Below are 72,089 nucleotides of genomic sequence, written 5' to 3' on the forward strand. Positions count from 1 at the left end.
CAAAAAGGCGCTCCTTCCCTTCCGAGCTCTGCCGTGCGCCCAAACAGTGGTTTACCCCCACATATGGCGCATCAGCGTACTCGGGATAAATTGGACAACAACTATTGCAGTCCAATTTCTCCTGTTACCCTTGTGAAAATAAAAACTTGGGGGCTACAATATCTTTTTTGTGGAAAAAAAAAAATTTTTTATTTTCACGACTCTGCATTCTACACTTCTGTGAAGCACTTGGGCATTCAAAGTTCTCACCACACATCTAGATAAGTTCCTTGGGGGGTCTAGTTTCCAAAATGGGGTCACTTGTGGAGGGTTTCTACTGGTTAGGTACATCAGGGGCTCTGCAAACGCAACATAATACCCGCAGACCATTCTATCAAAGTCTGCATTCCAAAACGGCGCTCCTTCCTTCCGAGCTCTGCCGTGCGCCCAAACAGTGGTTTACCCCCACATATGGGGTACCAGCATACTCAGGACAAATTGGACAACAACTTTTGGGGTCCAATTTCTCTTGTTACCCTTGTGAAAATAAAAACTTGGGGGCTAAAAAATCTTTTTTGTGGAAAAAAAAATATTTTTTATTTTCACGGCTCTGCATTATAAACTTCTGTGAAGCACTTGGGCATTCAAGGTTCTCACCACACATCTAGATAAGTTCCATGGGGGGTCTAGTTTCCAAAATGGGGTCACTTGTGGGGGATTTCTACTGTTTAGGCACATCAGGGGCTCTCCAAAAGCGACATGGCGTCCAATCTCAATTCCAGCCAATTCTACATTGAAAAAGTAAAACGGCACTCTTTCTCTTCCAAGCTCTGCGGTGCGCCCAAACAGTGGTTTACCCCCACATATTGGGTATCGACATACTCAGGAGAAATTGCACAACAACTTTTGTGGTCTAATTTCTCCTGTTACCCTTGTGAAAATAAAAATTTGTGGGCAAAAAGATAATTTTTGTAGAAAAAAATGCAATTTTTTTTTTCACGGCTCTACGTTATAAACTTCTGTGAAGCACATGGGGGTTCAAAGTGCTCGCCACACATCTAGATAAGTTCCTTAAGGGGTCTAGTTTCCAAAATGGTGTCACTTGTGGGGGGTTTCCACTGTTTAGGCACATCAGGGGCTCTCCAAACGCGACATGGCGTCCAATCTCAATTCCAGCCAATTCTACATTGAAAAAGTAAAACGGCACTCCTTCTCTTCCAAGCTCTGCGGTGCGCCCTAACAGTGGTTTACCCCCACATATTGGGTATCAGCGTACTCAGGAGAAATTGCACAACAACTTTTGTGGTCTAATTTCTCCTGTTACCCTTGTGAAAATAAAAATTTGTGGGCAAAAATATTTTTGTAGAAAAAATGCGATTTTTTCTTTCACGGCTCTACGTTATAAACTTCTGTGAAGCACATGGGGGTTCAAAGTGCTCGCCACACATCTAGATAAGTTCCTTAAGGGGTCTAGTTTCCAAAATGGTGTCACTTGTGGGGGGTTTCTACTGTTTAGGCACATCAGGGGCTCTCCAAACGCGACATGGCGTCCAATCTCAATTCCAGCCAATTCTACATTGAAAAAGTAAAACGGCGCTCCTTCACTTCCAAGCTCTGCGGTGCGTCCAAAAAGTGGTTTACCCTCACATATGGGGTATCGACGTATTCGGGAGAAATCGCACAACAACTTTTGTGGTCTAATTTCTCCTGTTACCTTTGTGAAAATAAGAATTTGTGGGCGAAAAGATCATTTTTGTGTAAACAAAAGCGATTTTTTATTTTCACAGCTCTACGTTATAAACTTCTGTGAAGCACTTGGGGGTTCAAAGTGCTCACCACACATCTAGATAAGTTCCTTAAGGGGTCTAGTTTCCAAAATGGTGTCACTTGTGGGGAGTTTCCACTGTTTAGGCACATCAGGGGCTCTCTAAACGTGACATGGCGTCCGATCTCAATTCCAGCCAATTCTGCATTGAAAAAGTCAAACGGCGCTCCTTCACTTCTAAGTTCTGCGGTGCGCCCTAACAGTGGTTTACCCCCACATATGGGGTATTGGCGTATTCAGGAGAAATTGCATAACAAAATTTATGGTTACATTTCTGTTTTTACACTTGTGAAAATAAAAAAAATGGTTCTGAATTAAGATGTTTGCAAAAAAAAAGTTAAATGTTCATTTTTTCCTTCCACATTGTTTCAGTTCCTGTGAAGCACGTAAAGGGTTAATAAACTTCTTGAATGTGGTTTTGAGAACCTTGAGGGGTGTAGTTTTTAGAATGGTGTCACACTTCATTATTTTCTATCATATAGACCCCTCAAAATGACTTCAAATGTGATGTGGTCCCTAAAAAAAAATGGTGTTGTAAAAATGAGAAATTGCTGGTCAACTTTTAACCCTTATAACTCCCTAACAAAAAAAAATTTTGTTTCCAAAATTGTGCTGATGTAAAGTAGACATGTGGGAAATGTTATTTATTAACTATTTTTCATGACATATCTCTCTGATTTAAGGGCATAAAAATACAAAGTTTGAAAATTGCAAAATTTTAAAAATTTTCGCCATATTTCCGTTTTTTTCATAAATAATCGCAAGTAATATCGAAGAAATGTTACCGCTAACATGAAGTACAATATGTCACGAAAAAACAATCTCAGAATCAGCGGGATCCGTTGAAGCGTTCCAGAGTTATAACCTCATAAAGTGACAGTGGTCAGAATTGCAAAAATTGGCCTGGTCATTAAGTACCAAATTGGCTCTGTCACTAAGGGGTTAAAGCACCACTCCTGCGTAGCAATAAAAAAAAATGCTGGAGTGGTGCTTTACATGTGCATTTAGTTCTTTCAAAGTCAAGTTCAACAATAATTTTATCTGCACAGTCCATTCCTCCATTACTTAGAAATTGATAAGTAATTGAGGCTTGCGATCTAAAGCGTCTGTCTCTCCAGCTCTATTCCCCGCTCAGAGCTGCTTCCTCCTGCTTCATCAATGCCGTGTGACTTCAGACAAATGAGTGGTCAAGCAGGAAGCCGCAGTGGTGGGCGGAGAATAGAGCTGGGGTTATAAAACTCTTCAGATCTGCCACAGTTCTTCAGCCTATCAATTTAAGTACTGATTTCTCAGTAACGGAGGAATGTACTCGCCATGTAAAGATATTGCTGGACTAGTTTTTTACAGAGCTGCATGTGCACATAAATAATTTATCGAGTGAAAGATTGCTGACAGATTCCCTTTTCATGAGATTAATATTATACTAGCATATTTAATTATGTTAAAGGGTTGGTCCAAAACCAAATGTGAATTTCATACTAAATCAAAGTCTAATTAATTAATCTAACCACTTTTCTAATATACTTGAATTAAAAATTCCCTACTGTTCTCTCTCTACTGTAACTTCCAGTCTGTGTATTTTTCTTAACTTCCGATGACTTATCGTTTGAGTATCCCAGCAAGCACTGGGGATTCTCAGATAGGATGTCATCAGGAGGCTTACAGCTGTGGCAAAAATTAAGAGACCACCACATCAAAACCCTGTCATGGGCAGCCCAATCTCCAGACCTGAACCCCACTGAAAACCTCTGGAATGGATAGTCACAAGCCATCAAACAAAGAAGAACTGCTTAATTTTTTGCGCCAGGAGCAGTGTGAAAGACTGGTGGAAAGCATGGCAAGACGCATGAGGTTGTGATTAAAAATCATGGTTATTCCACAAAATATTGATTTCTGAACTCTTCCTGAGTTAATTAGTTTTGTTGTTTCTAAATGATTATGAACTTGTTTTCTTTGGATTATTTGAGGTCTAAAAGCACTGGTTATTTTTATTTTTTTAATTTTGACCGTTTTTCTTTGTCAGAATAAAAATACAAAAATTATTGCTTGTAAATTCAGAGACGTTGTCAGAAGTTTATAGACTAAATGAACAATTTACATTTTCCTCAAAAATATACCAATAAAGAGATAAATCAGACAAACTGAACATTTTGCAATGGTCTCTTAATTTTTGCCAAAGTTGTATGTTGTGGTCACTGTCACAGCTGCTGTCACCACCCTGTAATGAAGCGCCATCAGTGGCTTCCATTTCAGGGGCTGGGCTAGTCCCTTCTCTACTGAGCATGTGCCAGTTGTCAATTCTGATGCATGCTTAGTATGTGTTTCCTGCTCACTGCGCCATATTCCTTTGAATGCGCACTGACATTGCGGTCCCTCACTGGGTGTAAAAAGAAGTAACGAGCCGGAAAGAGGGCATATTGAAATGGAGAGAATGCGGCAGGAAGGGAGAACAAAGGCCAGCCCAGCCCCCGAATGAGACGTCACTGATGACATCCTGTTTCAGGGTGGTGACGTTCATTTCAGGGGCCATACTGGTCTCTGTTCTCCCTTCTTGCTTCACCAAGAGTTTAGACTCAACTTTTACTAAGCAGTTGAGTCCTTTAGGGAATCATTAAGGATAACAGTTCCTCAGTAAGGAAAAATGAAAAATATCCATGTTGCATTCCACCATATTGGTCCTTTGAAAGCACTGTACAATTCCTCGTCTCATAATATTACCTTTCACATCCACCAGAGCAATGATACTCATGTTTGCAGAAGAAACAAAATATTCCTGTATATAGTTTAGTGTCCAGATGTCAAATAATCTGTTTACTCTAAAACAAGACAAAGCAGCAATTTGTCACCACGTTCTTATTCTTTTCCCGTCGACAAATAGTTCCACTTGTTATATTAGATATTTAAAGAGGAGCTGTCACAAAAACCTTATAAAAATCCCTAAAATTCCAATTCTGATGCTTTTTGTTCCTTTTTTTGCTACTTTTCGCCATTGCAGGCAGATTCACATTTTTTGCTTTTGGAGCACATTAGGTGAAATCTCTGCTTGTAGTTCATCTGAGTCATTCACCCCTCCATCCCAGACATCACTGTCATTCACAGCTTGGCATTTGATCCAGCAGTCTAGTAGACTCATAGGTTGCCCAGCTGTGATTAGCAGTGTTTTAGAAGAAAGTGAAGGGACGAGAAAGTGCTTGCCCCAAAGAGGACTCGAGAAACAACCAGTTTGTCTGCAAGCAGAGATTTCACATACTGCACTACAAAAGCAGCAAATTACTATTAGTTATTATTATGAGTTACTATCTCTGTAATGGAAAAACAGCAGAATTAGAGGAGTACAGAGTTTTTTATAAAGTGTTTAATTCAATTTTTTGAGCAAGTGACATGTCCTCTTTAAGGACACTACGTTCCAATTTGATTTTTCTAGTTCGGTCACTTGAAGAATCCACTGTAAAAATGTATAGTTCAGCTTTAGTTAACATTTCCAGCAACTATCTAATTAGGCAGTGGCAAAGTTCAGTAGGCAAAGTGATCAATCTGTAGGAGTATCTTCAGAAGGGAAAGACATAAATTCACTTCAGCACTGACAAACTGCAGATAAGTGGAAGATTACTGGGCACTCAACCAAAGCAGAATGATTAGTTTATAATAGGTTAATCCAGTACAAACATATAAGACACATCAATTAGACCCAGTGGTTTCACTCCCACCAATCAGAATAGTGGTGATTGTATTTTAATGCTTTGGGCAGGAGTGTAACTATAGTGGTAGCAGGGGTTGCTGTCAGACTGGAGCTCTGGAGTCTAGGGGTCCCAATATCCTTTTGGTCCACATGAAAATGCCTTTGCTAATAAAATTGGGGGGCACATTTGAAGATTTTGCATTGGGGCAAACGAGCTTGAAGCTCTGACCACAGGCCTGTAGCATATTTCTGGTTAATTTTCCCCAGATTTATTTTTTTAATATGGTTATTCTTTAGGTCTTTGGTTGCTAAACCGGCCTGCATGGCCTCCTAAGTTCAGAAAGATTTCCATGAGTTTTTAAAACTTGCTCTTTCAGATATCACAGATAATTAGTGTTGAGCGATACCGTCCGATACTTGAAAGTATCGGTATCGGATAGTATCGACCGATACCCGAAAAGTATCGGATATCGCCGATACCGATATCCGATACCAATACAAGTCAATGGGACATCAAGTATCGGAAGGTATTCTGATGGTTCCCAGGGTCTGAAGGAGAGGAAACTCTCCTTCAGGCCCTGGGATCCATATTAAGGTGTAAAATAAAGAATTAAAATAAAAAATATTGATATATTCACCTCTCCGGCGGCCCCTGGACTTCACGCTGGTAACCGGCAGGCTTCTTTGTTTAAAATGAGCGCCTTTAGGACCTGCGAATGACGTCACGGGTTCTGATTGGTCGCGTGCTGCCCATGTGACCGCCACGCGACCAATCAGAAGCCGCGATGTCATTCGCAGGTCCTTAATTCCTAGAATTAGGAGTTTAGTGAATGAGAATGACGTCGCGGCTTCTGATTGGTCGCGTGGCGGTCACATGAGCGGCACGCGACCAATCAGAACCTGCGACGTCATTCGCAGGTCCTAAAGGCGCTCATTTTAAACAAAGAAGCCGGCCGGTTACCAGCGTGATGTCCAGGGGCCGCCGGAGAGGTGAGCATATCAATATTTTTTATTTTAATTCTTTATTTTACACATCCCTATGGATCCGATACCGATACCCGATACCACAAAAGTATCGGATCTCGGTATCGGAATTCCGATACCGCAAGTATCGGCCGATACCCAATACTCGCGGTATCGGAATGCTCAACACTACAGATAATGTATGTCAAGCTCTGTGGAATATGATAGCACTGTATAAGTAATAAATAGGTAACTACCTTGTGATTAGAAGCTATTGGAGTATATAATCAGCAGGACTAACGGACCAAATGCAGAAACATCATAATATACATATACAGCCGTGGCTGAAAATGATTGCAATTACACATGTTTGTTATACACATATTTATTTCCTTTGTGTGTATTGGAAGAACACAATAATAATAATAATCTTTATTTTTATATAGCGCTAACATATTCCGCAGCGCTTTACAGTTTGCACACATTATCATCACTGTCCCCGATGGGGCTCACAATCTAAATTCCCTATCAGTATGTCTTTGGAATGTGGGAGGAAACCGGAGTGCCCGGAGGAAACCCACGCAAACACGGAGAGAACATACAAACTCTTTGCAGATGTTGTCCTTGGTGGGGTTTGAACCCAGGACTCCAGCGCTGCAAGGCTGCTGTGCTAACCACTGAACCACCGTGCTGCCCTACACAAAAAAACAAAGCAAAAAAAGGCAAATTGGACATAATTTCACACAAAACCCCCAAGATGCGCTGGAGAAAATTGTTGGCAACTTTCAAAAATTATGGGTAAACAGCTTTGTTTCAAGCATGCAATGCTCATTCAAACTCACCTGTGTAAAGTAACAGATGTGGGCAATATGAAATCACACCCAAAACCAAATAACAATGGGAGAAGTTGACTTAATCTTTGATTGTGTGTCTGAGTGTGCCACACTAAACATGGAGAACAGAAAGAGGAGAAGAGAACTGTCTGAGGACTTGAGATACAAAATTATTGAAAAATATCAACAATCTCAAGGTTACAAGTCCATCTCCAGAGATCTTGATGTTCCTTTACCCACGGCTGTCCAAGGTGCAAAGCATAATCAAGAAGTTTACAACCTATGGCACTGTAGCTAATCTCCCTGGATGGCAGAGAAAAATTGTTTAAAGTTTTACAATGTAGAATAGTCTGGTTGGTGGATAAGCAGCTCCAATCAAGTTCCAAAGAAATTCAAGCTATCTTGCAAGCTCAGGGTGCATCAGTGTCCGTGCAAACTATCTGTTGACATTTGTATCAAATGAAAAGCTATGGCAGGAGACCCAGGAGGACCCCACTACTGACACAGAGACATAGAAACGTTAGACTGCAGTTTGCCAAAATGTACGTGAGTAAGCCAAAATCCTTCTGAGAAAGTGTCTTGTGAACAGATATGACAAACATTGAGCTTTTTGATAAAGCAAATCATTTTGTTTACCAAAAATGGAATGACGGCTACAAAGATCGCAGTACCTACTGTCACGCACGCGCCCAGACTGGTTGGCGCGGGCATACGGGGGTGTGGCCCCACTGGACCACAGACCAAACTTCCCTGGAAGGGGCGTAAGCAAGTAGCTTCCTAGGTGTTTGCTGGAGCCTCTGATGGTGAGGTCAGACTTGTGCAATAGGAAGCTACCAGGTGCCACTCCAGGGTGATGTCTGGCTGTGGCTGCTGATCCCACTAAGGAACGGAGCGGGCAAGGCTGGCACTCTGGCTGACAGGCGGGCACGGCTGGGACACAGGCAGGCAGACGGGTACAACAGAGACACTGGCGGGCAGGCGGACACGGCTGGCTCTCTGGTAGGCAGGCGGGTACGGCTGGAACATAGGAAGAACCGGTAGGGACCGGTCTGCAGGCAGGTATGAGAAACAGGTTGGAACCTGTTCAGACAGGAGGACCAAGTAACAAGTAGAAGGTGGAACTAAGGAGAAGGCAGAGCCGCAAGAGGCGGAGCCAAGAGCGGAGACACTAGAGGCGGAGCCAAGAGCGGAGATGCTGGAGGCGGAGCCAAGAGCGGAGACGCTGGAGGCGGAGCCAGATAGAACCGCAAAGAGCGGAGCCACAGAGCAAAGCCAGAGTGTGCGAAGCAAGGTCTGAGTGCAGAGCCGCAAGAGTGCGGAGTGAAAGCAGACAGAAAACACAAGGAAAGAAAGCAGGGAAGGAAGCCACAGACAAGGAGACCGAGAAAAGACAAAATACAGACAAGGCAATAGAACAAGACACAGGGACAAAGACACAGGGACCAGGATATTCTGCCTCCTGGAGGGCGGACTACAAGAACAAGGCAAAAGCACAGAGAAAAGCTCAGAGGGAGTAACTCAGAGCAAGGCCAGGCAAACTCAGCAGCTAAACACTAACTGAGCAAACACATTGCACAGGCCCAGACCACAGGGTGGAGCTGCACTATATACAGGAGGCCTCTTGGTAATTGGTCAGAAACTGATTAGACAGATGCACCTGATTCCTATAAGAACCAGAGAGTTCAGGCGCCGGCCCCCTATACACATAGCCATGAGGCATGCAGGGAGCAGAGACACAGAACATGGAGCTGGCATTAAAGAGAAAGCACATCATGGCCTGGAGCAGTGGGTAAGATTGTGTGAGAGATGTGAGGCCATGCTGTGATGCCAGCAGAGTTGTTACACCTACAGTCCAATATGGTGGAGGTTCAAAGATGTTTTCAGGTTGTTTTGCTGCATCAGGCACTAGGTGCTTTGACTGCGTGCAAGTCATCATGAAATCTGAAGATTACCAAAGGATTTTGGGTTGCAATATAGTGCCCAGTGTAAGAAAGCTGGGTTTGTGTCCTAGGTCAGGACAGTAATACAATGCAAGAAGCCCCAGAAATAGATGGAAACAAAGCGCTGGAGAGTTCTCAAGTGGCCAGCAATGAGTCTGGATCTAAATCCCATTGAACACCTGTGGAGAGATCTTAAAATTGTTGTTGGGAGAAAGCACCTTTCAAATATTAGAGATGTGGAGCAGTTTTCAAAAGAAGAGTGATCCAAAATTCCATTTGAGAGGTGTAAGAAACTTGATGGTTATAGGAAACGATTGATTGCAGTTATTGATTACAAAGGGTGTGCAACCAAATATTAAGCTGAGGGTGCCAACAATTTGGTCCGGCCCATTTTCGGGGGTTTGTGTGAAATGATGTCCAATTTGCATTTTTTTCTCTGTCTTTTTTTGTGTTGTTCCATTATACACAAAGGAAATAAACATGTGTATAACAAAACGTGTAATTGCAATAATTTTTTGGGACAAATACTTCATTTTCTGGAACTATTTCAAGGGTGCCAACACTTTCGGCCATGACTGTATGAGGTACGACAATCATTTTCAACTATCACCTATTGAGCAGTCAACTGTTATTTAAGGCTTTATTTGCGTTACCGTATTTAAAGTTCTTTATTTAGTTACAAAAATTAAATTATATCTTGTCGGTGTAAAGTAGGAAAGAAAGGAATATCAGGTATCACATGTAACTGGGTCTAGTCTGCTAATGGAGTAGCTCTACTAGCATACTGTGAATAACCAGGGGCGTAACAACTGCGGTCGCAGGGGTTGTGACTGCGACTGGACCCGCAGTGTTTTCAGGGCCCGCCCAGTCTAGCAACCAAGTAGCAGGGGAAACAAAGGAGACAAGTCACGCACGCATCCTGCTGGCCACGCCCACAGCTTCCCCAGACGTCCAGCAGTGTGCGGCGAGTGGGCGTGTCCGTGAAGGACATGTGACCTAGCAGAAGGGCTGGGCGTGTCACTAACTGAAGCTGGAGAGATGGAAGGCAGCAGCTGGTGAGTGAAGTGCAGTCGCAGCTGTAAAGTGCTGATGTGCTGCTTACACCTGACACATGCACGCACACACACCCCCACCTGTTCTGTGCGCACAGGACCTGTGATGAGGTCACGGGAGGGGAGGAGTCAGGGGTCACATGATCAGTGGCCTCAGTGTATGCACTATGCAGGACTCTGCTGTGCTTGATTGTCATGGTGCTGAATGAGGGGATGTTTATGTAACAGAGCCGTGTGTGTACAAGGTGTACAGAGCAGAGCCGTGTATGTGTGTAGTGGAGCAATGTGTACGAGGTGTACGGAGCTGAGTCAGGTGTGTACGAGGTGTACAAAGCTGAGTCGAGGGTGAAAGAGGTGAGCTGATTCGTGTATGTATGGGGTGTATGGAGTGGTGCTGCGTGTTTAAGAGGTGTATGGAGCGGAGCCGCGTGTGTACGGGGTGGACGGAGCGGAGCCGCGTGTGTACGGGGTGGACGGAGCGGAGCCGCGTGTGTACAAGGTGTAAGGAGCAGAGCCGCATGTGTACAAGGTGTAAGGAGCAGAGCCACGTGTGTACAAGGTGTACGGAGCAGAGCCACGTGTGTACAAGGTGTACGGAGCAGAGCCACGTGTGTACAAGGTGTAGGGAGCAGAGCCACGTGTGTACAAGGTGTACGGAGCAGAGCCGTGTGTGTACGGGGTTCTCGGAGCGAAGCCATGTGTGTACGGGCTGTAAATTTCCGAGTCGGGAAGAATGGTACACGGCTGTGGGCAGAGCCCAGCATGTGAACTGTGGGGGAGTATTGCGTGTACTCGCCAGCGTCAGAATGTGCAGCGCGCATGCTCCGGAGCCAACCAGTACACCCAATACACCCTCACACTGCACAGGTCCGGAAATGACGCACTGCAGCGTCATACCAGGAAGAAATAGCACACAGATTAGAGCGAGGGAGGACATATTACTATAGGGACATGTTAGTTAAAAAATCATTTTTCTCAGCGAGTACAGGGCAGTATTAGGTCAGACTACACAACATTGCAACACAACTATAGTGTGCGAAATGAATAGGGAAAATGTGAATTTCGGTGGGAAATATTTTGGCGCGGGGGGGCCCCATTTGAAAGTTCGCATCGGGGCCCCTCACTTTGTAGTTACGCCACTGTGAATAACAAATGAGGTCCCAAGCTAGAACACCCCTTTTTCTTTGAAATTTATATTTAAAACAAACCAGGTTTATGAAGCAAACCTTAGACTGGACGTTACCATATTACATTTCTGCTTATTTCATCCCTTTCTAACCAAGCACTGGATGTGTGGAACTGTAAAACTAGAATGACTTCGTAATAGAGAAGTTTCCAAGTTTTTAAGTGAAGAGTCCTCTTTCCTCTTGTTGTCACTTTTTTCAATATTGCACTTTTTATTTTGTCCAACACATACAGAGGCAGACCAGACAAATGCCATAAAACCTGCGGAATAGGAGTGCCTGGGGAAGCTAAGCCCCGCAGACATTCACTTAAAGGAAAACTTGGAGAATAGAAAAAAACATAACTATAGAAAGTGTCATAAATAATTAAATATTAATTTTAGCAAATTACACTCATTTTGCATAGGGAGGTTATCGCCTTATATTTAAAATGTCCCCCACCTTGTCATACTGACAGAAAACTGTCCTAAAATGTTAGTAGGACAGGTGCCTGTGCAGTAGGAAGCTACACTCACCCCCACCCCTTCATATGACGGAAGAGGAGATTCTAGGGTATATTCTACACTAAAACTGGAGAGACTGGGAGTGCTGAGGTATGAAGAGGCTGCTCACACTGCTGCCCACCCTGTCTGTTAGATCTAATACTGGACATCCAAGAAGTGCTGAGGTAAGGAGAGGCAGCTCACACTGCATCGGATCTAATACAGGAGATACCAGATACTGGGAGTGCTGAGGTAAGGAGAGGCAGCTCACACTGCATCGGATCTAATACAGGAGATACCAGATACTGGGAGTGCTGAGGTAAGGAGAGGCAGCTCACACTGCATCGGATCTAATACAGGAGATACCAGATACTGGGAGTGCTGAGGTAAGGAGAGGCAGCTCACACTGCATCGGATCTAATACAGGAGATACCAGATACTGGGAGTGCTGAGGTAAGGAGAGGCAGCTCACACTGCATCGGATCTAATACAGGAGATACCAGATACTGGGAGTGCTGAGGTAAGGAGAGGCAGCTCACACTGCATCGGATCTAATACAGGAGATACCAGATACTGGGAGTGCTGAGGTAAGGAGAGGCTGCTCACACTGCATCTGATCTAATACAGGATATACCAGATACTGGGAGTGCTGAGGTAAGGAGAGGCAGCGCATGCTCAGGCAGCATGCACAGGCAGTGCATGCTGGTCACAGCGACCCATGCATGCTGGGTCGCTGTGACCAGTGGGGTACCGCAGGGGTCAGTATTGGGACCTGTTCTCTTCAACATATTCATTAATGATCTGGTAGAAGGTTTACACAGTAAAATATCGATATTTGCAGATGATACAAAACTATGTAAAGCAGTTAATACAAGAGAAGATAGTATTCTGCTACAGATGGATCTGGATAAGTTGGAAACTTGGGCTGAAAGGTGGCAGATGAGGTTTAACAATGATAAATGTAAGGTTATACACATGGGAAGAGGGAATCAATATCACCATTACACACTGAACGGGAAACCACTGGGTAAATCTGACAGGGAGAAGGACTTGGGGATCCTAGTTAATGATAAACTTACCTGGAGCAGCCAGTGCCAGGCAGCAGCTGCCAAGGCAAACAGGATCATGGGGTGCATTAAAAGAGGTCTGGATACACATGATGAGAGCATTATACTGCCTCTGTACAAATCCCTAGTTAGACCGCACATGGAGTACTGTGTCCAGTTTTGGGCACCGGTGCTCAGGAAGGATATAATGGAACTAGAGAGAGTACAAAGGAGGGCAACAAAATTAATAAAGGGGATGGGAGAACTACAATACCCAGATAGATTAGCGAAATTAGGATTATTTAGTCTAGAAAAAAGACGACTGAGGGGCGATCTAATAACCATGTATAAGTATATAAGGGGACAATACAAATATCTCGCTGAGGATCTGTTTATACCAAGGAAGGTGACGGGCACAAGGGGGCATTCTTTGCGTCTGGAGGAGAGAAGGTTTTTCCACCAACATAGAAGAGGATTCTTTACTGTTAGGGCAGTGAGAATCTGGAATTGCTTGCCTGAGGAGGTGGTGATGGCGAACTCAGTCGAGGGGTTCAAGAGAGGCCTGGATGTCTTCCTGGAGCAGAACAATATTGTATCATACAATTATTAGGTTCTGTAGAAGGACGTAGATCTGGGTATTTATTATGATGGAATATAGGCTGAACTGGATGGACAAATGTCTTTTTTCGGCCTTACTAACTATGTTACTATGTTACTATGTAATCTAATGCAGGATGTACCAGATACTGGGAGTGCTGAGGTAAGGAGAGGCTGCTCGCACTGCATCGGATCTAATACAGGAGATACCAGATACTGGGAGTGCTGAGGTAAGGAGAGGCTGCTCACACTGCATCTGATCTAATACAGGATATACCAGATACTGGGAGTGCTGAGGTAAGGAGAGGCAGCGCATGCTGCATCTAATCTAATGCAGGATGTACCAGATACTGGGAGTGCTGAGGTAAGGAGAGGCTGCTCGCACTGCATCGGATCTAATACAGGAGATACCAGATACTGGGAGTGCTGAGGTAAGGAGAGGCTGCTCACGCTGCTGTCCACCATATTTATCTAATCTAATAATGGTGACAACTGGGATGATAAATTAAGAACAGGCTGCTCAAACTGCTTTCTATCCTGTCTTTCTGATTTAATACTAGAGATGCTAAAATGTGCTGAGATGAGGTCATTCACACTGTTGTCCGCCTGGTATTTCTGATCTAATACTGATACCAAGGGGGCTGAGGCAAGAAGAGGCCACTCAAACTGCTTTTAACTACCGTATGTCTTTCTGATCTAATACTGGAGATACCAGGGTTGATGAGGTAAGAAGAGTCTGTTCATACTGCTATCCACCCAATCTTTGTGAATGTAGAGCTGCTGCTGTGTTCTGCAGATAGCCTGGTAGTATGTGGTATAAGTTATCCGCAGAACACAGCAATGGAGCTTTCAACTATTCATGCTCACAGGCACCTGTACCATTAAGATTTAGGAACAGGATTCTATCAGTGTAACAAGAATGTGAACATTTTAATTACGGTATATATTAATTACCTCCCTGTGATTTTCTAATTGAAAGATATTTATAACTTTTTTTTTTTATTCCCAGTGAACCCATTTAATCCAGTCCAGCTCTGCATACCATGTATGTATCCACATGAGCTGACATTTCTTGCCCTACTCTTCCGGCACAGTGATGTCATCTGGTCCAGTCTACTACATTGATCCAGGCCGACCATGACCATTGACTACCACTACAACATGATACAGACTCCATGTCTGAGGACCATCATATCCTCTAAATACGGATATTAAGAAACACATGAATATTACATGCATACATATAAGAGTATTTTATTTGTATACAGAATATATTATGCACATTGTTTTAAATATTTTTCTTTGCTATGTACATATACATTTCTTTGACCAGTTTACACATATGAACGTATGGTGTTCATATACAACAACAAGACACAGCTCTATACAAATATACAAATTATATATGTACATACTATATACTACACTTACAGAAACTCTTGGATATGTTACATTTATAAAGCAATTGCAAAACATGACAGATTGTCAAATACTGTAACACAGACAAAGTCACTTGTTCCAGAGCAGTGATAAATGGATCTATAATATAAGAATCAACTGTACACGTTAAAAGTTAGTGCTCGTAATCAGTTTGCACATGGTATTGTTTATGCTCAAGGTCCTTCCTTTCACATTCCACTTTCTGGATTCTGTGAGCCGGTATGCATCAGAATATTTTATGTTTCCTAAATGTTATAAAAAAAGTTTAGCCCGATTAATTTTCCTATACAGAATGACATTTTTTTGCCTTACATGGGAGGTATACTTTTGGGGGGGGAAGACTCCCAACATACCTCCTAGCATGTTAGCAGACCCTTAACATGAACAGACCCCTGGAATTTGCAATCAGTGGTGCTTTTACCAGGAATTGTGGACACATACTATTAAATACAGACAACTACAATTAAGACTGTACTACATAGTATAAAGAGCACTTTTAGGAATGCATAGTGATGACTGAATCTATTACAGGGGGATTTTTACATTTTAAGGGCTTCACTGGACAGAATAAATAAATTAAGAGCAATTTTAATAGATTGGAACATTATGGACAAGACTATTATGTAAAACATACTATAATTGGTACGAATTGGAAAAGTATTTTTTGCACTTACGAATTTATTTTTTTTGTATCACAACGCGATTTACATATGTAGGTCACTTGTATAATACCTTTGTCTTATTGCCTTCATATAAGCCTTCGGATCTAAAATGAGTAAAAAAGGAGTGCAGACACGGGGCGTTCCTTAGGCCTCTAGCTGCTTGGACAGGTCACTGCCACCCCTTAAGCTATGTGCCCACATTGCGGATTTCTGTGCTGATTTTTCCGCTCAGTTTTTGAAAAATCCGTGGATTTACCGCAGATATCCAGCGTTTTTTGTGCGGATTCCACCTGCGGTTTTACACCTGCGGTTTTACACCTGCGGATTCCTATTGAGGAGCAGGTGTAAAACGCTGCGGAATCCGCACAAAGAATTGACATGCTGCAGAAAATACAACACAGCGTTTCCGCGCGGTATTTTCCGCACCATGGGCACTGCAGATTTGGTTTTCCATGGGTTTACATGGTAATGTACACCGCATGGAAAACGGCTGCGAATCCGCAACGCGTGCACATAGCCTTTGATCATGCTATCGGAGAGTGGGGGCTAGATATGATGACAAGGTAGTTGCCATCTTGACAATGTAATTGTCTATCTACTGCGATCTCATGGTAGCCATTTACCATGGTATATAAAGGGGTTGAAAGCCCCATTAGTTTCTCCGATCCTGGTCATTGCAGCATATTGTTGACTTCCATAAAAACTAAATGCTGCCCTATAAGGGAATGGCCCACTCCACATAATACCTCATGCCACAAATAATGTTGTTACTTGAAGCTAGTGGGGCAAAATCTCCAACAGGGCCACCAACTATTAGGGGTCTTTACTGGTCTTCTAATATGGGTCAAAGGGACCTCCCCTTAAGTTCCAGGGCTCCTGGCCACAGATGTAAATGAAATGAGGATCGTGCCATAAGGTTACTAACAAAATGATATCCCTTAAATATGATGTTTAATATTTACTGATTCTACAGGTCAAGTGTATAACTGGCACAAGTGTGTAGCTGGCCTAAAAGTCCCCTTGCACGTAGGATTGGTGATCCTGCCAATGTACAAAATAACTTGTGAGTGAACAGCTTCAGCATAAAGTCCAGAATCTTTTTATTCCCAGTTTGGTGAATGAACTAGTTCACTTTATGATTTAACCGCAAAGTATACAGACATCTGTTTATTGTGATTTCTGCAATTAGCCATGAGGTGCCTCTGTATTGTCACAGCATGGAATGTCTGCACCACACATTCCTATCCCTCATAAAGGAGCATTCCTCTCCGTGCATACAAGGGACATCACCACCGAGAACACACAGAGCTCGGAACTAAGGCACAAATGGGAATATGTGCATCACTTTACCAAGCAGGAGCCACTCGCCTATATTCATGTACCTTTCACTGTGCATGGAAATCTACGGAAAGATGGAGCCAAGATACATGACTGAAAACAAAACCGTGCAGGCAGCAGCAAGCGCCGACAGGCCTGAGAAAAGATTATACGCAGATGATAGATGAGGACTCTTTTGATCCTCCTAATTTACGGTAAATCATCAGACTGATGTTTCCACTGCTTTGCAGCAATCTGTGGTTATTTCTAACATCCCCACTGATTGTTCCACCTTTCAGTGATAAACCATTTAACCAAATGAAAAAAAAAGAAACAATGATCAACATCAAAGAACGGCACAGTTGTAGATAAACTGTAGTCTGTGAGGCAAGAAACTCCACAGTAAAGACAAAAATGAAGTGGTTTCAAGTTCTCCAAGTGTTGGCAGCTTATCTCCAGTATTACAGAGAGTCCGTCCTTCTTCTGGCAAACACTGCTGACATACTCTTTACAATGCCCCGTATTCCTGTCCCCTTCTTTGTAACCAACTTGGATTCCTTAATTTTGTCCACTAGTCCATGAAATACCATCAGTACACCATGATAGGCCTCTGCCGCTGAAACCTCATAGAAGTCACAGTCCATAGAAAGAGCCAAGAGCCTTCCTTCTTCACTAGACACTGTTCGCAGATGATGGAGATCACGTTTGTTGCCCACAATGACTATTGGCAGTTTCTCTGGGCCTAAGCAGTCTTTGGAAGCTTTGATAAGCTCGATTGTCTGGCTTATGACGTTAAAACTTGCTCTATCACAAATGCTATAGACAAGGACAAAACCATCTGCCCATTGAATACGTTTCTCCTCCTCAGCACAGCTTTCTTCTGTAGGCTCCTATGGGGACATAAGAAAATGTCATCATTACTAAAGACCGGAGACCTAATTGTTTTCACTGAGCAGATTATGGATCAGAATCCTATCAAGAAACATCCCATAATCAAATAACCATGTTCAAGTGGCAGGTCATCCAATTAGATCTTCGTGCACCAAAAACCAATGTGTTGGCAGGATAAACGTATAAGAGCATTTTTTATGCGTTTTTTTTTTCCCGCATTCATTTGACTGGATGAAAACTATTGCAAAAATGCTGGACGAGTTCACGTACTGCAGATCTGAAAAAAACGCTCTGATTGTTCGAATTTGAAAGGAAAAAATAAGACGCAATTGCATAAGATTTTAGAAATCTCATTCACTTTTCTGGTACTATAAAATACAGTGTTTATTACCCTTGAAAAATGTGCTGATAAAAAGCTGATAAAAATGCACCAAGTGAACGAACCCTTTGTCTAATTTTCTTGGTCACAGGAAATCCATTAAAACAAAAGCCAAATGTTATGGTGAGCCGAGCCCACCCCAAATAGTAATTGTATATTTCTGCTCAAATGGTAACCTGGTACATAACTATTACTATTTACTGTCAGGACGGTACGCATATAGATTGTGGGGAAATATTGGACAGCAATGCAGACCAGCATTAACTGGTAATGTTGTCGGCTACTCGCCAGGCATGCCAACACTATTTTAGTTAATATAATCTTGAATAACTCCTGCTGAAGTCTTATTTCAGACTTTTACATTTAAAGGAATCGGATTTGGGCTATCCTTTTCAGGATAAATACTCAATTGAGGCGATTCATGAAGACAGGCGTAGGGCACAATCACGCTACGTCAGTCTTGCTAAAATAGAAGGAGCTGCAATTATTAAGAGGAGCGTGGCACTTAATGAATTTGTTGCCTCTTGTAAGTGGCTTTCTTCACTCTCCCCTTTGAACACACATAAGCGTTCCGCCAAGCCAATAGTCCCCTTGTATGGCAAAGTCGATCATTCGTTCTACGGCTAATTGTATAGACTCAAATCCCCCATACACATGAGATGGCAAAGAGCTCTCAAATTACTATTATGAGAGGGAATTATTTGAGTAATATCTAGTGATTCACATTATGGCAGCACAAATGTAGTGATTTTACTACAGCGCAAAATTTGCCAGGTGGGATTTTAGTTTTGTTACTTATTTTTAATGAACACAATAATAAAAGATATATTTTAGGTACATTTCACTTTTAATTCGCAGAACATAGCCTGGAACATTCTTCAATCATTGATCAAACTGGAAAACACGTGAAACCAGTTTGTGAAATGGCATAAACCAGGCAGTTGTGAGTGCTCGAGCAGGTGGTAATGATTCTCCTTATCTCACTTGACATTCTACCCATGATCAGACGCTGGTACAGCAGGTTCAGAGCTCTGCTTGTTATGCTCTTCAGATGCCTGTCCTGTCTTTTCAGATCTCCAACCAATCAATAGTGTTATTGAGGATCAGTGCAGCGGGCTATGGAAAGTCACTGGCATTTTCTCTGCTACTTTTAGTTACACATTAAAGGTTTAAGAGTAACTTATTAAAAAAGACATTGTGCCCGTGCCTTATAACAATTCCTTTTACCATTTTATTCCTCTACAGGCTGAATTTACCCTCTCCTAGTGTTTCATCACCCATCCCCTGCAGACTGAGCCCTCGCGGGCAGGGCCCTCCCTCCTTATGTACCCGTGTGCCTTGTTATTTGCTCATGTTTAATGTATTTGTCTATATTTGCCCGTATTCACATGTAAAGCGCCATGGAATAAATGGCGCTATAAAAATGTATAATAATAATAATAATTTGTCCGGTCACCATTCCCTTTACAAGCAGGACAATAGCCCATACAAACCCGACATATTTTCCACCACTATGCTATAAAAGATGACAACCTTGCAGGGTTGCAAGAATTCTCATAATTTATGCTATTACCTGGAATGAGGTATCAACTTACAAAATATCAGTGGAATAACGAACGCAGTCGCAGAGTGTGTGACCGAGACCAGGCCCGCAGATGGCAATTTCACCTGAATATGCATCCTCGGACACACGTTCAGTTGAAATGTATTTTAGCGTAGAGACCCCTTGTGGCGTGGGACTGGTGGAAGGTGAGTAGAATAATTTGTTTCTTTTTAGAATGTGCAGAAAATAGAAGGGGACAAGCATGGGGGACATTATACCAGGATGGAGGACAATGTTATAGCATGGGGCCCAGGATGAGAGAGGTTATTATAAGAAGGAGCCAGGACAAGAAACAATTACATGGGGGGTGATCACATATCTTTATAGAATCTAGAATGCTACAAGGGCCCATATATCTGACCAACATGCTGATAGGGACCCAGATCCAAATTTTGCACCGGGGTCTATCGGACTCTAGTTATGGCACTGCAAGGAACATAAAAATTTTAGCCTCTTCCCTACTTGTTAGGTCAGCAGAATATAGACCAGGGGTGGCGAACCTATGGCACACGTAGTTTTGTGATATATAAAGAGACCATTTCAGCGTTGGAAAGGCGAGACGTGAGTAGTTACCGTATATACTTGTGTATACAGCGAGTTTTTCAGCACATTTTTTTATGCTGAAAACAACCCCCTCGGCTTATACTTGGGTCATTGTCCCAGAAGACGTGGGGGAGGGGGAGCAGCGGGTCACAGGAGGCACGAGGTAGTGGCTGCAGCTTAAGCCTGTGCACACTGTTAAAGAGAAATGAATATTCACTGCACTGGCAGTGGATATTCATTTCTCTTATAGAAGGCACAGTGTCAGTAGCAGTCGCTGGCTTCCAGCAACTGCCAGGCTATCAAGGGTTAGCGCCCATTAAGGTAATGAATATTCACCTCTCTCCACTCCCATAGGCATGGAGAGAGGTGAATATTCATTACCTTGATGAGCGAGGACACGTGATCGCTTGGCCGCAGATGCTGCTGGCACAGGAATAAGATGCTGTGAGGGTGCGCAGGGAAGGTAAGTAGAAATTATTTTATGCTTTTCTCATGGGGGCCATACATATACACGGATAGGGATGAGGAACCATGCATATCAGGACAGGGATGAGGAGCCATGCATACAAGGATGGGGATACGGAGCCATGCAGCTAAGGATGGGGATACGGAGCCATGCAGACAAGGGGATACGTAGCCATGCAGACAAGGATGGGGATAAGGGGCCACGCATACAAGAATGGGGATAATGAGCCATGCATACAAGGATGGGGATGAGGAACCAATCATAAAAGGATAGGGATAAGGAGCCATATAAATCATAAACCTACCCTATGTAGACAGATTTTATTATTATATCTTATTTATTGAAAAAAAAAAAAAAAAACGACAATAAGCCACCAACAAAACCAAAAAACACTGTGAAATGACAACCAATAAAAACCATGGGATTTGAGGGGAATCCCTAGTATAGTACCTGTGCTATCACCTTCCTAGCAGCGGGGGTTGGCACACTATGGGATACATTTTGGCGCCCCCGCTCAGCGATGTCTGCCCCTAATGACCCTAAAATAACAGTGAGCCATAACCCTCCCCAGATAGGGAATAAAGGGCACCTCTAGGTCTATACCTCCCCCACTGCATCTAGTTCACTCTCTGATTTTGAAGCAGTTACAGAAGAAGAAGTAAGCAGGCTCCTTGCATCTTCTCGCCCGACCACTTGCACCAGTGACCCCATTCCGTCACATCTCCTCCAGTCCCTCTCCCCGGCTGTCACCTCTCACCTAACAAAAATATTCAACCTTTCCCTCACTTCCGGTATTTTTCCCTCCTCATTTAAGCATGCCATCATACATCCATTACTTAAAAAACCATCCCTCGATCAAAACTGTGCCGCAAATTATAGACCTGTCTCTAATCTTCCCTTCATCTCTAAACTCCTCGAACGCCTGGTCCACTCCCGTCTTACCCGCTATCTCTCAGATAACTCTCTTCTTGACCCTCTTCAATCTGGCTTCCGCTCTTTACACTCTACTGAAACTGCCCTCACTAAAGTCTCTAATGACCTACTAACAGCTAAATCTAATGGTCACTACTCCATGCTAATTCTCTTGGATCTCTCTGCAGCATTCGATACTGTGGATCATCAGCTCCTCCTCACTATGCTCCGCTCCATCGGCCTCAAGGACACCGTTCTCTCCTGGTTCTCCTCCTATCTCTCTGACCGATCCTTCACTGTATGTTTTGCTGGTTCCTCCTCCTCTCACCTTCCCCTTACTGTTGGGGTTCCTCAAGGATCAGTCCTAGGCCCCCTCCTCTTCTCGTTGTATACTGCCCCTATTGGACAAACAATCAGTAGATTTGGTTTCCAGTACCATCTCTATGCTGATGACACCCAATTATACACTTCTCCTGATATCACACCGACCTTTTTAGAAAACACCAGTGATTGTCTTACCGCTGTCTCTAACATCATGTCCTCCCTCTATCTGAAACTAAACCTGTCAAAAACTGAACTCCTCGTGTTCTCTCCCTCTACTAACCTACCTTTGCCTGACATTGCCATCTCCGTGTGCGGTTCCACCATTACTCCAAAGCAACATGCCCGCTGCCTTGGGGTCATCCTTGATTCTGACCTGTCATTCACCCCCTACATCCGATCATTGGCTCGCTCTTCTTACCTGCATCTCAAAAACATTTCTAGAATTCGCCCTTTTCTTACTTTCGACTCTGCAAAAACTCTTACTGTTTCACTTATTCATTCTCGTCTGGACTATTGTAACTCTCTACTAATCGGCCTCCCTCTTGCAAAACTCTCCCCGCTCCAATCTGTCCTGAATGCTGCAGCCAGGATCATATTCCTCACCAACCGTTACACCGATGCCTCTACCCTGTGCCAGTCATTACACTGGCTACCCATCCACTCCAGAATCCAGTACAAAACTACTACCCTTATCCACAAAGCACTCCATGGCTCAGCACCACCCTACATCTACTCCCTGGTATCAGTCTACCACCCTACCCGTGCCCTCCGCTCCGCTAATGACCTCAGGTTAGCATCCTCAATAATCAGAACCTCCCACTCCCGTCTCCAAGACTTTACACGTGCTGCGCCGATTCTTTGGAATTCACTACCTAGGTTAATACGATTAATCCCCAATCCCCACAGTTTTAAGCGTACCCTAAAAACTCATTTGTTCAGACTGGCCTACCGCCTCAATGCATTAACCTAACGATCCCTGTGTGGCCTATTTATAAAAAAAAAAAAAAAAAAAAAAAAAAGGTTCCTCGCATCATGTTCTCATACACTTTATGCAGTATTAGCCCTCTGTGTCTGTACTGCTACATACTTAGGCAGATAACTGGTTCATGCAGCTTTACATGAACACCTGAGCCTTACACTATGGCTGGTCCGAATAACTAAAGCAATTGTTATCATCCACCTCTCGTGTCTCCCCTTTTCCTCATAGTTTGTAAGCTTGCGAGCAGGGCCCTCACTCCTCCTGGTATCTGTATTGAACTATATTTCTGTTATGCTGTAATGTCTATTGTCTGTACAATTCCCGTCTATAATTTGTAAAGCGCTGCGGAATATGTTGGCGCTATATAAATAAAAATTATTATTATTATTATACAGTAATCACTCCTATAACTCTAGGGATACCCAAATCCCCAAATGAAAGTGCAAATATTTAAAACCAATGATGAACACAATCGGCGATCGGTGGTAACATCATGCATTTAAATTCTGATTATCAATGATGATAGGGCAACCATTAAGAAAAATCAACATCAATAAGTAATTACAAATGGTTATCCCTTTAAATGATGAGATACCCATAAAGCCATGACTGTTAGTAGCAAAGGTTGCTGCAGTCAAAACAATGCCCTAACTGCCCTTTATAACATGAGCACAAATTAAAGCATGGCATATACACGTATTGGTACTCATCGGTGCAGTGCCACCCACCACTTTCGCCTCAACGCGTTTCGCCCCTCCGGCTCATCAGGAGGCCCGATATAAAGAAAGTGTTCCGATTCAGATATGATGCTCATATCTCTAAAAGGTTTGCTGATATAGACTTTATGGCAGTCTGCACCCAAGCAATGCAATGCCTGTGAGCACATCATCTATCAACAATGGCTGTATTATGAGGATTTTAGGGATGTGAATACAACAAAACTCTGAAATTCTATAGGAAAACTCCTGTTTGTAAAGTGGCCAGTTATAACAACAACAACACATACTATATATATATATATATATATATATATATATATATATATATATATATATATATATATATATATATATATATATATATATATACATATACACACATACACATATATACACACACATATACATACACACACAGTGGGGCAAAAAAGTATTTAGTCAGTCAGCAATAGTGCAAGTTCCACCACTTAAAACGATGAGAGGCGTCTGTAATTTACATCATAGGTAGACCTCAACTATGGGAGACAAACTGAGAAAAAAAATCCAGAAAATCACATTGTTTTTTTAACATTTTATTTGCATATTATGGTGGAAAATAAGTATTTGGTCAGAAACAAAATTTCATCTCAATACTTTGTAATATATCCTTTGTTGGCAATGACAGAGGTCAAACGTTTTCTGTAAGTCTTCACAAGGTTGCCACACACTGTTGTTGGTATGTTGGCCCATTCCTCCATGCAGATCTCCTCTAGAGCAGTGATGTTTTTGGCTTTTCGCTTGGCAACACGGACTTTCAACTCCATCCAAAGGTTTTCTATAGGGTTGAGATCTGGAGACTGACTAGGCCACTCCAGGACCTTGAAATGCTTGTTACGAAGCCACTCCTTCGTTGCCCTGGCGGTGTGCTTTGGATCATTGTCATGTTGAAAGACCCAGCCACGTTTCATCTTCAATGCCCTTGCTGATGGAAGGAGGTTTGCACTCAAAATCTCACGATACATGGCCCCATTCATTCTTTCATGTACCCGGATCAGTCGTCCTGGCCCCTTTGCAGAGAAACAGCCCCAAAGCATGATGTTTCCACCACCATGCTTTACAGTAGGTATGGTGTTTGATGGATGCAACTCAGTATTCTTTTTCCTCCAAACACGACAAGTTGTGTTTCTACCAAACAGTTCCAGTTTGGTTTCATCAGACCATAGGACATTCTCCCAAAACTCCTCTGGATCATCCAAATGCTCTCTAGCAAACTTCAGACGGGCCCGGACATGTACTGGCTTAAGCAGTGGGACACGTCTGGCACTGCAGGATCTGAGTCCATGGTGGCGTAGTGTGTTACTTATGGTAGGCCTTGTTACATTGGTCCCAGCTCTCTGCAGTTCATTCACTAGGTCCCCCCGCGTGGTTCTGGGATTTTTGCTCACCGTTCTTGTGATCATTCTGACCCCACGGGGTGGGATTTTGCATGGAGCCCCAGATCGAGGGAGATTATCAGTGGTCTTGTATGTCTTCCATTTTCTAATTATTGCTCCCACTGTTGATTTCTTCACTCCGAGCTGGTTGGCTATTGCAGATTCAGTCTTCCCAGCCTGGTGCAGGGCTACAATTTTGTTTCTGGTGTCCTTTGACAGCTCTTTGGTCTTCACCATAGTGGAGTTTGGAGTCAGACTGTTTGAGGGTGTGCACAGGTGTCTTTTTATACTGATAACAAGTTTAAACAGGTGCCATTACTACAGGTAATGAGTGGAGGAAAGAGGAGACTCTTAAAGAAGAAGTTACAGGTCTGTGAGAGCCAGAAATCTTGATTGTTTGTTTCTGACCAAATACTTATTTTCCACCATAATATGCAAATAAAATGTTAAAAAAACCAGAATGTGATTTTCTGGATTTTTTTTCCCTCAGTTTGTCTCCCATAGTTCAGGTCTACCTATGATGTAAATTACAGACACCTCTCATCTTTTTAAGTGGTGGAACTTGCACTATTGCTGACTGACTAAATACTTTTTTGCCCCACTGTATATACACATATATATATAAAGAAAAAAAAAAAAAGAAAAAAAACAAAGAAAAAAAACCAACCAGCACTCCTAATGTGAACACATGCAAGCTGCAAGCTGTATCATATAGATATAAAGAAACACAGCAGCACATGTATATGAATTTTAGGCCATGTGAAAACACAGACAAATACTCAATATGAATCATACTACTCAAAAATATTTTTTCATAAAAAATTTTTTTCCAAAAAAATTTTTTTCATAAAACTTACAGTTATAGATAAAATGAAGATTCTTAGCGCATAAATTGGCCAATTCATGTGTGCCCATCAACCGCGGCAAGGTGATCTCCCTCTGATGGGTCCTACTCTACTGTACATGCCACTCTTGGGCCACCAGCCTACAACTTAGGACAAACATGTCACTCTGGGCTAAACCTACAATTTATGGGCAAGTAGAGATGATTACCGCCACCTGCAAGGTCAATGGGAGGAGTGCAAGATCAGGATGGATGCAGCCACATCCATACACTAAACAAAGAAAAAAAACCAACCAGCACTCCTAATGTGAACACATGCAAGCTGCAAGCTGTATCATATAGATATAAAGAAACACAGCAGCACATGTATATGAATTTTAGGCCATGTGAAAACACAGACAAATACTCAATATGAATCATACTACTCAAAAATATTTTTTCATAAAAAATTTTTTTCCAAATATATATACACACAGTGGGGCAAAAAAGTATTTAGTCAGTCAGCAATAGTGCAAGTTCCACCACTTAAAAAGATGAGAGGCGTCTGTAATTTACATCATAGGTAGACCTCAACTATGGGAGACAAACTGAGAAAAAAAAATCCAGAAAATCACATTGTCTGTTTTTTTATCATTTTTTTTGCATATTATGGTGGAAAATAAGTATTTGGTCAGAAACAAACAATCAAGATTTCTGGCTCTCACAGAACGGTAACTTCTTCTTTTAGAGTCTCCTCTTTCCTCCACTCATTACCTGTAGTAATGGCACCTGTTTAAACTTGTTATCAGTATAAAAAGAAACCTGTGCACACCCTCAAACAGTCTGACTCCAAACTCCACTATGGTGAAGACCAAAGAGCTGTCAAAGGACACCAGAAACAAAATTGTAGCCCTGCACCAGGCTGGGAAGACTGAATCTGCAATAGCCAACCAGCTTGGAGTGAAGAAATCAACAGTGGGAGCAATAATTAGAAAATGGAAGACATACAAGACCACTGATAATCTCCCTCGATCTGGGGCTCCACGCAAAATCCCACCCCGTGGGGTCAGAATGATCACAAGGACGGTGAGCAAAAATCCCAGAACCACGCGGGGGGACCTAGTGAATGAACTGCAGAGAGCTGGGACCAATGTAACAAGGCCTACCATAAGTAACACACTACGCCACCATGGACTCAGATCCTGCAGTGCCAGACGTGTCCCACTGCTTAAGTCAGTACATGTCCGGACCCGTCTGACGTTTGCTAGAGAGCATTTGGATGATCCAGAGGAGTTTTGGGAGAATGTCCTATGGTCTGATGAAACCAAACTGGAACTGTTTGGAGGAAAAATAATACTGAGTTGCATCCATCAAACACCATACCTACTGTAAAGCATGGTGGTGGAAACATCATGCTTTGGGGCTGTTTCTCTGCAAAGGGGCCAGGACGACTGATCCGGGTACATGAAAGAATGAATGGGGCCATGTATCGTGAGATTTTGAGTGCAAACCTCCTTCCATCAGCAAGGGCATTGAAGATGAAACGTGGCTGGGTCTTTCAACATGACAATGATCCAAAGCACACCGCCAGGGCAACGAAGGAGTGGCTTCGTAACAAGCATTTCAAGGTCCTGGAGTGGCCTAGCCAGTCTCCAGATCTCAACCCTATAGAAAACCTTTGGAGGGAGTTGAAAGTCCATGTTGCCAAGCGAAAAGCCAAAAACATCACTGCTCTAGAGGAGATCTGCATGGAGGAATGGGCCAACATACCAACAACAGTGTGTGGCAACCTTGTGAAGACTTACAGAAAACGTTTGACCTCTGTCATTGCCAACAAAGGATATATTACAAAGTATTGAGATGAAATTTTGTTTCTGACCAAATACTTATTTTCCACCATAATATGCAAATAAAATGTTAAAAAAACAGACAATGTGATTTTCTGGATTTTTTTTCTCAGTTTGTCTCCCATAGTTGAGGTCTACCTATGACGTAAATTACAGACGCCTCTCATCTTTTTAAGTGGTGGAACTTGCACTATTGCTGACTGACTAAATACTTTTTTGCCCCACTATATATATATATATATATATATATATATATATATATATATATCGTATATACTCGAGTATAAGCCGAGATTTTCAGCCCATTTTTTTGGGCTGAAAGTCCCCCTCTCGGCTTATACTCGAGTCATATACCCGGGTGTCAGCAGGGGAGGGAGAGCGGGGGCCATGTAATCATACTTACCTGCTGCGGCGCGGTCCCGGCAGTCCCTGGCTTCCCCGGCGCTGCAGATTCTTCCTGTACTGAGCGGTCATATGGCACCGCTCATTACAGAAATGAATAGGCGGCTCCACCCCCATAGGGGAGGAGCCGCATATTCATTGCTGTAAATGATCGGTGCCATGTGACCGCTCAATTACAGGAAGAAGCTGCAGCGCCGGAGAAGCCAGGGACTGCAGGGACCGCGCCGCAGCAGGTAAGGGGAGCGCAGCGCTATAATTACCTGCTCCTCGCTCCGGTGCGGCTCCGTCTCCAGCGTCCTCTAGCAGTGACGCTTAGGTTAGAGGGCGCGGTGACGTAGTATATATATATATATATATATATATATATATATATATATCGTATATACTCGAGTATAAGCCGAGATTTTCAGCCCATTTTTTTGGGCTGAAAGTCCCCCTCTCGGCTTATACTCGAGTCATATACCCGGGTGTCAGCAGGGGAGGGAGAGCGGGGGCTGTGTAGTCATACTTACCTGCTGCGGCGCGGTCCCTGCAGTCCCTGGCTTCCCCGGCGCTGCAGATTCTTCCTGTACTGAGCGGTCATATGGCACCGCTCATTACAGAAATGAATAGGCGGCTCCACCCCCATAGGGGAGGAGCCGCATATTCATTGCTGTAAATGATCGGTGCCATGTGACCGCTCAATTACAGGAAGAAGCTGCAGCGCCGGAGAAGCCAGGGACTGCAGGGACCGCGCCGCAGCAGGTAAGGGGAGCGCAGCGCTATAATTACCTGCTCCTCGCTCCGGTGCGGCTCCGTCTCCAGCGTCCTCTAGTAGTGACGCTTAGGTTAGAGGGCGCGGTGACGTAGTCAGTGCGCGCCCTCTGCTGAGCGTCAGTGCTGGAGACGGAGCCGCAGAGGAGCAGGTAAATATTGAAAGCGCCGGCGTCCTGAGAAGAGAGGTGAGTATGTGATTTTTTTTTTTTTTATGGCAGCACCAGCAGCATTCTAAGGAGCACCTATGGGGCCATAATGAAAGGTGCAGAGCATATATGGGGCACAGCATTCTAAGGAGCACCTATGGGGCCATAATCAAAGGTGCAGAGCATATATGGGGCACAGCATTATAAGGAGCACCTATGGGGCCATAATCAAAGGTGCAGAGCATATATGGGGCACAGCATTCTAAGGAGCACCTATGGGGCCATAAAGGTGCAGAGCATATATGGGGCACAGCATTATAAGGAGCACCTATGGGGCCATAATCAAAGGTGCAGAGCATATATGGCACAGCATTCTAAGGAGCACCTATGGGGCCATAATCAAAGGTGCAGAGCATATATGGGGCACAGCATTCTAAGGAGCATTTATGGGGCCATAATCAAAGGTGCAGAGCATATATGGCACAACATTATAAGGAGCTTCTATGGGGCCATAATCAAAGGTGCAGAGCATATATGGCACAGCATTCTAAGGAGCATTTATGGGGCCATAATCAAAGGTGCAGAGCATATATGGCACAACATTATAAGGAGCATCTATGGGGCCATAATCAAAGGTGCAGAGCATATATGGCACAACATTATAAGGAGCATCTATGGGGCCATAATCAAAGGTGCAGAGCATATATGGCACAGCATTATAAGGAGCATCTATGGGGCCATAATCAACGGTGCAGAGCATTCTATATAGCACAGTTGTATATGGAGCATCTATGGGGCAATAATGAACGGTATGGAGCATCTATTTTATTTTTGAAATTCACCGGTAGCTGCTGCATTTTCTACCCTAGGCTTATACTCGAGTCAATAAGTTTTCCCAGTTTTTTGTGGCAAAATTAGGGGGGGTCGGCTTATACTCGAGTATATACGGTATATATATATATATATATATATATATATATATATATATATATATATATATATATATATATATATATATATATATATATATATATATATAATATAGAGGCCATTGCCCATAAGAAATGGGCAAGAATTCCTCAAGAACGAAGGTGCTCTACTAAGTACTAAATATGCTTGTTATATTTTGGGGTGAATAATTTGGAGACAACAATGTGAATAAAAGTGATATTTTATTGTAGAATTTGAGAACCCACTCGTTTTATTAGTTCTGCTGAACTATGTAAATTACTCTTGTTTAATTAGTTTATTGCAAACAGAAGAAAGTTTGTAAATTTTGATAATTTAAATTACATACTTCCCTTCAGCTGTCTGTCCCCAGCGCTCTGCTTTTCTGCACTCCTCCTGCATCCTGTGTCAGCGCCGGCCAGCCAGAAAGCACAGCGGTGACGTCACCGCTCTGCTTTACGGCTGACCGGCGCTGACAGTGCAGAGGAAAGCACAGCGCCGGAGGACAGACACGGAATGTAAGTATGTAATGTTTTTTTTTTTACGTTTACGCTGGTAACCAGGGTAAACATCGGGTTACTAAGCGCGGCCCTGCGCTTAGTAACCCGATGTTTACCCTGGTTACCAGGGGACTTCGGGATCGTTGGTCGCTGGAGAGCTGTCTGTGTGACAGCTCTCCAGCGACCAAACAGCGACGCTGCAGTTATCGACACCGTTGTCGTATCGCTGCAGCGTCGTTTCAGTGTGACGGTACCCTTAGAATTCCTTTGATTTACTAAAATAGTGCCAATCCTTTGATTAACAATAACATTAAAAACCACCTGCCAAATACTGAGTAGGACTACCTGGTGACAACAAACCAGCTTATCAAGGGACACGCGTCCTCTGGTATCTAGCACTGGGACATTAGTAGCAGAACCTTTACATTGCCACGCTAACTTTTTAAGTTGCCATGCGAGGACTCTTATGTCTTGAATTTGTTTCTCCAGCACATCCCAAGATGATTGATGGAGTTAAAATCTGGGAAATTTGGAGGCCAAGTCAATACTTTTGAACTTTTTTTTCAATCATTGCTCAACAATGTTTGCAGTATGGCTGGATACATAATACTGCTGAAAGAGGCCACTACAACAATGAAGTGATGTACTTGGTCTGTCCAAAGTTTAGATATGTGGAATATGGCAAAGCGATATCCACATAAGTGCCAGCACTCTTGGTTTCCCAGCAGAATATGGCACTTCCTCCACCAATTTGCCTTCTTCCCATACTACATACTGGTGCCATCTCTTCCTATAAAAATTAGATTCTGATGCTTGGCGGTGGGTGGACAAGGGTCAACATGGGTATTTCAAGTGGTCTGAACTACGAAGCCCCTACACATCAAGCTTTAATGCTCTGTGTGCTCGGACCTATTTCTATTATTACCAACGTTAATATTTTCACAAATTTGGTCTCCCATAGCTCTTCTGTGGGATAGCACCAGAAAGACTGACCTCATCTATCACTACATGCATCAAAAAACTCTAGAACCCATGATCCCATTGCCGGTTCACTGGATGTCTTTTTTGTTTATATCTCGAGCCACTGAAGACCCCACAAGTACTTGGTAGATACCCTGATCCAGTCATCACAATTTGGTCCTGCTCAAAAGCACTCAGATCCTAACACAGGCACATTTTTTTAACACATCAACTTGTAGAAATGATTATTGCTTACAATATATTCTACGCCCTAAAGGCTAATTCATATGACATAATAGTAGCCATAATAAGTTGGTCATATGGCCGGCGTCACACTCAGCGTATAAAAATACGGTCCGTAATTTACATCTTCCAGATGTGCCTTTTCTGGGGTGGCTCGGTGCAGATGTTTTTAGCCGGGGGCGGGGTTGCCAATAACCATGGACCCTCTCCAGGCTATTAATATCTGCCCTCAGTCACTGGCTTTACTACTCTGGCGGAGAAAATTGCGCGGGAGCCCAAGCCAATTTTTTCCGCCATTTAACCCTTTTATTTAATAGCTAGAGCGCCCAAATTTTGCACATACACACTACTAACATTAGTAGTGTGGAATATGCAAAAAAAATGGTGATATGAGATGGTTTACTGTATGTAAACCATGTCTCATATCATGTCGGGTTTAGGAAGGAGATCGCAAAAGCCGGCTTTAAAGCTATCTAGCGCTGTGTGAAATATTAATATATATACGTATGTGTCTCACTGATAGATAGATAGATTATATATATATATATATATATATATATATATTGTAGCATGGCTAAAGGGTGTGTAGTCGACGGGAGGTATGTGCCACATAAGTGCCTTGTTGCTGTAATGTAGCCCGGAATATTGCGTTGTTTTATATAACCATATATTTGTGTTTCAGGACCTGTGGTGATGTCAGACCACATGGCTAATCATGTGATAGATTACTGGGTGTGGTTAGTCCTATATAAGACAGGCTAATCCTTTACACAGCAGATATGTGTGGAGGTGAAACCCTCCTGAGTGTGTTCGGCTTCAGGACTGAGCCGGATGAACTGGACCCTTGTTTTCCTTTGCCTGAACTAAAGGCTATTTTGCTTTCTGTTGTTTTGCCACATGGTTTATGAAGCAATAAACCCAGTGAACTTTAAAGGAACACGTCTCCTGAGTGTCAGCCGTCGCAGCTGAGTGAGTGAAATCGCTACAATTGGTGGAGAATGCGGGCAGCGTTCCCAGCGGAGACGTGAGTTTATTTTTGAATGTCCTGGGTCAAGGCTGTTGCAAGCCAGCAAGCATTGCCGGAGAAAATGGAGGACCTGCTGAAACACTTGGTCCAGCAGGAGCAAAGGCAGCAAGAGACCAACAGGCTGTTGATGCAGCAGATACAACAGAGCCAGCAGCAGATACAACAGAACCAGCAGGAGCAACGGCAGCAGATGCAGCAAAGCCAGCAGGAGCAACGGCAGCAGTTACAACAGAGCCAGCAGGAGCATCAGCAGCAGATGCAGCTTCTGGCAACCGCCATCCAGGGCAAGGCGAGCGCCCCAACCCCAGGTTTGGCTGATGACACCCACGTCCGGAAGACGGTAAGACGCGCATTGCAGAAAATGACTCCCGGGGATGATGTTGAGGCCTTCCTGACGGTGTTTGAGAGGGTCGCTGAGAGGGAAAAACTTCCGCCAGAGCAGTGGGCAGAGGTACTTGCGCCATACCTGACGGGAGAACCCCAGAAGGCGTACTATGATTTGACCTTGCAGGATGCCAAAGAGTATCACAAATTGAAAGCCGAGATTCTCGCACGTCTGGGGGTGACACTGACTGTCAGGGCACAGCGAGTTCACTCCTGGGGCTATCACCGGGACAAACCACCTCGTTCCCAAATGTTTGATCTGTTGCACCTGGTCCAGAAATGGCTGCAGCCAGAGACCTCTGCGCCTGCACAGATGGTAGAACGGGTGATGATGGATCGGTTTGTCCATTCCCTCCCGAGGCCTATACAGTCTTGGGTTGCCCAGGGTGATCCCCAGAATGCCGACGAGCTGATCGGACTGGTTGAGAGATACCAAGGGTTGGAAGGCTCCTTCGGGAGGCAGCCCATGCCGTACTGGGGGTCCCAGAGGGCAGCTGAGTCCCAAAAAGGGGTGGTGCGTCCAAGGTCACAAAGGGCGGGGGAGGTGGTGCCCAAGGTCCCCACGGGTGATGTTATTTGTTGGAGGTGCCACAAGCCAGGACATATAGCTGCCCGTTGTTCCCAAGCCACTGAGCAGATGGACTGCAGCATGGGACGCCGTTGTTCATACTATGCGTATCCAGTCTGTAGTGTGAACTCTCCATCCAACGAGGGACCTCAAGCGTGTCCCGTAAAGGTGAACGGTCAAGCAGTAACGGCACTGTTAGACTCGGGGAGCCTAGTGACCCTGGTGAGGGCCACTTTTCCTCTTCACCTGCTCCCAGGAAAGAAGGTCGGAGTGCGGTGCATACATGGTGATGCAAAGGACTACCCTATGGCCAGGGTGGACATTGAAACGGCATGTGGCACTGAATCCCACATGGTCGGCGTAGTTCAGGACTTGTTGCACCCTATAATTATTGGCCGGGATTTCTGTTTGTTTTGGGATTTGTGGGGAAAGGGTTCTGAGCTCCCTGGCAGGGAACCAGTGAACCCTGGAACGGTATCGCCACACCCAGAGGCAGACAGCTTTCCTTTTTGTGTTCTGGTTGGGGATGAGGAGGAAGTATCCCCTACATCTGACATTCTGGAGTTAGAGGTTACCGGTGAAAATTTTGGGACTGCCCAACATAGGGACCCCACTCTGAGGGAAGCCTTTAATAATGTCACAGTTATTGACGGGGTGGTACAGGAGCCGGGGGCAGACAAAAGATTTCCCCATTTTCTGTTGAGGGAGGAATTGTTGTACCGGGTCACGAAAATAAGGGAGGAGTTGGTAGAGCAGTTGATAGTGCCGGGTCCGTATAGACGGAAAGTGTTGGACATGGCCCATTCACACATCTTGGGTGGACACCTAGGGGTGGAAAAAACGCAGGAAAGGGTTGTGCAGAGGTTCTATTGGCCTGGGTGTCACCGGGAAATAGTGAACTATTGCAGGACCTGCCCTACATGTCAGCTAACTGCTCCTACTCCTCATTTCCGGAACCCCCTTGTGCCACTGCCCATTATTGAGGTACCGTTCGAGAGAATTGCCATGGACTTGGTCGGTCCCTTAGTTAAATCAGCTCGGGGCCATCAGTATATATTAGTCATCCTGGACTATGCCACACGCTATCCTGAGGCAATTCCCTTGAGGAATTCTTCCTCAAAGAGCATAGCCCGCGAGTTGGTCCACGTCTTTTCCCGGACAGGTCTGCCAAAGGAGATCCTGACTGACCAGGGTACACCTTTCATGAGCAAGGTGATGAGGGAGTTATGCAAAGCCCTGAAGATCTCCCAGTTGAGGACCTCGGTGTACCATCCCCAGTCAGATGGTCTTGTTGAGAGGTTTAACAAGACTCTAAAGAGCATGCTGAGAAAAGCTATAGAGAAAGACGGTAGAGACTGGGATTGTCTCTTACCCTATCTGATGTTTTCCATTCGTGAAGTTCCACAGGCCTCCACAGGGTTCTCACCGTTTGAGCTTCTATATGGCCGACATCCACGAGGACTCCTGGATATAGCCAAGGAAACCTGGGAAGCCGAAGTCACGCCCCACAGAAGCATCATTGAGCATGTGGCCCTGATGCAGCAGAGGATTGCAAAGGTGATGCCTATCGTGAAAGAACACCTTCTCCAAGCACAAGAAGCTCAAGCCAGGGTCTACAACCGGTCTGCAAGAGTGAGGCAGTTCAATCCGGGAGACCGAGTTCTGGTGTTAGTTCCAACGGTGGAAAGCAAGTTCTTGGCCAAATGGCAAGGGCCATATGAGGTTGTCGAGAAACTTGGTGAGGTAAATTATAAAATTCACCAACCAGGAAGACGGAAACCATTCCAAGTTTACCATGTCAACCTCATCAAGCCATGGCAAGATAGAGAGCCGACAGTAACTCCGTCATTATTAAGCAACCCAGAAGGTGAGGTTGGAGCGGTTACTATAGCAGAGACGCTATCGAAAACCCAGAAACAGCAGTGCCGGGAGTTACTCCAGAAAAACAGGGACCTGTTTTCAGAATTGCCAGGATACACGAAGGTCATAGAGCACGAGGTCCTAACAGAGCCCCATGTGCGGGTGAATGTGAAACCTTATCGTATTCCTGAGGCTCGTCGAGAAGTTATCTCCAAGGAAGTGGAGCGTATGTTGAGGCTTGGAGTCATTGAGGAATCCAAGAGCGGTTGGTCAAGCCCAATTGTCCTGGTCCCAAAGCCTGATGGAGAGTGGAGGTTTTGCAACGACTATCGGAAGTTGAATGAAGTCTCCAAGTTCGACGCTTATCCCATGCCCCGTATTGATGAGCTCATCGAAAGGCTTGGGCACGCCAGATATATATCCACCTTGGATTTGACAAAGGGGTATTGGCAGATCCCCATGGCACAGGAAGCCAAGGAGAAGACGGCCTTTTCGACACCTGATGGATGCTTCCAATATGCCCGGATGCCGTTTGGCCTACAGGGAGCTCCGGCGACCTTCCAGAGGGCTATGGATAGAGTCCTTGCACCCCATAAGGCCTACGCTGCTGCGTACCTAGATGATATCGTCATCTTTAGCCCGGACTGGGAGAGTCATCTGGAGAAAGTCCAAGCGGTGTTGGATGCTATAAGAGAGGCCGGGTTTACTATAAACCCGAAGAAGTGTGCCTTGGGTAAAGAAGAAGCTAAGTACCTTGGATACATAGTGGGTCACGGAGAAATAAAACCCCAAATCAGTAAAGTGGAGGCAATTCAAACGTGGCCAAAACCAGTTTCCAAAAAGCAAGTTAAAGCCTTCCTGGGAATCGTGGGATATTACAGGAGGTTCATCCCAAACTTCGCCACGATGGCTGCGCCTCTGACTGACCTGCTAAAAGGGACAAAACCAGTAATGGTTAAGTGGTCCGAAGAAACAGAGTCAGCCTTCCAAGAAATGAAAAACGCTTTGTGTAAGCAACCCGTTCTGATGGCCCCAAACTTCAAGAAAGAGTTTATTCTTCAGACAGATGCCTCAGATGTTGGGGTGGGAGCAGTCCTTTCCCAAGAACTACATGGGGAGGAGCATCCTGTTCTCTATCTGAGTAGGAAGCTGTCCTCATCTGAAAAGAACTACTCAGTCGTTGAGAAGGAGTGCTTGGCCATAAAATGGGCAGTGGACACATTACGGTACTATCTGCTGGGACGTAAATTTAGACTGATATCCGACCATGCCCCACTTAGGTGGATGAGGGAAACGAAGGGTAGAAATGCTAGGGTCACCCGTTGGTTCTTATCCCTGCAGGACTTCAGTTTCCATGTGGAACATCGGGCCGGAAAGCTGCACGGTAATGCGGATGCCCTATCAAGAATCCCTTGTTTAGTGGGAGAAAGTGCCAAGCCCCACGGCTTTAGGCAGAGGGGGGAGGTATGTAGCATGGCTAAAGGGTGTGTAGTCGACGGGAGGTATGTGCCACATAAGTGCCTTGTTGCTGTAATGTAGCCCGGAATATTGCGTTGTTTTATATAACCATATATTTGTGTTTCAGGACCTGTGGTGATGTCAGACCACATGGCTAATCATGTGATAGATTACTGGGTGTGGTTAGTCCTATATAAGACAGGCTAATCCTTTACACAGCAGATATGTGTGGAGGTGAAACCCTCCTGAGTGTGTTCGGCTTCAGGACTGAGCCGGATGAACTGGACCCTTGTTTTCCTTTGCCTGAACTAAAGGCTATTTTGCTTTCTGTTGTTTTGCCACATGGTTTATGAAGCAATAAACCCAGTGAACTTTAAAGGAACACGTCTCCTGAGTGTCAGCCGTCGCAGCTGAGTGAGTGAAATCGCTACAATATATATATATATATATATATATATATATATATATATATATATATATATATATATATATATATATATACACCTCTATTCTATGTGTACACATTTATTCTACCTATTCTACTGGAAGCTGTCAGTGTGATTTTACTGTATACCGCACTGAATTACCGGCTTTTCTCTCTAACTCCGCTGCGTATTTCTCGCAAGTCACACTGCTGGTCCGTGTGTAATCCGTATTTTTCTCGCCCCCATAGACTTTCATTGGCGTATTTTTTGCGCAATACGGTGACAAACGCAGCATGCTGCCATTTTCTACGGCCGTAGAAGACCGTATAATACGGATCTGTTAAATACGGCTGATAGGAGCAGGGGCATAGAGAAGCATTGGGCCGTGTGTTATGCGTATTTTACGGATGTATTTTCTGCGCACATACGTCCGTAAAACTCGCCAGTGTGACGCCGGCCTATGGCTGAACGTCCAGGACTAACTAATACAAGCCTATGAAGATATTAGTTCTGGTCACCAGACATATAGCCATGCTGTGACCGCTGCAGCCGGAATATGGATAACAAATTACAGACACTATACTATGGCGTGAACAAGTCCAAAGAGCTACCATTGTATCGATATTCTCAGTGTTATTTAGGCTTTATTCACACAGGAGTGTTTTTCATCAGTATTTGTGTGCCAAAACCAGGAGGAGTGTCTCGAAAACACAGAACAGGTGTCAATCTTTCGATTATTGTTTTTCTCTATAAGGGCCACTCCTGGTTTTTGGCCCTTATTGCACCTGCCTGGTTTTAATGTTATGACACATCGGTGTTTGCTTAAAAAAAAAAATATTGGTTCCTGATCACACCTTAGGCCTCATTCAGATGTCTGTGTGCTATCCGTTCTTGTCACAGATATAACATGTACCTATTACTGTATAATCTATAGTGCTGTTCACATGTGTTTAACATTACAAAGTATAGGAGAAGCTTTGTCATTTATTTCTTTATCCATCCGTGAAAAACACAGATGACACTGATGGGAAAAATGGACACACTGATGACAGCGGGACCCTTTTTTCACATTTGTGTTTAAACATGGACATGTGAATGAGGACTTGTACAACTAAATGGTAACGTTTTCTGGAAAACTACAGTGAGGTGATGGCCAAGAGAAATAAAGTTAACTCACCTTGGAATATGGAAAATCCCAAATATTAAAGACGACTTCCTTTCCATCCACCAAAACATTGTGGCTGTATATAGATTCTATAAAGAAAGCACATGCAGAGTCAGAACTGCAGTAATACTGGAGGACCGGTGCCATGGATTGCCGGAAAACCAGCTTGCGTGTTCAGGACTTGAATACATTAATAACCACATCTGCTTCTGGTCACCTTAATACTGCGCCTTTATTTCATTACATCTATATGTAGGATTGTACACAAAGCCTCAGACAAATGATGTTATCCTACAGGTTATAAGCTAATTAGGCAGCTTCTTTACTTAACATGAATGGCACCATCTAAAAATAGGTTTATTATGACGTTAGGATCAAACAGGAGGATGACAAGTACAATGCACCTTGCAGCAATATGACATTAGTGAGGTTTCCCAGACATTCAGATTATGGAAATTGGAATATATGGCCCACAACAGCATCTGCAATGGTTCTTTACTATACTATGCATAGTGTATATTACACTGGAAACTACTATACTGTACATTCACACTGCAGTAGACACCACACATATAAGCTGTATGGTTATGTATCTGTAGATGTCCCTGAAACAGGCCTGGTACAGGGGAAATAATCAATCTATGGCAAAGTATATACAAGATATTATTGCTATATATTTTGCATTACGAATAGTGTTGTATTATAGGCCTTAAAAAATCTTTTAGGACTTGCCCTTTAACCTGACTGCTCAGCAATAAAATGCAGTCCCCTCAGGCAATACATGGCTTTCACATTCTGCCTAAAATTGTCATATTAAAACCTTGACCTTTCCATCATGGACCTTTAGGGGCTTTAAATCTGTGTTAGATTTGCGGCTTTCTTTATTGCATTACATTACGGTATATACTTTAAAGAGAGATCAGCAAATCCGCCTACCAGATCGAGGGGTCTACCAATCTGACATCTCATGGAAAATTAATTTACAAAATATTCCCTTCATTGATCAAAAGATAAGCACAAGCATGGCAATGAATGCTGATGGGCCACAGATGTGTGACATAAAATATAAAGTAAACATTTACCAAGATCACCATATTCTCCAATGAAACGTCTGGTTAGAAATCGGACGGTCAGTGCTGTAAAGAAACAATATCCAATGTTACAATTAGCAGTAACCAGTAGCCTAGTAGCCCTAGTTCTGTTTGTGCCATCAGTGGCATATTGCACAAAGTATTTTACCATAAACTGAAGCAGTATTTTTTTTCAAAGCGGTTTATTCTTTACCACATGTAAAGAAAATAATTTAATTACTGCACAGACAAAAATTGTGTTTTTGCCATGCTGAACACTCCCAGAGGCTGCAGTTAGGCTGCCATCACACATTCAGTATTTGGTCAGTATTTTACATCAGTATTTGTAGCCAAAACCAGGAGTGGAACAATCAGAGGAAAAGTATCATAGAAACATATGCACCACTTCTGCATTTATCACCCACTCCTGGTTTTGGCTTACAAATACTGATGTAAAATACTGACCAAATACTGCTAGTGTGACGGCAGCCTTAGACGGATGTAGATTTAATTATACACACTACACAACACTAATCAGTGTGAGCATAGCGTGATCTGATTCGCTCGGATGAGAGAACAGTAACACTGAGGTGGAGATGCAGGACAAGATTTCTCCATCTTCTCCATTCTGTGAGATTGCGGAAAATGGACTGCACTCAAATGTCATCCGAGTGCAGTTCTGTGTTTTCCACACACGTAGGGACTTGAATGGGTAAGTGACATCCGATTTCAGAATGAAATTGCAGCATGCTGTGAGTTTCTTTCACTGAAAGATTCTGTCAGTGTGAAAAATCGTTCATCATCGCTGCCCCAGTGACGGTCAGAGTGCTAGCTGATAAAAAAAAAAAAAATCAGATAGCACTCGTCCCATGTATATGCTGATGTTACCGAGCCTAGAATACAAGAATCCAACCTTAGTAAAAGCTATTCACTGTTCTTTCCCTGTAATAAAGACATGTATCGGGCAATCTGAGTCACATAGCATATTCACTAAGAGGTACAACTGACATAATTGTGGCAGATTTTAGTACATGATCTTCATCTTAAAGTGATGGAATCTACCCATCCTAAGAATGAAGGGGACACAGCACCAATTTCGCCCCACCTAAATGGAGCTCGACCTCTACAGTAAGTGGCTGGGACAGCACTGTTCAGGAAAACCAATGAAGGGAACACAAACCTAAATTAATGCTATGACCCCTTTATTCACGGTATCAGGGTGGTCCCAGAAGTCAGATACCAACCATCTGTACCCTAATGATATGCCGTCAATTAAAATCTGCGAATAGTCAAATAAAATGGAATAATTGTTTAGCTTCACTCTCATTTCTCAGCAGCTATTACGATTCATCAAACAAGTCAAACTTACGGTACACGTCTGATGAAAAATAGGTGTTATTAGGACCACTGAGGCCAAGGCTCCAAATGTCAGTGCCAGCCAGATGATTGGGGGTTTTTAACCCACAACTGGTGACAACTGTTGTCAAATCGACATCAATTGTTATCTATAGCATTTTCACAAATTTTTATTGGAAAATTAATGAACCGGATAAAATAACGCAACGTGTAGCATTTTCTGTACTGGCTCTTTGAAGAATCTGGAGCAATAAACGGATGCATTGAATAAGTGTGAGCGATGCCATGGCAAACTAGGACACCTGATCTCACATCGTTTCCCTGCGGCATTTCACTAACACATTGGAAAAAAAAGAAGCATGTCCAGATAATTACAGATGCCCGGCCTTACCATCAGTCCATGGGCAGAGGCGTCCGCAGAGTATGAGCCGCCGTGGCACTGCATCTGTCTGATCACCTCTAATAGCAATTACGTGTGTTGAAATAACAGGAAAGTCAGTCAATTGTTTACAAAACGATGGAAAATAAAGTACCTGGTGCCATACACGGTACCCGGTGCCATACAAGGTACCTGGTGCCATACAAGGTACCTGGTGCCATACAAGGTACCTGGTGCCATACAAGGTACCTGGTGCCATACAAGGTACCCGGTGCCATACAAGGTACCTGGTGCCATACAAGGTACCTGGTGCCATACAAGGTACCCGGTGCCATACAAGGTACCTGGTGCCATACAAGGTACCCGGTGCCATACAAGGTACCCGGTGCCATACAAGGTACCCGGTGCCATACAAGGTACCCGGTGCCATACAAGGTACCCGGTGCTATATAAAGTACCCGGTGCCATATAAAGTACCCGGTGCCATATAAAGTAACTGGTGCCATATAAGGTACCTGGTGCCATATAAAGTACCTGGTGCCATATAAGGTACCTGGTGCCATATAAAGTACCTGGTGCCATATAAGGTACCTGGTGCCATATAAAGTACCTGGTGCCATATAAGGTACCTGGTGCCATATAAAGTACCCGGTGCCATACAAGGTACCTGGTGCCATACAAGGTACCTGGTGCCATATAAGGTACCTGGTGCCATATAAGGTACCTGGTGCCATATAAGGTACCCGGTGCCATATAAAGTACCTGGTGCCATATAAGGTACCTGGTAATAATGGAGGAGGGCGCCTGCCAGGATGAATACAGATGTCTGCACAGAACTATGAGAACTGTGTACATCTGTATAAGAACTCCGTGCTGGGAGTTGTAGTCCCACCATAGGTTGCTCACCACTGGTACCTCACCTGATTTTCCGACTCCGTCTGCACCAAGAACTAAGATATTTGCTTCCATCTTTACGGCAGTGGGTCCGGTCATGTCTGCTGGGGGCACACAGGGCTGATGGTCCGGGCTCAGGCTGACAGATCTCCGGAGAGGGATTTTTAGAACCATTTGCAGAGAAGCTCTGCAGTGACTGCCGGCAGCGGCTGCCTCCCTCCACCAGCGGCCGCTCAGTGTGAGCTGTGCACCGAGAGCAGCGTAGGCATTTCAATGGACCCTACCATTTAGCACCAGACAGGGGGGTGCGGGACAACTGAAGTGAGAATACTGACGTCACGCATGTTGAATCTTGTAAAGCAGCGAAGATAAGTCAGTGCTGTCTCAGAAGAAAAATGGACGAAAATAGTCGTTTAGTTTATAGGAAAATATAACTTTCGGTGTTTTGGTATATTCCACTATTTATTATTCTGGCTGCTAAATCACAACTGGATGGATGTGAGGCGCAGAGCCGAGTATGTGAGGCGCAGAGCCGAGTATGTGAGGCGCAGAGCCGAGTATGTGAGGCGCAGAGCCGAGTATGTGAGGCGCAGAGCCGAGTATGTGAGGCGCAGAGCCGAGTATGTGAGGCGCAGAGCCGAGTATGTGAGGCGCAGAGCCGAGTATGTGAGGCGCAGAGCCGAGTATGTGAGGCGCAGAGCCGAGTATGTGAGGCGCAGAGCCGAGTATGTGAGGCGCAGAGCCGAGTATGTGAGGCGCAGAGCCGAGTATGTGAGGCGCAGAGCCGAGTATGTGAGGCGCAGAGCGGAGTATGTGAGGCGCAGAACCGAGTATGTGAGGCGCAGAGCCGAGTATGTGAGGCGCAGAGCCGAGTATGTGAGGCGCAGAGCCGAGTATGTGAGGCGCAGAGCCGAGTATGTGAGGCGCAGAGCCGAGTATGTGAGGCACAGAGCCGAGTATGTGAGGTACAGAGCGGAGTATGTGAGGTACAGAACCGAGTATGTGAGGCGCAGAACCGAGTATGTGAGGCGCAGAGCCGAGTATGTGAGGCGCAGAGCCGAGTATGTGAGGCGCAGAGCCGAGTATGTGAGGCGCAGAGCCGAGTATGTGAGGTGCAGAGCCGAGCCGAGTATGTGAGGTGCAGAACCGAGTATGTGAGGTGCAGAGCCGAGTATGTGAGGTGCAGAGCGGAGTATGTGAGGTGCAGAGCGGAGTATGTGAGGTACAGAACTGAGTATGTGAGGTGCAGAGCCGAGTATGTGAGGTACAGTTATATGAAAAAGTTTGGGCACCCCTATTAATCTTAATGTTTTATAAAAATTGTTTTTTGCAAGTTTCAGTTTCATATATCTAATAACTGTTGGACACAGTAATGTTTCTGCCTTGAAATGAGGTTTATTGTACTAACAGAAAATGTGCAATCTGCATTCAAACAGAAATTTGACAGGTGCATAAGTATGGGCACCCCACCAGAAAAGTCACATTAATATTTAGTAGATCCTCCATTTGCAAAAATAACAGCCTCTAGTCGCTTCCTGTAGCTCGTAATGAGTTCCTGGATCCTGGATGAAGGTATTTTTGACCATTCCTCTTTACAAAACAATTCCAGTTCAGTTAAGTTTGCTGGTTGCCGAGCATGGACAGCCCTCTTCAAATGATCCCACAGATGTTCAATGATATTTAGGTCTGGGGACTGGGATGGCCATTCCAGAACAGTGTAATTGTTCCTCTGCATGAATGTCTGAGTAGATTTGGAGAGGTGTTTTGGATCATTGTCTTGCTGAAAGATCCATCCCCTGCGTAACTTCAACTTTGTCACTGATTCATGAACATTATTGTCAAGAATCTGCTGATACTGAGAGGAATCCATGCGTCCCTCAACTTTAACAAGATTCCCGCTGCCGGCATTGGCCACACAGCCCCAAAGCATGATGGAACCTCCACCAAATTTTACTGTGGGTAGCAAGTGTTTTTCTTGGAATGCTGTGTTTTTTGGCCGCCATGCATAACGCCTTTTTGTATGACCAAACAACTCAATCTTGGTTTCATCAGTCCACAGGACCTTCTTCCAAAAAGAAATTGGCTTCTCCAAATGTGCTTTTGCATACCTCAGCCGACTCTGTGGCGTGCTTGCAGAAACGGCTTCTTTCGCATCACTCTCCCATACAGCTTCTCCTTGTGCAAAGTGCGTTGTATAGTTGACCGATGCACAGTGACACCATCTGCAGCAAGTTGATGCTGCAGCTCTCTGGACGTGGTCTGAGGATTGTCCTTGACTGATCTCACCATTCTTCTTCTCTGCCTTTCTGATGTTTTTCTTGGCCTGCCACTTCTGGCCTTAACCCCTTTCTGACATCGGACGTACTATCCCGTCAAGGTGGGGTGGGCCCCTATGACCACGGACGGGATAGTACGTCCAGCGCGATCGGCGGCGCTCATGGGGGGAGCGTGGCCGATCGCAGCCGGGTGTCAGCTGCCTATCGCAGCTGACATCCGGCACTATGTGCCAGGAGCGGTCACGGACCGCCCCCGGCACATTAACCCCTGGCACACCGCGATCAAAGATGATTGCGATGTGCCGGCGGTGCAGGGAAGCATCGCGCAGGGAGGGGGCTCCCTGCGGGCTTCCCTGAGCCCCCCGCAGCAACGCGATGTGATCGCGTTGCTGTGAGGGTCTTACCTCCCTCCCTGCCTGCTCCAGACCCGGATCCAAGATGGCTGCGGATCCGGGTCCTGCAGGGAGGGAGGTGGCTTCACAGCGCCTGCTCAGAGCAGGCACTGTGAAGGCTGTACTTCTCTAAGTGAGATCAGTGATCTGACAGAGTGCTGTGCACACTGTCAGATCACCGATCTGTGATGTCCCCCCCTGGGACAAAGTAAAAAAAATTTTTTCCAAATGTATAAAAAAAATTAAAAAAAATATTCCTAAATAATGAAAAAAAAAAAATATATATATATATATATATATATATATATATATATATATATATATATATATATATATATATATTATTCCCATAAATACATTTCTTTAGCTAAATAAATAAAAAAAAAACAATAAAAGTACACATATTTAGTATCGCCGCGTCCGTAACGGCCCGACCTATAAAACTGGCCCACTAGTTAACCCCTTCAGTAAACACCGTAAGAAAAAAAAAAAAACGAGGCAAAAAACAACGCTTTATTATCATACCGCCGAACAAAAAGTGGAATAACACGCGATCAAAAAGACAGATATAAATAACCATGGTACCGCTGAAAGCGTCATCTTGTCCCGCCATACAGCATCATCAGCAAAAAAGTTATAGTCCTGAGAATAAAGCGATGCAAAAATTATTATTTTTTCTATAAAATAGTTTTTATCGTATAAAAGCGCCAAAACATAAAAAAAGATATAAATGAGGTGTCGCTGTAATCGTACTGACCCGAAGAATAAAACTGCTTTATCAAGTTTACCAAACGCGGAACGGTATAAACGCCTCCCCCAAAAGAAATTCATGAATAGCTGGTTTTTGGTCATTCTGCCTCACAAAAATCGGAATAAAAAGCGATCAAAAAATGTCACGTGCCCGAAAATGTTACCAATAAAAACATCAACTCGTCCCGCAAAAAACAAGACCTCACATGACTCTGTGGACCAAAATATGGAAAAATTATAGCTCTCAAAATGTGGTAATGCAAAAAATATTTTTTGCAATAAAAAGCGTCTTTCAGTGTGTGACGGCTGCCAATCATAAAAATCCGCTAAAAAACCCACTATAAAAGTAAATCAAACCCCCCTTCATCACCCCCTTAGTTAGGGAAAAATTAAAAAAATGTATTTATTTCCAGTTTCCCATTAGGGCTAGGGTTAGGGCTAGGGCTAGGGTTAGGGCTAGGGCTAGGGTTAGGGCTAGGGCTACAGTTTGAGTTGGGGCTAAAGTTACAGTTAGGGTTTAGATTACATTTACAGTTGGGAATAGGGTTGGGATTAGGGTTAGGGGTGTGTCAGGGTTAGAGGTGTGGTTAGGGTTACCGTTGGAATTAGGGTTAGGGATGTGTTTGGATTAGGGTTTCAGTTATAATTGGGGGGTTTCCACTGTTTAGGCACATCAGGGGCTCTCCAAAGGCGACATGGCGTCCGATCTCAATTCCAGCCAATTCTGCGTTGAAAAAGTAAAACAGTGCTTCTTCCCTTCCGAGTTCTCCCGTGTGCCCAAACAGGGGTTTACCCCAACATATGGGGTATCAGCGTACTCAGGACAAATAGGACAACAACATTTGAGGTCGAATTTCTCCTCTTACCCTCGGGAAAATACAAAACTGGGGGCTAAAAAATAATTTTTGGGGGAAAGATTTTTTTTTAAATTTTCACGGCTCTGCGTTACAAACTGTAGTGAAACACTTGGGGGTTCAAAGCTCTCACAACACATCTAGATGAGTTCCTTAGGGGGTCTAGTTTCCGAAATGGTGTCGCTTGTGGGGGGTTTCTACTGTTTAGGTACATTAGGGGCTCTGCAAATGCAATGTGACACCTGCAAACCATTCCATCTAAGTCTGCATTCCAAATGGAGCTCCTTCCCTTCCGAGCCCTCCCATGCGCCCAAACAGTGGTTCCCCCCACATATGGGGTATCAGCGCACTCAGGACAAATTGGACAACAAATTTTGGGGTCCAATTTCTCCTGTTACCCTCGGGAAAATACAAAACTGGGGGCTAAAAAATAATTTTTGTGGGAAAAAATTTTTGTTTTATTTTTACGGCTCTCCATTATAAACTTCTGTGAAGCCCTTGGTGGGTCAAAGCGCTCACCACACATCTAGATAAGTTCCTTAGGGGGTCTACTTTCCAAAATGGTGTCACTTGTGGGGGGTTTCTACTGTTTAGGTACATTAGGGGCTCTGCAAACGCAACATGGCGTCTCATCTCAATTCCTGTCAATTTTGCATTGAAAAGTCAAACGGCGCTCCTTCCTTTCCGAGCTCTCCCATCCGCCCAAACAGTGGTTTACCCCCACATATGGGGTATCAGCGTACTCAGGACAAATTGTACAACAACTTTTGGGGTCCAATTTCTTCTCTTAGGGTATGTGTCCACGTTCAGGATTGCATCAGGATTTGGTCAGGATTTTTCATCAGTATTTGTAAGCCAAAACCAGGAGTGGAACAATTAGCAGAAAAGTATAATAGACACATATGCACAATTTCTGTATTTATCACCCACTCCTGGTTTTGGCTTACAAAAACTGATGGAAAATCCTGACCAAATCCTGATGCAATCCTGAACGTGGACATATACCCTTACCCTTGGGAAAATAAAAAATTGGGGGCAAAAAGATAATTGTGAAAAAATATGATTTTTTATTTTTACGGTTCTGCATTATAAACTTCTGTGAAGCACTTGGTGGGTCAAAGTGCTCACCACACCTCTAGATATGTTCCTTACGGGGTCTACTTTCCAAAATGGTGTCACTTGTGGGGGTTTCAATGTTTAGGCACATCAGTGGCTCTCCAAACGCAACATGGCGTCCCATCTCAATTCCTGTCAATTTTGCATTGAAAAGTCAAACGGCGCTCCTTCCCTTCCGAGCTCTCCCATCCGCCCAAACAGTGGTTTACCCCCACATATGGGGTATCAGCGTACTCAGGACAAATTGTACAACAACTTTTGGGGTCCAATTTCTTCTCTTACCCTTGGAAAATAATTTTTGTGAAAAAGTATGATTTTTTATTTTTACGGTTCTACATTATAAACTTCTGTGAAGCACTTGGTGGGTGAAAGTGCTCACCACACCACTAGATAAGTTCCTTAGGGGGTCTACTTTCCAAAATGGTGTCACTTGTGGGGGGTTTCAATGTTTAGGCACATCAGGGGCTCTCCAAATGAAACATGGCGTCCCATCTCAATTCCAGTCAATTTTGCATTGAAAAGTCAAATGGCGCTCCTTCGCTTCCGAGCTGTGCCATGCGCCCAAACAGTGGTTTAACCCCACATGTGGGGTATTGGCGTATTCAGGACAAATTGTACAACAATGTTTGGGGTCCATTTTCTCCTGTTACCCTTGGTAAAATAAAACAAATTGGAGCTGAATTAAATTTTTTGTGAAAAAAAGTTAAATGTTCATTTTTATTTAAACATTCAAAAAATTCCTGTGAAGCACCAGAAGGGTTAATAAAGTTCTTGAATGTGGTTTTGAGCACCTTGAGGGGTGTAGTTTTTAGAATGGTGTCACACTTGGATATTTTCTATCATATAGACCCCTCAAAATGACTTCAAATGAGATGTGGTCCCTAAAAAAAAAATGGTGTTGTAGAAATGAGAAATTGCTGGTCAACTTTTCACCCTTATAACTCCCTAAAAAAAAAAAATTTTGGTTCCAAAATTGTGCTGATGTAAAGTAGACATGTGGGAAATGTTACTTATTAAGTATTTTGTGTGATATATCTCTGTGATTTAATTGCATAAAAATTCAAAGTTGGAAAATTGCGAAATTTTCATAATTTTTGCCAAATTTCTGTTTTTTTCACAAATAAACACAGGTACTAGCAAAGAATTTTTACCATTGTCATGAAGTACAATATGTCACGAGAAAACAATGTCAGATTCACTGGGATCCGTTGAAGCGTTCCAGAGTTATAACCTCATAAAGGGACAGTGGTCAGAATTGTAAAAATTGGCCCGGTCATTAACGTGCAAACCACCCTTGGGGGTAAAGGGGTTAACAAGAACTGTACCTGTGTTCTTCCATTTCCTTACTATGTTCCTCACAGTGGAAATTGCCAGGTTAAATCTCTGAGACAGCTTTTTGTATCCTTCCCCTGAACAACTATGTTGAATAATCTTTGTTTTCAGATCATTAGACAGTTGTTTTGAGGAGCCCGTGATGCCACTCTTCAGAGGAGATTCAAACAGGAGAGCAACTTGCAAGTGGCCACTTTAAGTAGCTTTTCTTATGATTGCATACACCTGGCTATGAAGTTCAATGCTCAATGAGGTTAGAAAACCAAAAAAAGTGCTTTAGTAAGTCAGTAAAAAGTAGGTAGGAGTATTTAAAAAAAGAAAATGATAAGGGTGCCCATACTTATGCACCTGTCAAATATTGTTTGAATGCAGATTGCACATTTTCTGTTAGTACAATAAACCTCATTTCAAGGCAGAAACATTACTGTGTCCAACAGTTATTAGATATATGAAACTGAAATAGCTGTTGCAAAAAACAATTTTTTTAAAACATTAACCCCTTCATGACCCAGCCTATTTTGACCTTAAAGACCTTGCCGTTTTTTGCAATTCTGACCAGTGTCCCTTTATGAGGTAATAACTCAGGAACGCTTCAACGGATCCTAGCGGTTCTGAGATTGTTTTTTCGTGACATATTGGGCTTCATGTTAGTGGTAAATTTGGGTCAATAAATTCTGCGTTTATTTGTGATAAAAACGGAAATTTGGCGAAAATTTTGAAAATTTCGCAATTTTCACATTTTGAATTTTTATTCTGTTAAACCAGAGAGATATGTGACACAAAATAGTTAATAAATAACATTTTCCACATGTTTACTTTACATCAGCACAATTTTGGAAACAAAATTTTTTTTTGTTAGGAAGTTATAAGGGTTAAAATTTGACCAGCGATTTGTCATTTTTACAACGAAATTTACAAAACCATTTTTTTTAGGGACCACCTCACATTTGAAGTCAGTTTGAGGGGTCTATATGGCTGAAAATACCCAAAAGTGACACCATTCTAAAAACTGCACCCCTCAAGGTACTCAAAACCACATTCAAGAAGTTTATTAACCCTTCAGGTGCTTCACAGCAGCAGAAGCAACATGGAAGGAAAAAATGAACATTTAACTTTTTAGTCACAAAAATTATCTTTTAGCAACAATTTTTTTATTTTCCCAATGGTAAAAGGAGAAACTGAACCACGAAAGTTGTTGTCCAATTTGTCCTGAGTACGCTGATACCTCATATGTGGGGGTAAACCACTGTTTGGGCGCACGGCAGGGCTTGGAAGGGAAGGAGCGCCATTTGACTTTTTGAATCAAAAATTGGCTCCACTCTTTAGCGGACACCATGTCACGTTTGGAGAGCACCCGTGTGCCTAAAAATTGGAGCTCCCCCACAAGTGACCCCATTTTGGAAACTAGACCCCCCAAGGAACTTATCTAGATGCATACTGAGCACTTTAAACCCCCAGGTGTTTCACAGAAGTTTATAATGCAGAGCCATGAAAATAAAAAATAATTTTTCTTTTCTCAAAAATGATTTTTTAGCCTGGAATTTCCTATTTTGCCAATGGTAATAGGAGAAATTGGACCAAAAATGTTGTTGTCCAGTTTGTCCTGAGTACGCAGATACCCCATATGTGGGGGTAAACCACTGTTTGGGCGCACGGCAGGGCTCAGAAGGGAAGGCACGCCATTTGGCTTTTTAAATGGAAAATTAGCTCCAATCATTAGCGGACACCATGTCGCGTTTGGAGAGCCCCTGTGTGCCTAAACATTGGAGATCCCCCACAAATGACCCCATTTTGAAAACTAGACCCCCAAAGGAACTAATCTAGATGTGTGGTGAGCACTTTGAACCCTCAAGTGCTTCACAGAAGTTAATAACGCAGAGCCATGAAAATAAAAAAAAAAATTATTTTCTCAAAAAAGATTTTTTGGCCCGCAATTTTTTATTTTCCCAAGGGTAACAGGAGAAATTTGACCCCAAAAGTTGTTGTCCATTTTCTCCTGAGTACGCTGATACCCCATATGTGGGGGTAAACCACTGTTTAGGCACATGCTGGGGCTCGGAAGTGAAGTAGTGACGTTTTGAAATGCAGACTTTGATGGAATGCTCTGCGGGCGTCACGTTGCGTTTGCAGAGCCCCTGATGTGGCTAAACAGTAGAAAACCCCCACAAGTGACCCCATTTTGGAAACTAGACCCCCAAAGGAACTAATCTAGATGTGTGGTGAGGACTTTGAACCCCCAAGTGCTTCACAGAAGTTTATAACGCAGAGCCATGAAAATAAAAAATAAAAAATTATTTTCTCAAAAATGATCTTTTAGCCTGCAATTTTTTATTTTCCCAAGGGTAACAGGAGAAATTTGACCCCAAAAGTTGTTGTCCAGTTTCTCCTGAGTACGCTGATACCCCATATGTGGGGGTAAATCACTGTTTGGGCACATGCCGGGGCTCGGAAGTGAAGTAGTGACGTTTTGAAATGCAGACTTTGATGGAATGCTCTGTGGGCGTCACGTTGCGTTTGCAGAGCCCCTGATGTGGCTTAACAGTAGAAACCCCCCACAAGTGACCCCATTTTGGAAACTAGACCCCCAAAGGAACTTATCTAGATGTGTGGTGAGCACTTTGAACCCCCAAGTGCTTCATAGAAGTTTATAATGCAGAGCCGTGAAAATAATAAATACGTTTTCTTTCCTCAAAAATAATTATTTAGCCCAGAATTTTTTATTTTCCCAAGGGTTACAGGAGAAATTGGACCCCAAAAGTTGTTGTCCAGTTTCTCCTGAGTACGCTGATACCCCGTATGTGGGGGTAAACCACTGTTTGGGCACATGCCGAGGCTCGGAAGTGAAGTAGTGACGTTTTGAAATGCAGACTTTGATGGAATGCTCTGTGGGCGTCACGTTGCGTTTGCAGAGCCCCTGATGTGGCTTAACAGTAGAAACCCCCCACAAGTGACCCCATTTTGGAAACTAGACCCCGAAAAGAACTTATCTAGATGTGTGGTGAGCACTTTGAACCCCCAAGTGCTTCATAGAAGTTTATAATGCAGAGCCGTGAAAATAATAAATACGTTTTCTTTCCTCAAAAATAATTATTTAGCCCAGAATTTTTTATTTTCCCAAGGGTAACAGGAGAAATTGGACCCCAATAGTTGTTGTCCAGTTTCTCCTGAGTACGCTGATTCCCCATGTGTGGGGGTAAACCACTGTTTGGGCACACGTCGGGGCTCAGAAGGGAAGTAGTGACTTTTGAAATGCAGACTTTGATGGAATGGTCTGCGGGCGTCACATTGCGTTTGCAGAGCCCCTGGTGTGCCTAAACAGTAGAAACCCCTCACAAGTGACCACATTTTAGAAACTAGACCCCCCAAGGAACTTATCTAGATATGTGGTGAGCACTTTGAACCCCCAAGTGCTTCACAGACGTTTACAACGCAGAGCCGTGAAAATAAAAAATCATTTTTCTTTCCTCAAAAATGATGTTTTAGCAAGCAATTTTTTTAGATTCACAAGGGTAACAGGAGAAATTGGACCCCAATAATTGTTGCGCAGTTTATCCTGAGTACACTGATACCCCATATGTGGGGGTAAACCACTGTTTGGGCACACGTCAGGGCTCGGAAGTGAGGGAGCACCATTTGACTTTTTGAATACGAGATTGGCTGGAATCAATGGTGGCGCCATGTTGCGTTTGGAGACCCCTGATGTGCCTAAACAGTGGTAACGCCTCAATTCTACCTCCAACACTAACCCCAACACACCCCTAACCCTAATCCCAACTGTAGCCATAACCCTAATCACAACCCTAACCACAACCCTAATTCCAACCCTAACCCTAAGGCTATGTGCCCACGTTGCGGATTCGTGTGAGATATTTCCGCACCATTTTTGAAAAATCCGCGGGTAAAAGGCACTGCGTTTTACCTGCGGATTTTCCGCGGATTTCCAGTGTTTTTTGTGCGGATTTCACCTGCGGATTCCTATTGAGGAACAGGTGTAAAACGCCGCGGAATCCGCACAAAGAATTGACATGCTGCGGAAAATACAACGCAGCGTTTCCGCGCGGTATTTTCTGCACCATGGGCACAGCGGATTTGGTTTTTCATATGTTTACATGGTACTGTAAACCTGATGGAATACTGCTGCGAATCCGCAGCGGCCAATCCGCAGTGTGGGCACATGGCCTAATTCTAAAGGTATGTGCACACGCTGCGGAAAACACTGCGGATCCGCAGCAGTTTCCCATGAGTTTACAGTTCAATGTAAACCTATGGGAACCAAAAATCGCTGTACACATGCTGCGGAAAAACTGCACGGAAACGCAGCGGTTTACATTCCGCAGCATGTCACTTCTTTGTGCGGATTCCGCAGCGGTTTTACAACTGCTCAAATAGAAAATCGCAATTGTAAAACCGCAGTGAAATGCGCAGAAAAAAACGCGGTAAATCCGCCATAAATCCGCAGCGGACCAGAATACGTGTGCACATACCGAAACCCTAACCCTAGCCCTAACCCTAGCCCTAACCCTACCCCTAGCCCTAACCCTAGCCCTACCCCTAACCCTAACCCTACCCCTAGCCCTACCCCTAACCCTACCCCTAACCCTACCCCTAACCCTACCCCTAACCCTATTCTAACATTAGTGGGAAAAAAAAAATTTCTTTATTTTTTTATTGTCCCTACCTATGGGGGTGACAAAGGGGGGGGGGGTCATTTATTATTTTTTTTATTTTGATCACTGAGATAGATTATATCTCAGTGATCAAAATGCACTTTGGAACGAATCTGCCGGCCGGCAGATTCGGCGGGCGCACTGCGCATGCGCCCGCCATTTTGGAAGATGGCGGCGCCCAGGGAGAAGACGGACGGGACCCCGGCAGGATCGGTAAGTATGATGGGGTGGGGGGGAATCGGAGCACGGGGGGGGGGGGAATCGGAGCGCGGCAGGCGTGGAACGGAGCACGGGGGGCGTGGAACGGAGCACGGGGGGGCTGGAACGGAGCACGGGGGGGTGGAACGGAGCACGGGGGGGGGTGGATCGGAATGCAGGGGGGTGATTGGAGCACGGGGGGGTGATTGGAGCACGGGGGGAGCGGACAAGAGCACGGGGGGAGCGGAGCACTGGATGGAGGGGAGCCGGAGCAGTGTACCGGCCAGATCGGGGGGCTGGGGGGGCGATCGGTGGGGTGGAGGCACATTAGTATTTCCAGCCATGGCCGATGATATTGCAGCATCGGCCATGGCTGGATTGTAATATTTCACCCGTTATAATAGGTGAAATATTACAAATCGCTCTGATTGGCAGTTTCTCTTTCAACAGCCAATCAGAGCGATCGTAGCCACGGGGGGTTGAAGCCACCCCCCATGGGCTAAACTACCACTCAGGGGGAGTCCCTGCAGATCGGGTGAAATGGGAGTTAACCCTTTCACCGGATCTGCAGGGACGCGATCTTTCCATGACGCCACATAGGCGTCATGGGTCGGATTGGCACCGACTTTCATGACGCCTACGTGGCGTCATGGGTCGGGAAGGGGTTAAGCTTAAGATTAACAGGGGTGCCCAAACTTTTTCATATATCTGTACATATAGAAAGTACCTGTGGATGACGCCCCCAAGGGAACTGGATCCCACACACTAGTTCTGTGGCATAGAATCTCACAAAGAGAAAATGAGTCTAATATCCCAAACATAACACAGGAAACCCACAGGACTATTCTTCATCATTCCTTATGTGTAAGACAATTTTATATCATTCTTATAACCACTGTATCACTCTCAGTCCTTCCTTAGGCAACTTATACCACATTTTTCAGATTATAAGACACCTTTTTTTCCCCAAAAAATTTGTGAGGAAAATGGAGGCGCGTCTTATAGTGCGAATGTAGCTTACCGAAGGGGTGGCGGTGGAACGGGGTCACAGGAGGCAGGGTCACCACTGCAGGAAGCTAGTGGTGGCAGGAGTACAGTGATTCTATGGGTGGAGTTATCCCGGCTGTGTAAGGCAGGAGCCATTGATCTCCCTGTAGAGAGTTTCAGAAAAATGGTTCCGTGTCGGCGCATGCGCAAATTTAGATCTCTGCTCAATGATGAGCCGAGATGCCAATCTGTGCATGCGCCGCCTTTGGCTCCATTTTCCTGTAGCCCAGGAGGTCAATGTGCGCAGCAGGAACTCCACTTCTGCCTTGCACAGACAACATTTTCCTGAAGCCCACCATCAGTAGATCAATGGTTCCTGCCTTGCACCGATGGGACACCTGCTCCTCCCAGTCTAAGGCCTGCAGCATCGCCCCACTCATGCCGCCACCAACTTCCTGCAGTGGCGACCCTGTCCCCTGTGACACCGCTCCACTGCAGCCGCTTCCCTCTGGTAAGCTAAATTCGGACAAAAAGACAGGCCCCCATTTTCACATTAATTTTTTTTTCCTCCTCTAAATTTGGGGTGCATCTTATTGTCCAGTGCGTATTATAGTCTGAAAGATACGGTATCTCTATAATTCTTATAAATCTGATCTCCATGTCATATCGGTTATTGATAATAATCCTGCTATTTACTAGAAATTTTTTATTAAAGGGGACATTTGGGACTTAAAAAAAAGCATCTAGTAGCTAACAGAAACAACTGTCTGTTGTACCCAGCGTCAGTCATTGACTTCTCTTGCCAGAGATTCAGCTACTCCCTGTCAACAGAGCAGCAGTTTCTCTTCCTGTTGACAGGATGGTGGTGTCATGCTGAATGACAGCAGGATTCCCCCAATTAGGCAATGGAGAGCCAGCTGTCAATCAGCATGACACCAGTATTCCCGCCCTGTCAACATGAAGAGAAACTGCTGCTCTGTTGATAGGAAATGGCTGAATCTCTGTCAGGAGCTGTCGAAGCAACCCATTGGCGCCCTACAATCATGTAACCGGGTCATGATGAGCCCATAGAATGATGAGCCCCAATATTGGTTCCTTGATTATGCCACTGTAAGTTTGACAACGGTGTTTACCAGGTTAACAGCCGCGGGCGAAGCTCCACTTCACTCCCGATTGTTAGAGGCAGGTCTTGACTGTGTATCACAGCCATTATCTGCCAGGAATGAGTTGGGCTCATCCGCTACCGACTTGAAACATAGATGTACAGGGATGTCAGTAAGGGGTTAATGAACAGGAATAATATGAGCCTACTTCCTTGTGAGACTCATTACACTTAACATCTTACAAGTGTAGTGCACTTTCATCAGAGATGACTGTGTTCTGTCTTCCTCCACGTAGGATGCTGTGTGGATTCCAACATACGGCTAAACCTTCATCCACATCCCAGTAAACAGACTGTGTTGATGCTTAAGTCTTATTTATTAGGGTGATGATAACCAAAACTATAACGTTGAACAACAATGGTGGACAGTATTCATAGTAGATGATCGAATAGTGAATGATGTTGATGTACAAAGTGGATGTTCAGTGAATAATCATAGTGGATGACTGATCATAGTGGATGACTGGTGAAAAACTGTAAAGAATAACAGCATTTCAGTATATGCACATACAGGGTGCAATCACATAAATAACTGGGACATAACAGCAAGAATTATACAGAGTGCATTACACAGTAATTCTAACAGCACTGCCCTATTCTATACAAGAATGCATCTATCTAAATGCAGAGTACACATTAACCTAACTGCAAGCTGCAAAGCACATCTGCCTAACTATATCTGACTATAGGAGCTGCATAAGGCTTAAATACTAACACAAACATAAGATGCATTAAACCTTTATAAACGTACCGAGATCCGTTAGGACAAGGGTAAGAAAGTAAGCGAGACAGGAGCACGTGTGCCTCTCTGCAGATCTGAGGAAAAATGGCTACTGAAGCTTGTCTGCACAAGAAGAATGTGGGCGGAACTAACCCATAAGACATTGCTCTTAGGAGGGAAAGGTTGGTAAACAACATGAAAAGTAGGCAACTGATGACCTCCAGTGGCCACAACTTGAATAACATGATAATTAACTCTCTGCACATTAAGATGGGCAGAACACTCCCCGCTTGGCGTCAACAGATGCCACAATTAGGTTCTTTTGGGGAAAATAATAATACAAGCTCGGTAACAGGCCTGAGGAACAGTTTGTTTTCTCCAAGCTTGCACACTCTGACCTCTACTTTCCGCACTTTCCCATCTTTACTGGGAAGGGTCTTAATGACTAGGCCGAGTGGCCACTCGTTCCGATGTGACTGACTGTCTTTGACGAGTACAACATCGCCAGATTGAATGTTTGAGCGGTCTTTCTGCCACTTTGTCCTCCTTTGCAGAGTGGAGAGATACTGTTTCCTCCATCTATTCCAGAAGACGTTGGACACGCTTTGTACTTGCCTCCATTGTCGTCTGTAGAGGTTTTTGTCATTGAATTCTCCGAGTGGAGCTTTCGGGACACAGGTTTTCTGTGTGAGTAACATTGCAGGAGTAAGGATGGATGGATCTCCAGAATCACTAGAAAGTGCTGTCTTGTAGGACTGGGTTACAAGAAATAGACAAGCTATAGCTCGAACAAGTGACTTCCAGGTGGAGAACCTGCTGAACCGGTGAGATTTGAGGTGGCAGCTTGAAATCTCTGTATGTAGAGCAGACACTTGAGGTCGGATCTCTTCGTCTGCGTCTGGACCCACTAGTTCGAAAGTTTCAGGCCTGCTGATGTGGGACATCGAACGGTACAAAGAGGTAGGGCCTGTGAACCATGAAGTGTCCTTCAGATGACTGGGTGCAACGGATCTAGTCGCGTGGTCCGCAGGATTGTGGTTAGTAGGTACGTAGTGCCACTGATTAGGGTCGGTGGATCTTCTTATCCGAAGTACCCGGTTGCTGACGTAGACGTAGAAGCGTCGCGTCTTGTTACAGATGTACCCCAGTACCACCTTGCTATCAGTGTAGAACTCTGCATCCCCGATCTTCAGGCCCATCGCATCCGAGACCAGCTCGGCCAACTCAACTGTGAGGACAGCAGCACAGAGTTCCAGTCTGGGTATCGTGTGTTCACGAAGTGGCGCCAATTTCGTCCGGCTCATAACGAACCCGATATGGCATTGTCCGCTTACGTCTGTGGATTTGAGTTACGCTACTGCTGCAATCGCTTTGACTGATGCATCACAGAAAATACAAAGTGTTTGCATTTTGACCTCTGTGGATGGCACAGGAGCATACGGTCGTTTCACACGAAGGTTGGTCAGGGCTTCAAGAGACTTCCTCCACTCTGCCCACAGGTCAGCCTTTCCCGCTGGAAGTGGATCATCCCAATCAGTAGTGTCTTGGGTGAAGTCCCTGAGCATCAGCTTTCCTTGGATGGTTACTGGAGCTACGAACCCCAAGGGGTCGTATAAACTATTCACGAAGGAAAGAACTCCTCTGCGCGTGAAGGGTTTCTCATCCTTGCTGATCTGAAAGGTGAAGGTATCTGTCTTCAGGTCCCATAGCAATCCAAGGCTCCGCTGCATAGGAAGGGGGTCGATGCTGAGGTCTAAATCCTTTAGATCGCTGGAATAGTCTTCAGAGGGAAAGGCTTCCATCAACTCTCGGCTGTTGGAAGAAATCTTGTGTAACCTTAGGTTAGACTGAGCAAGCATGTCACGAGTCCTCTTTAGTAGACTGATTGCGGCCTCACTTGTCGGTGTGGACTTCAAACAGTCATCCACGTAAAAATCCTTTTCCACAAAGGACCTGACGTCCGAGCCATACTCTTCTTCACCCTTTTTGGCAGAATGTCGGAGGCCGTAGATTGCGACCGCTGGGGAAGGACTGTTCCCAAAGATGTGTACCCGCATCTGGTACTCTGCGATGTCTTCGTCCGGGTCGTTGTCATGGTACCAGAAGAACCTCAGGTAGTTTCTGTGTTCCTCTTTGACGAGAAAACAGTGGAACATCTGTTGTATGTCGGCCATAAATGCCACTGAATCTCTACGGAAACAGAGTAATACTTCCAGAAGTCTGTTGTTGAGGTCTGGGCCCGACAGTAAGACATCATTCAATGACAGGTCTTCGCATTTGGCACTTGAGTCGAATACCACTCTAATTTGACCTGGCTTCTTAGGATGGTACACTCCGAAGATGGGCAGGTACCAACACTCCTCTCCGTGTCGAAGTGCAGGTGCAATCTCTGCGTGGTTGTTCTGAAATATCTTTCCCATGAAGGTAAAGAAATGTTCCTTCGTCTCAGGTGACTTCTGAAGCTTGTGTCTTAGGGAGATGAATCTGCTGTAGACCAATTCCTTGTTGTTGGGTAGGCATCTCCTCTGAGGTCGAAATGGTAGAGGTGCGACCCAACTATTCGCCGTATCCTTGACTATTTGTTCGTCCATGATGTCCAGGAATATCTTGTCTTCTATAGACATCCCTACCTTGTTGTCTTCCTTCGTCCTGTGGAAGACTGTACATCCTATGTGGTCTTGTTCACCTTCACAGGCGTGGTCTTCGTTGATAGGAACTGAGAAAGGGCAAGGTAGGGGAGTGCTGCTCGGTAGTTCCTTTACCAGCAGGCTATTGTGACACGGCTGGAAGAGAGATGGACGTCCATTTTCTAGTCTGCTGGTAAGCATACTGTTGACTGAGACCGGCTTGTGTGCTCCTCCTAAACAGACATCTCCTACAATGACCCATCCAAGGTATTGCCTCTGCGCGTATGGAGCATTCAGTGAGCCGTTGATATATTCTCTAGTCTTGTGAACTTGTAGTATATCTCTTCCCAGAAGTAAAGCTATTGGCGCTTCTGGTTCCAACTTAGGTATCAGGTGGGCTATACGCTTCAGGTGGGGGTGATACGTTGCCACCTCTGGTGAAGGTATCTCAGACCTGTTGTCAGGAATCTGGTTGCACTCCAGGATGGTCGGTAGTGACAGACAGGTCTGGCCATCCATGGACTCCACTTTGTATCCAGTTGCTTTCCTCCCCGCGTCTCGACGGTACCTGAACATGTCCTAAGAGAGTAGGGAGAACTGGGGCCTACAATGCTGAAGTTGTCAAAGAAGATGGACCTGGCTAAAGACCTATTACTTTGGTCATCTAGGATTGCATATATCTTGAGCGCTTTGTCTCTGTGGCCTGTTGGATAGACTCGGACAAGGCAGATTTTTGAGCAGGATCTTCCTCCCTTGAGTCCCTTACAGATCTCCGTACATTGAGAAGTGACCGCAGGGGTGTCTTCGTCGGTGTTCTTCTGTTTCTCATCGTGCTCCTCTGCTTGTGACAACACTCCTGGAGGTGGTCCAGGATGCAAGGCTGTATTGTGATCCGTGCTGCTGCATTCTGCACATTTCACGCTAGCTCCACAGTTCCTGGCGAAGTGAGAGGTCGTAGCACAGCATTTGAAGCAGATGTTGTTTTCCTTGAGGAAACCTTTGCGATCCTCTAAAGTCTTCTCCCTGAAGGCTCTGCACTTTAGTAGAGGATGTGGTTTCCTGTGTAGAGGACACTGCTTACTGACATCCTGAGGTAGGGGGCTTAGTTGTCTTGTGTGGAGGACCTGTGGAATCAATATCAGTTTTATGGACTGCCACGGGTGTCTTACTGGGTTTGACACCAGGGGTAGTGGAACATGACAGAGTGAAATCAAAACTAGGGTCATTTCTGATCTTGGCTTGCTGGGTGACAAACTCAACAAATACAGTAAAAGGAGGGAATGGTATGTTATGAATTTGTTTATACCGTGAACCATGTATAATCCACCTTTCTTGAAGATTGTAAGGAAGTTTTTGTACTATTGGATTGACACCCCTAGCAGTGTCTAAGAATGCCAATCCAGCCAAGTGACCTTCCTTCTGGGCGACCTGTAACTCTATCAATAAATCATTCAATTCTCTAAGTCTTTGATAACCCTTGGGCCCTCTCTTAGGGAAAATCAATTCTTTTGAATAAAGCATTCTCTATTACTTCTACGGACCCATAGCATTCGTCAAGTCTTTCCCACACTTTACGTAAACCTATGTGTGGGTATTCTATGTTAATGTCTCTTAGTCTTTTAGCATGCTCGACCGATTCAGTTCCAAGCCACTTTACCAGGAGATCTAACTCCTCACTACTAGAAAGGTCCAGTCCCTGAATGGCGTTCTGGAACGAAGCTCGCCACGACCTGTAGTTTTCGGCTTTGTCAGTGAACTTTACAAGTCCTTTTGTTACCAGTTCTCGGCGGGCAAAGAACTTTGCCAAGTCTATGGTGGCTTGATCAGTGTTGGTACGAGCCGGTATGTTATAGCCATGTCTAGTGTGTGGTGCGTCACCATACCTGTGAGACGCTCTTGGCTTCGGACAGTCTGCATAGTACCTTTCTGGTGAAGATGTCTCTTTAAGGTGAGGTGGGAGCTGTACCTTCTTCTCAGTGGAACGGTAGCTGTGGTCGACTCCTCTGTGTTGGACGTCTTCTTGTTTGTAGTAGTGAAGTTCGGGGTTGGATCGATGATAATCGGCGTAGGCTGATCGTTGTAGTCTGTCGAGGGTGTTGTCCATGCTGGAGTGTCGATGAACGTACTCCGCGACGCGCTGAGCTGGATCTTGCTGCTCTAGATCTGTTCCAAGAACGTTGCTGCGTCTCTCATAATCAGGATCCTTCATGGCTTCCAAGTACTCTGCCTTAGCTATTGCAGCTGCTGCCTCTTTGTCTACCATAAGTCTTTCTAGAGACACTTGCAGGCGCGCACCTTCTGCTTCTTGCTCTGCCCGCAAACGTGCGGTTTCAGCTTGCAGGCGTGCAGTTTGTTCTGCCTGCAAACGTACCTTTTCTGCCTCATGCTCTGCTTGTCTCAGCTTTAGATGCATTTCTTTCTCGGCAAAGGAGGACCTCGCTTTGGCTGCTTCAGCTTCAGCACAAGCGACAGCAGCCAGCTCTGCTAATGATGACCTGTTAGAGCTTGCTCGTGACCTCGTCTTGAGTGAGGATGTGCTGTTTCGAGACATTGTGCACTTAGCTGCGTACTGCTGAGTGTTTTGGCGGGAAACTGAGTCTAGGTGCGGTGAGCTTCCGCGTGGCGGGAATGATGTAGCTCCTCTTGGCGGGCTGCAGTATAGTCCCGCGGCTGTATGGCGGCTGCTGTGATACCCGAATGCGGAGCAGTGTGGGTGTATTAGCGGTTCCGTACAGTCTGAACAACTACAGCCTGCGACCGGCTATCAGTTTCACTGAAGGCAGCTAATCTGTTCTTACTTTACAATCAACGCCTGCGACTGGCGGTCTCGTTTTTCACTGTTCTGTCTTCCTCCACGTAGGATGCTGTGTGGATTCCAACATACGGCTAAACCTTCATCCACATCCCAGTAAACAGACTGTGTTGATGCTTAAGTCTTATTTATTAGGGTGATGATAACCAAAACTATAACGTTGAACAACAATGGTGGACAGTATTCATAGTAGATGATCGAATAGTGAATGATGTTGATGTACAAAGTGGATGTTCAGTGAATAATCATAGTGGATGACTGATCATAGTGGATGACTGGTGAAAAACTGTAAAGAATAACAGCATTTCAGTATATGCACATACAGGGTGCAATCACATAAATAACTGGGACATAACAGCAAGAATTATACAGAGTGCATTACACAGTAATTCTAACAGCACTGCCCTATTCTATACAAGAATGCATCTATCTAAATGCAGAGTACACATTAACCTAACTGCAAGCTGCAAAGCACATCTGCCTAACTATATCTGACTATAGGAGCTGCATAAGGCTTAAATACTAACACAAACATAAGATGCATTAAACCTTTATAAACGTACCGAGATCCGTTAGGACAGGGGTAAGAAAGTAAGCGAGACAGGAGCACGTGTGCCTCTCTGCAGATCTGAGGAAAAATGGCTACTGAAGCTTGTCTTTACCAGAAGAATGTGGGCGGAACTAACCCATAAGACATTGCTCTTAGGAGGGAAAAGTTGGTAAACAACATGAAAAGTAGGCAACTGATGACCTCCAGTGGCCACAACTTGAATAACATAATAATAAACTCTCTGCACATTAAGATGGGCAGAACAGACTGGACTACATTTCTAGCATAAGCGACACCACTAAAGTGGCATACATTTTAATGATTTAAATAGGTGGCCCAAACCATGCCCTTTCCCACTCGTGTTCCTCTTTTTTTGGCAGAGCTAGTAGAAACTGTCGTAAAAACACAAAAAGAATCAAAATTCTGGCACTACTCTCCACTTGCACAAAAATGTTTGAACATTTGAAGAAAAATATTTAGGATTGAGAGTCCTCAGTGGTTGATACCTTTTAATGGCTAACTGAAAAGATGGTAACAAATTGCAAGCTTTCTAGACTACTCAGGTCTCTTAGTAACATAGTAACATAGTTAGTAAGGCCGAAAAAAGACATTTGTCCATCCAGTTCAGCCTATATTCCATCATAATAAATACCCAGATCTACGTCCTTCTACAGAACCTAATAATTGTATGATACAATATTGTTCTGCTCCAGGAAGACATCCAGGCCTCTCTTGAACCCCTCGACTGAGTTCGCCATCACCACCTCCTCAGGCAAGCAATTCCAGATTCTCACTGCCCTAACAGTAAAGAATCCTCTTCTATGTTGGTGGAAAAACCTTCTCTCCTCCAGACGCAAAGAATGCCCCCTTGTACCCGTCACCTTCCTTGGTATAAACAGATCCTCAGCGAGATATTTGTATTGTCCCCTTATATACTTATACATGGTTATTAGATCGCCCCTCAGTCGTCTTTTTTCTAGACTAAATAATCCTAATTTCGCTAATCTATCTGGGTATTGTAGTTCTCCCATCCCCTTTATTAATTTTGTTGCCCTCCTTTGTACTCTCTCTAGTTCCATTATATCCTTCCTGAGCACCGGTGCCCAAAACTGGACACAGTACTCCATGTGCGGTCTAACTAGGGATTTGTACAGAGGCAGTATAATGCTCTCATCATGTGTATCCAGACCTCTTTTAATGCACCCCATGATCCTGTTTGCCTTGGCAGCTGCTGCCTGGCACTGGCTGCTCCAGGTAAGTTTATCATTAACTAGGATCCCCAAGTCCTTCTCCCTGTCAGATTTACCCAGTGGTTTCCCGTTCAGTGTGTAATGGTGACATTGATTCCTTCTTCCCATGTGTATAACCTTACATTTATCATTGTTAAACCTCATCTGCCACCTTTCAGCCCAAGTTTCCAACTTATCCAGATCCATCTGTAGCAGAATACTATCTTCTCTTGTATTAACTGCTTTACATAGTTTTGTATCATCTGCAAATATCGATATTTTACTGTGTAAACCTTCTACCAGATCATTAATGAATATGTTGAAGAGAACAGGTCCCAATACTGACCCCTGCGGTACCCCACTGGTCACAGCGACCCAGTTAGAGACTATACCATTTATAACCACCCTCTGCTTTCTATCACTAAGCCAGTTACTAACCCATTTACACACATTTTCCCCCAGACCAAGCATTCTCATTTTGTGTACCAACCTCTTGTGCGGCACGGTATCAAACGCTTTGGAAAAATCGAGATATACCACGTCCAATGACTCACTGTGGTCCAGTCTATAGCTTACCTCTTCATAAAAACTGATTAGATTGGTTTGACAGGAGCGATTTCTCATAAACCCATGCTGTTATGGAGTTAAACAGTTATTCTCATTGAGATAATCCAGAATAACATCCCTCAGAAACCCTTCAAATATTTTACCAACAATAGAGGTTAGACTTACTGGCCTATAATTTCCAGGTTCACTTTTAGAGCCCTTTTTGAATATTGGCACCACATTTGCTATGCGCCAGTCCTGCGGAACAGACCCTGTCGCTATAGAGTCACTAAAAATAAGAAATAATGGTTTATCTATTACATTACTTAGTTCTCTTAGTACTCGTGGGTGTATGCCATCCGGACCCGGAGATTTATCTATTTTAATCTTATTTAGCCGGTTTCGCACCTCTTCTTGGGTTAGATTGGTGACCCTTAATATAGGGTTTTCATTGTTTCTTGGGATTTCACCTAGCATTTCATTTTCCACCGTGAATACCGTGGAGAAGAAGGTGTTTAATATGTTAGCTTTTTCCTCGTCATCTACAACCATTCTTTCCTCACTATTTTTTAAGGGGCCTACATTTTCAGTTTTTATTCTTTTACTATTGATATAGTTGAAGAACAGTTTGGGATTAGTTTTACTCTCCTTAGCAATGTGCTTCTCTGTTTCCTTTTTGGCAGCTTTAATTAGTTTTTTAGATAAAGTATTTTTCTCCCTATAGTTTTTTAGAGCTTCAATGGTGCCATCCTGCTTTAGTAGTGCAAATGCTTTCTTTTTACTGTTAATTGCCTGTCTTACTTCTTTGTTTAGCCACATTGGGTTTTTCCTATTTCTAGTCCTTTTATTCCCACAAGGTATAAACCGCTTACACTGCCTATTTAGGATGTTCTTAAACATTTCCCATTTATTATCTGTATTCTCATTTCTGAGGATATTGTCCCAGTCTACCAGATTAAGGGCATCTCTAAGCTGTTCAAACTTTGCCTTCCTAAAGTTCAATGTTTTTGTGACTCCCTGACAAGTCCCCCTAGTGAAAGACAGGTGAAACTGCACAATATTGTGGTCGCTATTTCCTAAATGCCCAACCACCTGCAGATTTGTTATTCTGTCAGGTCTATTAGATAGTATTAGGTCTAAAAGTGCTGCTCCTCTGGTTGGATTCTGCACCAATTGTGAAAGATAATTTTTCTTGGTTATTAGCAGAAACCTGTTGCCTTTATGGGTTTCACAGGTTTCTGTTTCCCAGTTAATATCCGGGTAGTTAAAGTCCCCCATAACCAGGACCTCATTATGGGTTGCAGCTTCATCTATCTGCTTTAGAAGTAGACTTTCCATGCTTTCTGTTATATTTGGGGGTTTGTAACAGACCCCAATGAGAATTTTGTTACCATTTTTCCCTCCATGAATTTCAACCCATATGGACTCGACATCCTCATTCCCTTCGCTAATATCCTCCCTTAAAGTGGACTTTAGACAAGACTTTACATAGAGACAAACCCCTCCTCCTCTCCGATTTTTACGATCCTTTCTAAACAGACTGTAACCCTGTAAGTTAACTGCCCAGTCATAGCTTTCATCTAACCATGTCTCGGTTATTCCCACTATGTCAAAGTTACCTGTAGATATTTCTGCTTCTAGTTCTTCCATCTTGTTTGTCAGGCTTCTGGCGTTTGCGAGCATGCAGTTTAGAGGATTTTGTTTTGTTCCAATCTCCTCACTGTGGATTGTTTTAGAAATGTTCTTACCTCCCTTCTGAGTATGTTTTCCTGGGTCGTCTTTGTTCGAGTCTAATGTTTTTCTTCCCGTCCCCTCTTCTTCTAGTTTAACGCCCTCCTGATGAGTGTAGCGAGTCTTCTGGCGAATGTGTGTTTCCCAGGTTTGTTGAGGTGTAGTCCGTCTCTGGCGAGGAGTCCATCATACCAGTAATTCACACCGTGGTCCAGGAATCCAAATCCTTGTTGTCTGCACCATCGTCTTAGCCAGTTGTTTGCATCAAGGATCCTGTTCCATCTCCTGGTGCCATGCCCGTCTACTGGAAGGATAGAAGAAAAAACTACCTGTGCATCCAGTTCCTTTACTTTCTTCCCCAACTCTTCAAAGTCCTTGCAGATTGTCGGTAGGTCCTTCCTTGCCGTGTCATTGGTGCCAACATGTATCAGAAGAAATGGGTGGACGTCCTTGGAGCTGAAGAGCTTTGGTATCCTATCGGTCACATCCTTGATCATCGCACCTGGAAGGCAGCATACTTCTCTTGCAGTTATGTCCGGTCTGCAGATGGCTGCTTCGGTGCCTCTCAGTAGTGAGTCTCCCACCACCACCACTCTTCGTTGCTTCTTGGCTGTACTTTTTGCTGTCACTTGTTGCTGTGTGCCCTTTTCTTTTTCTTTTCTCTCTTCATCTTCTCAATTATAAATATTTTTCTATCTACTGGCTAACACGGTACCAAGATATATATCTTTAATGTATGAACATTTGAAGGTGTTTTGCAGGAGACAACTGTTGTAATCACCTTCATGAATTGAGGCCATTGACTAACTTTTCTTCTGACCTAATCGCTGTACAGTTCTGCTTTTTCCAGAATTTTAGGTCTTTCTCATATGGTAAACAATTCTGAAATAGTAGAGTAGAGACATAATGGGAATAATTGCTCAGAGTCTCTGGATTTTATATCCCATATCTATTACTTTGTTTCATCAGTGCTTCCATTGTATCCCAGAATATACTGTAACTCATTATAGTCTAGCATACTTATCATTCTTCAGTCGTTCAAATAAGCAAAATATAATTGGATGGTCAAGCATGGTTTCTAAAATGCTTATGGGTACAAGATAATTGAAGAGCCTCATAGGGTAGATAATAACCATACACATAGCACACATGAAAGTAAAAGCAGATGTGCAATCTTTGTTTTAGAATGTTTTCCAATTACAGATATGCGAATTTCAAAAGCCGCTACACTGAGCACATTATTATAAGGATTGTTTGTTTATTTTGTACTGTTTGGAATGGATATTGTTATAAATAAGCAAATCTTTATTCCATAAGATATCATTTAAAGAAAAAAAAATTATTTTAGAGATGGTGTTTTAGTTCTTTCGATATATTAGTAGTAGCAAATACTTCATATAATACTGAATACTTGTTTAATGAAAAGTTAATTAAGTTACAAATAAAAACTTAGTTTCCCACATGACTGAAAGTATTTGTGTCGTCTTTCATGTCTTATTCCTGAAAAACAAATGTATTAATTGTACCCGGCTCTCCACTCCCATATGCAATAGTGTAAATAAGCAGGGGATGTCTTGAAGGGATAATTTCTCTGTTAGGGTATGTGCACACGTCAGGATTTCTTGCAGAAATTTCCTGACAAAAAAACAGACATTTCTGCCAGAAATCCGCATGCGTTTTTTTCACGTTTTTTATGTGTTTTTGATGCATTTTTTGCACATTTTTTTGTGCGTTTTTTTTTCCGTTTTTCCCAATGCATTAAATAGCAGGACAAACGCGAAAAATCCGCAAAATTAATGAACATGCTGCTTTTTTTTACCGCAATGCATTTTTTTCACGGAAAAAAACGCATCATGTGCACAAAAATTGCAGAATGCATTCTAAATGATAGGATGCATATGTCTGCGTTTTTATAGCATTTTTATCGCGAAAAAACGCAAAAAAACCTGAACGTGTGCACATACCCTTACTGTTACGATGCGGTTGGAACATTGGACGCTAACCAGATCCCTAGAACTAAGGGTGTCCTAGTCTATCCCTGTCCCCCGGATTACTGCTGAAGGTGGAGACATCGGTGGAGACGATAATCTCCAGAACAAAACTCCACATGCCAACTACAGCCATGCACTACACCTCCAACTCAAAACCCAGGCAGCAAGAACTAACACTGGCAATCCCTAAGTCAGAGGTGCATAAATAGCAGAGGGGAGTGGCAAACACGGAACAGCTGAGAAAATCCAAGTAGGATAGCTCCAGGAGATTCAACTTAATAGCTTTAACACTTGTACTGCTAGCAAGGAAAAAACGGCACCATTTAATAGAATGGTGAACTACTTCTAACCATTGCAGGAGTTGTGAAACCAGACACCACTGTCTTTTGGCCCCTCTCATTCATGGTATCCCTGTGACAGTTATTTTGCAACATAGGGGGAATTCGTTAAGGTGCTTACTCCAGAAATCTGTTATAAACACATTTAACCCATTATCCCCCAAGGTATTTTGCTTATTCATGACCAGTCCAATTTTTACAATTCTGACCAGTGTCACTTTATGAGGTAATAACTCTGGAACACTTCCACTGATTATGAGACTTTTTTGGTGACGTATTGTACTTTGTGATAGTGGTAAAATTACTTCAATATACCTTGCGTTTAGGCCGGGGTCACACTAGCGAGTTTTACGGACGTATGAACGCAGAAAATACGTCCAGAAAATACGCATTGCACACGGCCCAATGATTCTCTATGGGGAAGCTCCTATCTGCCGTATATTACGCATCCGTAATATACGGTATGTTACGGGCATAGAAAATCGCAGCATGCTGCGTTTGTCAGCGTATTGTGCAAAAACGCCAATGAAAGTCTACGGGGGAGAGAAAATTACGGATTACACACAGACCATGTGTGTGACTTGCGAGAAATACGCAGCGGTGTTCTATGGAAAAGCCGGCAATTCAGCGCGGTGTACGTACAGTAAAATCACACTGATAGAATAGAATAGGTAGAATAAATGTGTACACATAGAATAGGTATATATATATATATATATATATATGTCAGTGAGACACATATATATATATATATATATATATATATATATTTATATTTAATTCAGAGCTAGATAGCAGAAAAGCCAGTGATTCAATTGCCGGCTTTTCCTGTCTGCTTCACAATCCCGACAGGATATGAGACATGGTTTACATACCATCTCATATCCCTTCTTTTATTACATATTCCTCTTTAGTAATGTAAGAAGTGTCTTTGTGTCAAATTTGGGGGTCTCTAGCTATTAAATTAAAGGGTTAAATCCTGGAAAAAATTGGCGTGGGCTCCCGCGCAATTTTCTCCGCCAGAGTGGGAAAGCCAGTGACTGAGGGCAGATATTAAAAGCCTAAGGAGGGACCGATGGATCCATGATATGTCCATTTTGCAAGCCTGTGAGAAAAAAATTGCCGTACGGAAGCCATACAGATGACACACGGATAAATTTGTGCGTAAAAATCACATCCTCGCATTGAATACGAACAGTGTTTTGTAACAATTACTGCGTATTACGGCTGTAAAAAACGGACCGTATTTTCATACGCTGAGTGTGACCCCAGCCTTATTTATCAAGACAGAAATTTGGTTAAAATTTGGAAAATTTCACAATTTTCAAACTTTGAATTCTTATACCCTTAAATAAGAGAGATGTGGAACACAAAATAGTGAATAAATAACATTTCAGACATGTCAACTTTACATTAGCACAATTTTTGAAACATTTTTTTTCTTAGGAAGTTATAAGGGTTAAAATTTGACCAGCAATTTCTCCTTTTTCCAACAACATTTACAAAACAATTTTTTTTAGTGACCACATCACATTTGAAGTGACTTTGAGGGGTTTATAGAAAATACACAAAAGTGACACCGTTCTAAAAACTGCACCCCTCAAGGTGCTCAAAACCACATTCAAGAAGTTTATTAACCCTTCAGGTGCTTCACAGGAAATTTTAGACTATGGAAAAAGAAATGAACATTTAACTTTTTTTTACAAAATTTTTTACTGTAGATTCAAATTTGTTTATTTTCACAAGGGGACCGGAAAAAATGGACCCCAAAATTTGTTGCACAATTTCTCCTGAGCATGCCGATACCCCATATGTGGGGGAAATCCAGTGTTTGTACTGTGAATGGAAGAGGCGCCAGATTGGAGTTCAGATTTTGCTAGAATGATTTGAGGCTGCCATGTCACATTGGCAGAGCCCCTGAGGCGCCAGAGCAATACAAATCCCCCATATGTGAACTCATTTTACTAACTACACTCCCCAATGAAATCAGCTAGGGGTGTACTAATCATATTGACACCACATGTGCCTCACGGAATGTTATATCATTGAGCTGTGAAGAAAATAAATTACATTTTTACCACTAAAATGTTATTTTATCCCCAACCCCAAGTTTTAATTTTTTCTAAGGGCTAATAGGCCATTTTCTTACAACAAATTGAGGTCCATTTTTTCCTTAGTGCGCCTACATGTAATCGAGAAATATTTTTCCGGCACAGTGCAAAGCTCTAAACGGAAGGAGCACCATACTATAGTGCAGATTTTACTGTTATGGTTTGCAGGTGCAGAACCCCCCATAAGTTACCTAATTTTACAAACTACATCTCTCATCATAGGGTACAATGATCATATTGACATGGGTGTGTCACAGAATTTTATACCATTGGGCAGTGAAGAAAAAATAACTACAGTTTTACCACCAAAATATTGTTTTAGCCCCAGATTTTATATTTTCACAGTGGGTAAAAATGACACCATAATTTGTCCCACAATTTCTGCTGAACGTGGCAGTACCCCATACGTGGCTGTACAGTACTACTTAGCCACACAGAGAGACTCAGGAGGAACGGAGAGCTAGTTGCCTCCTGGAACGCAGATTTTCCTTGAATAGTTGGTGGACTCCATATACTGAGCCCCTAATTGCTATAAGAGCAGAATTCTCCCTCAAGTGACCCGCTTTTGGAAATGATACCCCTTTGGGAATTTATCTACAGATGTAGTGACAATTTTTACTACATACGTGTTATCCAGAAACAAGCAACAATGAATGTTGCCAAGTAAAAATTGCAAACTGCTGTTGTAGTGACCAGTATGTTGTAGCGACCAGCATGTTGTACTGACCAGTATGTTGCAGTCACCAGTACGTTATGCCCAGTTCATGTTTCTGGAGACATGTACCTTTAAGATAGGCGGGATCTCATCACTTCAGAAATGCTAAGCATGTGGATGATATATGTGGTTTAGATACACTGTGGGACTCAAAAGGGAGGGGGGCATTTGGATTTGGGAGCATAGAATTTGCTGGATATCTTTTGAGGGGAAACGACTAGGAGCCATTTTGCTTTTCCAGTGCCTTTGTGCTACCAGTAACGTGGAAGTACTGGTATCTTGGGAATGAGAAAGTGCCTCATTATAGTGAATGGATTCCTAGGGGTTTTCATCTGTTACTTCACTTGGAGATTTAGATGGAAACCCCAAAGTAAGTGCTCAGTGTAGAGCGCCGGATAAATGTGATCCGAAATGTTATATAAAATGTTCCCAATAAAAGCTTCAACTCAATCCACAAAAAAAGCAAGCCCTCACTCAAGTTTATCATCAGTTTAACAGAAATAGAGGGGCTTCCACGTTAGTTACGTATTTCCGAGATTTAAACAT

At 43.7% G+C, this 72,089-nt stretch overlaps 1 protein-coding gene across 1 annotated transcript; it reads right to left on the reverse strand.

Annotated features, from left to right (window-relative positions):
* Window positions 1–15,170: 15,170 nt before the first annotated feature.
* LOC138676685 (ras-related and estrogen-regulated growth inhibitor-like protein) lies at window positions 15,171–42,672 on the reverse strand. The gene is made up of 4 exons (XM_069766210.1): window positions 42,465–42,672; window positions 39,822–39,875; window positions 38,752–38,828; window positions 15,171–17,889 (listed from the first exon to the last, which is right to left on the reverse strand). Exons 1-4 carry the CDS (start codon window positions 42,610–42,612, stop codon window positions 17,461–17,463), a joined length of 708 nt encoding a protein of 235 aa, XP_069622311.1. The 5' UTR covers window positions 42,613–42,672; the 3' UTR covers window positions 15,171–17,460.
* Between the last annotated feature and the right edge of the window lie 29,417 nt (window positions 42,673–72,089).

The sequence above is a fragment of the Ranitomeya imitator genome, chromosome 4, assembly GCF_032444005.1.
Source record: "Ranitomeya imitator isolate aRanImi1 chromosome 4, aRanImi1.pri, whole genome shotgun sequence".
NCBI classification, from domain to species: domain Eukaryota; kingdom Metazoa; phylum Chordata; class Amphibia; order Anura; family Dendrobatidae; genus Ranitomeya; species Ranitomeya imitator.

What these genes read in the sequence shown, in the direction of transcription:
- LOC138676685 (XM_069766210.1), bottom strand. Translation starts at nt 42,612, where the DNA reads ATGGTTCTAAAAATCCCTCTCCGGAGATCTGTCAGCCTGAGCCCGGAC. An exon ending in AGACGGAGTCGGAAAATCAG is followed by an intron (nt 39,876 to 42,464) that starts GTGAGGTACCAG and finishes GTTTCTTTACAG; the next exon opens with CACTGACCGTCCGATTTCTA. An exon ending in TGGAGAATATGGTGATCTTG is followed by an intron (nt 38,829 to 39,821) that starts GTAAATGTTTAC and finishes CTTTCTTTATAG; the next exon opens with AATCTATATACAGCCACAAT.